General features: G+C 35.2%; 1 protein-coding gene across 1 annotated transcript; it reads right to left on the bottom strand.

Moving 5' to 3' along the window:
- Window positions 1-19,136: 19,136 nt before the first annotated feature.
- LOC146995056 (CD63 antigen-like) lies at window positions 19,137-71,796 on the bottom strand. Its single transcript, XM_085826085.1, has 5 exons — window positions 71,609-71,796; window positions 62,958-63,128; window positions 60,156-60,302; window positions 53,402-53,485; window positions 19,137-19,513 (listed from the first exon to the last, which is right to left on the bottom strand). Exons 1-5 carry the CDS (start codon window positions 71,696-71,698, stop codon window positions 19,433-19,435), a joined length of 573 nt encoding a protein of 190 aa, XP_085682211.1. The 5' UTR covers window positions 71,699-71,796; the 3' UTR covers window positions 19,137-19,432.
- Window positions 71,797-72,089: the final 293 nt, after the last annotated feature.

Below are 72,089 nucleotides of genomic sequence, written 5' to 3'. Positions count from 1 at the left end.
ACGAATCTACGAACTACAGGCACCTCGCTTTAATAAATTAACATAACAACAATAAATTTCAAAGAATACCATGTACACAGCATCCTGTTTAAACTAAAAAAAAATCTACGAATTGAAGAATTTAGGCAACGAACGAATCTACGAACTACGCACACCTCGCTTTAATAAATTAACAATAAATTTCAAAGAATACCATGTACACAGCGTTTTGTTTCAACTTAAAAAATATCTACGAATTGCACAATCAACAAAATAAACTAAAATAAATTTCAAACAATTAAAAAAACAACAATAATGACAGAAATTCATACTAAAAAAACAATGAACATAACATTCTACAAAATAAGAACAAGAATAAAATAAAATGCACTTACCATGAATTAATGCTTTTTCGAACAGCAGAAATACTAATTTCATACCGCCTTTAACATGCCGCCACGTAATCACTATTGTATTTATATACAGGCAGACACACTATCCAGAAAATTGATACTATGGTTCACAAATAAATAAAATCACAAATCCCTATTTCTATCATGCACAGCCACTAAATATAATCTCCCAGACCCTCTTTCCACACTTCCAAATACCCACTGCCCTTCAACAGGATGGCCACAATGATATTTCCTTTTGTCGAACTTCAATTCAACAACTCGCACCAGTTTACCTTCTGAGACACAGACGCGAACCAACGAGCTCCAGCGAAAGATTTTTCAACGTCAACAGGGTTCCCGTACAACAGGCAATCGCGCCAAAAACCAGCGCAGAACACATATCACCCCATTTGGTGAAATTAGGGCGTATATCAGAGTTGTACCGTTATATGTAAATAAATTGAATATATTTGTTGTGAATAGATAAATTCATTCTGCTTTATGAGTATTTCTTGAGTAGATAGTATATTTAAGAGCAGTTATTAAATGTGAAATTTAACACACTAAATGCAAATTAGTGAATTACGAATGCAAATTAGTAAAGTTCACTTCTGCATTGGCTATTATTATAGAACATCTTTTTCATATAGACTACAATAAAAGGTGCTGACTTCTATTTACATATATAACAGGTATATATATTGTTCTCATATGCATAGTGTTATGTAAAGATAGCATTTGGGCTCAGATGTGTATCACATATTTCTTTCGTCTTATTTATCACTTATTAAGTAATATTTCGCATGAATATTTTTTCGGAGTATCCAAAATGTGTTTGTATTTATTTCAAATTCTTTCAATCAGATAGTGAAATCTTCATAATTGATTATATTTGATTTAACTTCACAATGGAAACTTTCAGAAGAAATAGACGATGTACAGAAAATTGCGTGGCAAAATATTTTCAACCATCTTGCTATGCGAAAGGTCATGTGACATGAAATATTACTGGACGCTCATTGGTCCATCCTAGAAGCCACTCCCTCGGTGGCTACGCAGATGTGCACTTCTGAAATATGCTCGTGGCGCACCATCCCTTTTTGGGGGGGGTGTCTGAAACCCGCGAAAAGGGGAATTACCTATTGGAAAGGTAAGAATTTTGATTTATTTGTTCTTGGTATCGATCTTTGAAAACGAAACATAATAGATGATTTAGCAAAAGAGAAAAAGAAACGTGCTATTGTACGTAGTAAAGTTACTACACTTCTAAATAAACTCGAAAAACTATTATATACTATCTGTGTTAGAAATCTAAGTAGTTTAGATGTTACTAGCGGTTCATACGGACAGTTATTGATCCCAATAATTCTTAAATTGTTACCTGAAGATTTAGCTCTTGAATTCCATAGGAAGAGCATCTTACCGTAACATTGAAGTGAGTGAATTAATAGAGTTCATTAAAATCGAAACTGAATGCCGAAAAGCAAGGTAAAAATATTTCGCATATTCTGAAAATCAAACGAAAATACATCTGCCGGATGTTTGAAATTTTCCGACGAACAAAAACGAAACAAATTAAAAAGGGAAGGTCGTTGTTACAGATGCTTTCTAAAATCCCATTTGTCATCGAGTTGCAGTTCAAAAATACAACCATGCGAAAATTGTAACGAGAAAAATCATAATAAACTTTTCTGCCGTTTGAAATCGAAAGAAATGGAAGATGTTAAATCCGCAGATACGCAAAATAAAACTTAAGTATCTACTTCCCACTATAATACTCTAAATCCTGAAAATAGTGTGCTTTCACAGACATGTTCTGTTGTTGCTCAAAGCAAAAATAAATCGAAAATCGTAAGATTATTAATTGACTCAGGTAGTGAAAGAAACTTCATCACCCACAAGTTAGCGCGCGATTTAAAATTGCAAGTCATTAGAAAAGAATGTCTAACCATTTATTCGTTTGGAAATCAGCGCGGTAACTCGCAAGAATTTGATGTATATAGTTTAAAAATAAAAACGATGATCGCTGCCTTGTTGTAGAATCATTAATAGAATTCCAAGCACCATCCACATGTCAAAACATTAAAGAATTTATGACTAAAAAAGGTTTCGAACTGTCGGATACAAGTCCCGATAATGAGAACATCAATATTCTACTTGGCGCCGAGCATTTCTGGCGTGTATACAAACAGGAAGTAATTCAATGATAAATGATGGTTTGTTTATAGTGCCGACGATATTTGGATACACAGTGATGGGTAAAGTAAAAAATAATAATATTCGAATTAATGCATTGTTTTTATCTACCACTGAAGGATACACAGTGATGGGTAAAGTAAAAAATAATAATATTCGAATTAATGCATTGTTTTTATCTACCATTGAAGGAAACGCATTTGACTTGCAGTCATTTTGAAAATTGGATTCGATAGAAATTGAAAATAAAAACAAAACATTTTCGGAAACTGATTTGAATACTATTAAGCATTTCAACGACAGTTTGAAATTTAATAACGGCAGGTACGAAACAAAACTCTTTTGGAAGGACAATAAATCACAACTCGCTGATAATTTTTCGTTGCTAAACAACGATTTCTAGGACTAAAGCATAAATTAAAGGGAAATGATTTCCTATATAATGAATATGACAATATAATCAGAGAACAAGTTGAAAAGGAGATTTTTGAACAATGTAAGTTTGCTGAAAATGAACCTAACTGTTATTATATGCCTAATAGGCCCGTTATACGTGAAGGAAAAGTAACAACAAGAATAAGAATAGTTTATGATGGCCTCTTCTAGGTCTGAAGGAGCTAAATTGTTAAATGAATGTTTGATATCAGACCCTAATTTAAATCCTAACCTGTTGGGCATAATTTTAAAATTTCGCGTACATAAAGTTGTATTTTGTGCAGACATAGAGAAGGCTTTTCACCAAATTCAAATTGATAGTGAAGATAGAAGTTTTTTAAGGTTCTTGTGGTTTGATCATTCTTTCGACAGTAGTGACAATAGTTTAGGCTTTAAGGTTTTCCGAATGTGCCGGGTGCCATTTGGGATGACAACAAGTCCCTCTATTTTGTCCGCCACTATCAAACATCATATTAAGGATTATTAGAAGAAATATAGCAAAGATGTTGACATGTTAAATAAGTCCTTATATGTTGATGACCTTGTCCATGGAGCAGATTCCGTTGACGAAGTTTTTTCATTATCAACTAATGCAGTTAAAGTTCTTCAAGACGCTGGTATGAATCAAATTCCGTATCTTTAAAAAATCATAGGCAAGATATTGCTTTAATAAGGAAGATAGTTTGGTTAATAAAATGTTAAAGGTGCTGGGAATAATTTGGGATTTGGATGAGAACACATGGAAATTAGATGTACAAGAACTTTTACAACCAGTTGATTGGAAACACGTTACAAAGCGAAAGGTATTACAGATTGTGGAAAAAATTTATGACCAAGTTTGGCTTCATTGCACCTTTTGTTATCAGAATAAAATTCTTATTGCAAGTGTTAAGGGAATTGGGTACTGATTGGGACACAATTTTGCTCAGCGATTTGAGTGGAAAATTTAAAGCTTGGTATTTTGAAATTGAAGGTATTCTAAACTTGTGTATTCCTAGGAAATATATATTAAATGATAAATGTGTAAATTTTGATAAAATAGAGCTTATTGTCTTTTGTGACGCCAGCCTCAAGGATATGCAGCTGTTGCATATTTTCGTTATCCTGATTCTTGCTTTACGTCTTTTGTGCTTTCAAAGAGCCGTGTATCCCCACTTAAAAAATTAACCTTCCCTCGTTTAGAACTTATGAGAGCCATTATTGCCGCAAGAATAGTTAAATATTTAAGGAAATTGTTTAATATCCAAGAAGATAATGTATTTTGTTTTAGTGACTTTAAAATCGTTCTTCACTGGATCAGAGGTACCGCTAATAAATGGAATCCCTTTGTTGCTAATCGTGTGCGTGAAATAAAAGATCTTGTATCACCTTCGCATTGAAAATACTGTAAGGAAAATGACAATCCGGCTGGCATAGTTTCACGTGGATTAAGAGCTTCTGATCTAGTGGGAAATAAACTTTGGTTCAATGGACCAGTGTGGTTAAAAGAGAACAATCTACCTTCATCATCTTTTGATCTTTTGATTGAGCCTATGGTAGAAGAGGTACAGGTAGAACAGCGTCAAACTACTGTATGTTCTGTTATTAGCCAAGAGGCTGAATTTGAACTGACATGCAGGTTTTCATCCTGGAAAAAAATGAAACGCGTAACTGCATGGTGTTTAAGATTCTGAAACAATGTTAAACCTACATCTTTAAAACTCAAGAGTTTTTTTAACAATTCAAGAACTGGATAAGGCAAGCAATTTGATTTTCAAAATCATACAAAATTCCGAATTTAGAGAAGAAATTAGACTTTTGAAAGCAGGGAAGAAATTGAATCTCAGCAGTAAATCCCTGAAATTAAATCCTTTCCTTGATAGAGAAGAAATCCTTAGAGTCGGCGGTAGACTCTGTAACTCGAATCTTTCAGAAAGCTGTATCCAATTAAATCCAAAGTATCCAATTATTCTTCCCCAAAGTCACCAGTTTACTGAATTGATAGTCAAACATTTTCACGAAGTGAACCTTCACGGAGGAACCACATTAACATTATCTGCTCTGCGAAAGAAATATTGGATCATTAACGGTCGAGAAACTAAAAGAAAAATAATTTGGAAATGTATAAAATATTTTAAAAATCGAACAAGCACATCCAGTCAGATAATGGGCGACCTACCAGCTTTTCGCGTATTGCCGGATAGAATATTCTTGAATACAGGACTGGATTTTTCAGGCCCCTTCCTAATTAAAGCTAGGAAAGGAAGAGGGGGAACGAGATATAAATGTTATGTTTGCCTTTACATATGCTTCACCACAAAGGCCATTCACCTAGAAGTAGTTAGTGATCTAACAACTGAAGCATTCCTAGCGTCTCTGAAAAGATTTGTGTCGCGCAGAGGAAAACCCAAGAAAATCTTTTCAGATACAGGAATCAACTTTGTTGGGGCTGAACGAGAATTAAGAAGATACATAGCTACACTTTCCTCTGAGAAAGCATTTCAAAACTACCCTGAGAGGAAAAAATATTCAATGGATCTTCAGCCCTCCTGCTGTCCCTCACTTTGGAGGCCTCTGGAAGGCTGGAGTGAAGCAAATGAAGATTCACTTAAAGCGGGCTATTGGGACACATGTTCTAACATACGAAGAATTTCACACCTTAATTACACAAATCGAAGCGTGTTTGAATTCCAAGCCAATAGCTTCCATCTCATCTGGCCCTGAAGAATTTAATCCTTTAACACCTGGACATTTCCTAATTGGGACTACATTAACAGCAATTCCTGAGCCTGATCTTACAAATAAAAAGCTAACCTCTGCTGCAAGATGGAAATTGATTGACACTGCAAATTTTCCAGAGCTTTTGGAAACGTTGGTCTAGAGATTATCTTTCACAGTTACAAGGGCGTACCAAATGGTTGAGATATAAACCAAATTTAGCCCTCAATGACTTAGTCTTCATAAAGGACGAAAATTTGCCTCCATTAAAGTGGCGATTTGGACGAGTAATTGAACTATATCCGGGTGCTGATAGAAAAGTTCGTGTTGTGAAACTAAAAATTTATTGGGCGAAATGAAGCGTCCTATACGTAAACTTTCCCGCTTACCATTGAGTGAATAAGACTCTAAAAAACCATTAATTGTATATTCATAATTTGTGTCTTTACTATTATTAATTCAATTATGTTTCAGATTCAGAGAATGGACCACAATTGTGAATTATGGTAATTTAGCAGTTTCAATATTTTGTTTTCACTCTAGAGATTGTAAGTATGTTTTATTTGTAAATTTTTGTGCTAAATTTAATGTTGTTATTCAATTTAAATTTGTCATTATGCATTGTTATTTTATATGATATACTGTTGAACGTTTGGGAAACTTGTTTAAATCTAAAATTGAAGATCTTTATAATAATGTTATAATGAACCAATGTTCATCGGGGCGGAGTATGTTCCGTCTTTCGGTAGATATTCCACTTCCAAAATATTCCACTTGACGCTTGAACAGAAAGAATGACGCATGTCATAACTTTTTTTATGCTTGATTATATTTTCATAGTCGCTACAGGCGGAAGTAATATGCTATATCACCAAGTTTTATCGTTAATAAATGTTATTTTTGTGTTCTGTGAAATTTTGAAGTTTTGATTGTCAAGATAATACTCTCCCAACCTGAAAACGAAACAACTTGAAATTATGACTCACGGGACACCATCAGGCCGGTTTCTGGACATTCGTCTAAGGATTGAATTTTCTGGTCTTCGAAGAGCATCGAAAACTACACGGATGCCAGTAGTCTCAGAATTACAGCACGGTGCGGCATATAATACTGTGAAAGTTTGATTTCATTAGAGCATTCTTCGACTATTTTTCCCCTTAACTGCTCTTCAATAATTCCCCTATATTTCTGCAATATTTCTGAGGTTTTCTGTAATTTTTGCTTTAAAAATTCAAACCGCTCTTTTGCGATATCAAAATTATTTCTTAATTCTTCCGTAGAAGATTTCCACGATAGTTTACATTTGTATCTCCCGTTTTTAAACAGTATATCTCTTTACAAAACGGCTGATTAGATCATTATCAGTTTGATTAAATTCATTTTGCCGTTCATTTATTAATCCCATTGAATAGAGTTGCCAAAACACGCTTAATTCATTTAACACCGAGGCATTCCCTACCGGTAAGTGCTTCGAATCATTACCTTCCTTCCTTTTTTTTTTTTTTTTTTCCTGCTGAATGTAAACTTAAGCGCTTCATTTCGAGCGTGTTATGTCTGGAACTCTTTATGGGACAAGCTGATATCGTGTTAGTCACTAAGCGTTCTAATTTTATTTTATTCTTTTGATTTCTAGCTCTTAATTCAATTACGACCACAGGATAATTTTAAACTATTGGTTTCTTAGTTCCAAACGAAAAAAACTGACAATTTTTCATTTCGGATAGGTTCTAATTTTAACGATCTCGCTAAGGTATCCTTAATAAACGATCTTTCGCTACCTTGATCAAGAAGAATACGAACAACTTTAGTTTCGTTCTCGTTACAAGCTAAACCAGTGCATGTTTCTCATAAAATATTTTTTGAAACAGAAATATTACACTTAAAAACCAAAGTGTTAGTATTAACATTCGAAACTAAAGGTTCCTTTTTCGAACTCGGGGCAATTGATTCATTTTCAGATAAATTACATGAATTTGATTTTTCCTCATTACTTTTCAAAGAGAGAGATTCATAATGATTTTTGCCATTACATTTACTACATACATTTTTATCTTTACAAAAACGACTCAAATGAAATTTTTAAAAAGATTTAAAACATCGATTATGCGCTTTGAGAATATTTATTTTCTCAGTTACCCCTTTACAGCATTTAAAAGAATAATTGCGTTTTTCATAGAAGACGCAAATAGTATCAAGTATCAATCATACTTTCGAAACTATTCCAAAAATGTTACCAATGTTTCGGATCCCCGGAAAATTTTTCAATTACTAATTTTGACAATTTAACTGAACATTGATTTCTTAAATTTTCACTTAAAGAAACTCACTTGAAGCTGACTCAATCTTAGTTTTTCTTTCAAGGTAACGTAATACTCTACTTGAGTACTTTAAACATTTCGCTTTCTATTCCTGACTCGCCGTAACCTCTTTTTCCATTTGATCAACTGCAATGGAAGTTTCGATTTCTGTGTCGAGAGCTTTCAATTCGTTTTTTCTAATAAGAGCTCGTAGTCATCTCTTAAATCCTGCTCAAGGTCATCTCCTGACTTTAATTTAGCATCAATTTGATTAATTAACTGGGTTGCTAATTTTCGAACTGTTGTTCTTTTAGCTTTTGCTAGTTCTAAGGCTGCCATTTTTTTAGTACTACACAACAAAAATACATTCAAGGATAAAAAATAAATACAAAATGAGAGCCTAACCTTTTATTTCCTCACGGGCATGATTTATTAATCCAGAACGTTATAATCCAAGGGTCCTGGTTATTCCAGCGCCGATACGCGATGTGAAATTTGCTTATCCAATAAAGTTGTCACTATCAACATTTTCAGTTTCGTTTCTTTCGGTGGTTCAGGTTTGTATGTAATTGGTGATAAAAGGCTCAGTTTAAAACACAACAAATACTTTATTTACGAGGTTAATGAAATAGAGCATAGTATTATTCTGCCGCTAATTGTTAGGGTCGGCGAATCCCTTCACACATTTTAACTCATAGTTAAGCACATCTAATTAGTGCAAATTCTAATCCTACACTGAAGAAACAGACAAGGTACAGTGCCCTCTATAGGCATTTCGCAACAATATGCGCAGAATACCGGGCGTCTATAAAACCACTCTTTAAAAAACAGCAGACATTAAGCCAGTGTCTGCGATAAACGCGCCAAAACTGGCCGCACTTTCCCTTTCTTGCCAATAGGGAAAAGTTGGTGATTCAGCCTGGTATATCTTAGGCAAAGAATATGTATTATTAAGAAGGAAAGCTTCGCAGCATCAGGAGTGACTCCCTTCGAACGAAAAAGGAAATATCTGCGCATGCGTAAAATATCTGTCGCCAAAAAGCGCCAAAGCTCGAAGCTGATGTCGAAGTTCGAACAGGTTCGACGGTCACGTTTATCAAGAGTTTAAAGCTGTGTGACTCCATTTCCCCCCTTCATATTGACGGATATAAAATCAGACATCAAACTGCGATATGGATAATGTAAGTTCAACAGCCAGTGAAAGTGAAACTTCACTTAATTTTCTTATTCATCTTAATCCGTGTTTCTCAAATTTCTGTACACGTGACGGAGGAGAAAAATCTCGCCAGCAGGTTCCGTCACCAAATCCCTTGGCGAATTTTCCCTCTTCTTTCTAGCGGCATATAAGACAAACTGGTTTACATTACGTTTAAGGAGCCTTTCCTTCTTTACATAGACGTTCTTTGTCTTAGGTCTAATGCAAAAGAGGTGCCAATCATACATTTGTCCAAGGAAAGGACCATTCATTTCCCAGCTACTTGTTGACCAGCCATTAATGTTAAAACTATCCAACCTCGGCGGCTATGCCGGCGGGGCGCCAACCCACCGAACAGTCCGCAGGGACTTCTCATGTTCATAGCCACAATCCATCACACTGAGGACTGCGCGGGGAGCCTTCCCCCCGGCACATCCCTTGAATCTACATGAGAACGTAATCACAACCAAGGCAACAACAACGACAGTACCAGTACGGTCCCTGCCAAGCCTGCACCTACCATAGGATGGACTTCTGGTTCTAGTCACTGTGAAGTCTCATTATATGCCCAAGAAACCGAAGCTGTCTGGAAGAACCCCGGGTCTGCTCCCATTTCTGGTCGGTTCCGGAAATTCCTACCAGTCGATCCCAATGGGTGAGTTGTTCAGCGTCATTAGCCTATGCCAACTAAGACCTGAGCTCCAGCCGCGCATAGTTACCAGCGGGCGCCACTGTGGAGGCAGCCGCTGAACTGAGGAAGACGCAAGCAGGAGCACCTGAAGCCATTCCCTCAACACTCGCACTTCGGTCAAACTCCGGGTCTCCTGTCTTTCACGTCTGCCTACGACGATCTCCCGCGCTGCGTACGCAGAGCATAGAAGCTGAGGAAAAGTAGCCGAGAGAAGCTGCAACGTTACAGTTTAGGAGCTTCATTTGAACGCATCGCCTTCTACATACTAAGACCTTAACCAGGATTTATTGTTTGCAAAAAATACATCATCGTTGTCATTGATTACTTTACACAATGGACTCCTGTCTCTGATCAAGAGGCTGTCACGGTAGCAGCGGTAATAATACAGCATTTGATTTCCAGGTTTGTAGTGCCTCTTTAGCTACATTCTGATCAAGGAACGAATTTTATCTCGTCAGTAATTAAAGAACTCTATAAACCACTCGGCCAGGACAAAACCCAAACGCCCTTTTTATATCTGCAGTCAGACGGCATGGTAGAGAAGTTTAATCGAACCATCTTCTTGCCGATGGTTTCCAGAAACTAATAGGACTGGGATCAGAAGTTACCTCTATTCTTACAGGCATATCGCAGTACTTTCCATAAGACTACCGGCTATTCCCCATCCCAATCTTAGTTGTAAGTATAGCTTCCTGTTCAGAGATTGTACTGCCCGGAACGTGAAGTTCTTGAGAAGGGGGAAATGATACGAATTTTGTATATATGTAAATAATTGTATTGAAATTAATGTGAAATTATAGTATCTTTCATATAATGAAATGCGTGAAAAGACGATGCTCTGACTGAAAAATAAGGTTACAGAGGCAAGTCAATTTTACATTGAGGTATATGTCTAATTCGCTAAACTGGCGAAATATCGCCAAGTTGGAGATGGTTTTTGATGACTAATTTTTGCCGCCAGGTTTGGTGAGAAATCTTGAAAAAAAAAACCCAAACGGCGACATTTTGGTCCGTAGTCCATCCTGTCTTTTTTTCTTCTTGAGGAGTTTGAAGAATATCCCTTGCTCTTAGAGAAACGGCGAGATGGCAGGCCTTAGCTTGGAAATTCCATCTATTCGCATCCTTCACTATAGAAAATTGTGTCTTATACCTCTGCCAGGTTATGTGAACAGCTTTAGAGAGGGACAAAAAGGCATGAAAAAAAATTTCAGAATTGCTTCTTGCTGTCGCTCTCAATTTCTTTAAGGTGTCAACTTCTTTGGTGAGAGCAGAAACTTTGTAATCGAATTATAGTTGAATGGCTGAAACTCTGTGTTCTGCTTGTTCATTGACAGAAGAAACTCTTTCTTCAGTTTGTTCAACTTTATTTTAAACTCCTTCTATTCTACCTTCTATAGCCCTCAATTTGCTTTCTGTTATGCAGGTAATTTCTCATTTCATTTCCTGTTGACCTCCTTCAATCTTTTTTTGAATCATCTCTTCTTTAACAGATTCTTGGCCAGCTTCAATAGCTTTCATCTTTCCTTTAACGGATGCTTGTTTAGCTTTCATCTCTTCTTTGAATGCCGAAAAGGCTGCCACCAGCTATCTTAATTGTTCATACATCGCTGTTGTCATTCGCATTCAATCTTAAATCCCGCATCAAAAATTATTGCAATCATACGGGCTCGTAATAGATTGAATGCCCACAGGTCCAGTGATAGTCTGATAAAATTTATTTTACCAAAAAAAAACTTTTCTAAGTTCTGGAACTTTCCACAGACATACTCGTACAGGTGTTAACAGTATCACAGAGTGCAGTCAGTAATTAAACTACTAAGAATGTTAAACACAACGAAAGCACACCGCATCTAAAAGGCGAAGCTTTCAATGCTTCGAAGTCGCTCTGAACTAACAACTTACAAAAATAACTGAGCATACGCTCTTTATGGTCTTGTATAGTTTTCATCTGCTTGCCGAGATATTTCTAGAACTTTATGCTTCTCGAAATTACTGGAAGGCATGTGAAGACCGAATACAGTTATAGTTGCACATGAAATCAATTACAATACTTATTAAGGTGATACAAGGGCCGGGGCCGGACCAAATGGTCGGCAAGTTTGGTGATTTTTGACGATGGCGAGAAAATTAGTAGCCAAAACTGTTGCCAACTTGGCGATATCTCGCCAAATTACTGATATACTCACTTACTCATTGTTAAATAGATTTGCCCCTCTATTCTTACTTTTCCGGCATAGCTCGTGTCTTTAGATTATCATGTTAGATGCAAAAACATAAAAATTTCTCATATAATTGCACTAAAATTACCTATTCTATGTACAAAATTCGTAACATTACTCCCCTCCCAAGGATGCACAACCCGGACGCATATCAGCAAAACATACACTGCTAGGACAACGGCTTAATTTTGGCCAATGACAATCCAGATGAGGGTCAACATTAACTTCTCCATGAGTGATGTCACATTTCTGACGTTTCCTTACATTCTGTTGAGAGTTACGAAGTGCGTTCTTTGAATGAACAACATTTTTATTCTGCAATGTGAATTTGCTCTAGTGATGCTATTTTTAAAATGTCTCTTTCAAGTATTATTTCCTTAATGTTCAAGAAGGAATATAAATTTGTGTCTCAAACTTTACAAAATTTCTCTCTATATGCGTGTGTGTGTGTATGTGTGTGATGTATCAGCTTTTGTAAAGAATAAATAGATCAGTGAATAATCATAGATAGTCGTAACTTAAATTATCAGACGATAAGTTTAAAAAACAGGTTCCATTTATTATTATTCAGGAGAAATAGCAATTACAAAAATCTGATCTCCGGAGTAAATAAAAAAAGAACTACTAATAAATTTTTGTATAAAGTTCACTGCATCGTTACATTAAAGAAAAGATCCCGATATTCTTTTGCGAGTCCTTTTATAGCCTCTGGAAAGGCGGAGCTTCCAAGAAATGACGTCAGCCTCGTCAGCCATTCCAGTTCGCTTAAAATATTTCCAGAACATTCTAAAACTGTACGTGTAGAAAAGGCGGGAAAAACAACTTGACTACGGGCTGTGGAATTAATTCCACGTACTTTCAAATAAGAGACTGTCGCCATTAAAAACGAAAAGAACATACAGTTAGAATTTAAGTGTATTCTTGACTATGGAATTTTATTATTACATATATATATATAATTATATAATATATATAATATAATTTTGTATGATCCTAAATTCACTTTATGATCAAATAGGAAGTATGATAATTAATCTTAGGAGATAATATAATCAATATTTCTTTAGTAAATATATATATATTTCTCCTTTTGGTTCATTTTCCAGGATGTCAGATTTCTAGCGAATAATCTAGAAAGCTTTTTTCTCTTAATTTCTCCCATCTTCCCATTCAGTTTTTTAAGTAATTGAAATGGGTCTATTCATATTTAATATTTTTGCACAACTTGATTTATCACCGAATAATGCAATTATTTAATTTTTGGTAAAGTGGGATGCCAATTCCAGTAGTATATGATTTCGAAATTTTGCTTACTTTTAATTCCTTCAAAAGAAAATTACTTTTGTAATATTAGAAATAATTCTTAATCTATCGCTCCTTACACATTCTTAAATATGTTAAAGGAAAGTTTTCATTCAATAGCTTTATAAACTTATTTTATGCAGTATTTTAATTTAATGAGAACTAGTGTTGATAAATGAATTTCTATTGCTTTCTTTTTACATTTAGTTTAGAATTCAGTTTTCAATGCATGTAATTAATATTCTTCATGGCCCTCCAGGCACAGCCCAACAGTGATTGAGCGGTAAAGTCACTGGAACGCTGATAGTTCGATCTGAGTTTGATTCCAGGTGGATAGGCTGGCTGCCATGAGCACTGACCTGGTTTTCCACATGTGGTAACATGCATATGATTTTTTTCCTTAAAAATCCTCCACGAAGGCATCCCTCCCACATAGACCTTGCATACTTTCCATAATCAAATAAACCAAACCAATCCTCCAAGCAAAACAGCTCCTCAATAGAAATGTTTCTAACCTGTGAAGCAAATATCATTCATTAATGCAATAAATTGTCACTATACACACTAAATTAAAGTCGGAAGTATTATTAATTATGTTTACAGAAACAAAGTACTTAATGCCAAATTTTGTTGATTAATTTGCATTTTTAGAAAAATTTGAGTAAATTTCTGACTTTTAACGATAGAATGGTCCCTCTAGCAGATGATTCTAGCTCTACATGATTTTAATTCTGTGTAGAGCTTATCATCTCAAAGAGAAGATGTTCAGTACCAAAATTTGTTTGTATAATTGAGGAGTAGTAGTCAGCTTCAGAGGTGATCATAAAGAAAAGGTTTACCGTGTTATGATAATCTGTTCCTGACTGTTTTGTACTGTTTGGTTTATGTGATTATGGCAAAGTTTCGAGAGCTATCCGCCTAAGGAGAGGGATGCCTTCGTGGAGGATTTTCTAAGGGAAACTGGTTCATATACACTTTACACATGGGGAAAATCACGAAAACGCCATGCAGCCAGTTAATTCGCGGGATTTGAACCTCGGACCGAACTACCAGTGTTCAGCGACTTGCTCTCCGCTGGTGCGCAACTTTTTTGCAGGGAAGGAGGTGTTTTCTAAGTGTAGAACATAACATATAAATCTAAGTAGTCCATGTTAAGATTTTTAGGAAATGAATAAAATCTGAAGCTGAAATTAAATTTATATAAATTTCAATGCCATGCATGTAATGGAATGATAGAGTAAGCCTTAATATTCCGAAACAAACATTAAATCGGTGTACAAAGATATATACGCATATATATATAAACACTTTCATTCCGAAAAACTAAATATACATTCAAAGAATGCACTTCGTAACGCCGAACAGCAGAATGTAAACAAACGTCAGAAATGTGACATCACTCACGTGGGCGGGGTTAATGGTTGATCCTCATCTGGACTGCCATTGGCCAAATTCAAGCAGTTGTCCCAGCAGTACACACTTTGCTTATATGCACCCCGGTCAGTACAATCCGTAGATAGGAAGCCATATTTACAACTAAAGCAAATCAATGCAATACTTAAACAATAATTTCAGTAAAATAAAACAAATAAAATGATAAATCAATGAATGAGTGTACAAATTTACAATTTTAGAAACAAAATAGTACCATGGTCTTAGTATACTATTTACATTGTATACACTATGGAGACTACGTACTATGGCAATAGTAAAGGTCTAGTCTGTTCTAATGAACGAATTTAGGCTTAGGATTCAATGACTTAAGGATCCGAGACTACTATTAATGTTTAAATATTAAATTTTGTAATGTTTAGTGAGAAAATGAAAATCTTATCTTGGCGCGCTTTTTTCAGCGCGAAAAACAATTCTAAATTTATAGTAATCTATTTTCCTATCCCTTTCATCGAGCACGAGCGGAAAAAAAATGCTGCATCGTTAATACTTTCAAATAATATTAAAAAAGTGTGTAAAACATATTTGGCGTAATTATCGCTTATATGCCAAATTTCAAAGCAAGTTAATATATAAGCTCCCGTATATTTTCGGAAATTTTCAATAAAAAAGTGTAATTTTTTGCAGGTAGGCTTATAAATACATCTACTTTAAGGCGATCGCAAAAATATTATAGTTTATAATTAAAATATTTTTCGAAAAATTTATAAAAATTACTAAATACAAATTTTAAAAACAAATCAGAAAAAAGCTGAATTATTTTATTTGGATTGAACTTAAACTTCGAAATGTGAAAGAAGGAATAAAAAAAGAAATGTTAAATATATACAAAATTCAATTAAAATTGAGGAGCTAAAACTTTGAGAATTAATTAAAAAAAAAAAAAAAAAAACTACTCATGCGATTTTTACAAAACTTGGTACTTTGGCTTAATTTTAGCTGTAAAATTGAAATATGGAAAAAAAAATCGGTGTGTCATTTGAGAAAAAGCGCGCTTTTGTGCCAAAATACCAATGCTAGAGCAATACTATGTATAAATCTAATGTATATCCTAAATTGCGCTTTCGAGATATGAATAGGTTAGGTTATTTAATTTCGGCAAAGCCTCGAGGGCTATCTGCCTAAGGGAAGGGATACCTTCGTGGTGGACTTTCTAAGGGAAACTGGCTTGTATTCACGTTACACATGGGGAAAACCACGAAAACACCCATGCAACCAGCCCGTTCGCGGAATTCGAACCTCAGACCGAACTACCAGTGTTCAGCGGCCGCTGATGGGCCGAGATATGGAAAACCCAACTTAAGTTTCAACAATTGACCCAGTAGAACAGGAGATACCCAGGACTGACATTTTTTTTCCTTTTCTTTCTTCTTCTTCTTCTTCTTTTTTTTTTTTTTTTTTTTTTTTTTTTTTTTTTGTGCGAGCTATACCAAGACTCTTGCGAAGCTTCAGGGTCACATATGTCAACAGGCGTCACATGTTTAGAACAAGTAATTCTAGTTTATTTACATCATAAAATTTATACAGTTAGCTTCAAATGTTAGATATTTTGGGTAATAGTATCTTTGAACTGAAGGCTATAAGGATTATCCCTGCAAAATACAGTAACTGATATGGTTTGAAATATTTTCACCATTTAGCATTAGATATCATAAAAGTTACAAAGTTACCGATTAAGAAATGAGATATCAAATGAATAAAATTGTTAAGTGCATAGGTGACCTTATCAAGACTAGCAGTCACTCAAGCTTTCACGAGTGCGAGTCAAATGAGATGTTGTTTTTATTACACACTGAACATTTGGCAATTGGCAGTAGAATTTAGCTGTATATACACTCATGTCCATAAATTAAGGATAATTCGGAGTCACGCGGAAATCGAACTCGAAAATAAATATATCGCCTGTAAAATCACTACACACATCTTCAAGAATCATATGCAAATTTCAGGAAGTAACCAGATGACACCGATGGCACGTCACAATGACGAGAGTGTAAGAGAGTGGTATATAAGGAATACAGGCAAAGAAGTAAAATTGTTCGCAGGCGCTTTATAAGCATTTCAGTGCAATAACCGAATAGTTATGACACAAAGGACGCATTTCGATGATTTTTTACGTAGTAGAATTATCGGCCGTCTGGAATGTGGGCGTACCCAACTGGAAGTGTCAGACGAACTTGGAATTGCCCAGAGTGTCATCTCCAGGCTTTGGCAACGATTCCAAGATGATGGTAATGTGAGTAGACGTTACAGCACAGGTCGCCTCAGAGTTACAACGCCGAATGAGGACCGGTATTTGGCAGTTACTGCCAAAAGAAACAGGCGGAGCACAGCCTCAGACCTGTCTCGTCAGCTCTCTTCAGCCACTGGTACTACAATTTCAAGGCAGACCGTTTACAGACACTTAGGGCAAATCGGTCTATATGCTCGTAGACTTGTCAGATGCGTTCCACTTACTGCAACTCACTGTCACCTGCGGTTTGCCTGGAGTAGAGAGCATGTATTGTGGACCCCGGAACAGTGGGCTGGTGTGATGTTTTCCGACGAGTCCAGGTTTAGCTTGCAGTCTGATTCTCGCCGGACTTTCATATGGAGAGCTCCAGGTACCCGTTACCACCAAAAAAACATCATTGAACGACACCATTACGGTGGTGCAGGAGTGCTCGTTTGGGGTGGAATTATTCTGGGTTCCAGAAGTGACCTGGATGTTCAAATTGGAACCATGACAAGCCAAATCTATTTGGACGTCATTCTGGAACAACACGTACGTTTGTTTCGGGCGCCATGGGCGCACAATTTGTGTTTATGGATGACAACGCCCGTCCTCACCGTGGAAACATCCAAAGCGAATGCCTTCAATCGGAGGCTATCACCCGTATGGACTGGCCAGCATTCTTACCTGACTTGAATCCAGTAGAGCACGTGGGGGACATGCTTGACCGGACATGCTTGACGAGTTGCAGCCCGTCAATCTCCTCCTACATGTCTACCGGAACTTCGGAGAGCATTGCTTTTTGACTGGTGTAATATCTCCCAAGATCAGATCGATAATTTAATACTCAGCATGCCTAGGCGTTGTACGGACTGTATTGCATCGTCTGGGAGACATGCAATGTATTAACAATCATACCAACCATGTAATATTGTTTTTTTGTAAATAGGGTGGGTTTTTTTTTTTTTTTTTTTTTTTTTTTTTTTTGTAATTTGCTCCAGGTAGAAAAAATCGCTAATTTTTTTAAATAATATCAAACATATAGCATCTTTTTTTGCTCTTTACCTTTTGTTTAAGAAAAAAGGCTTTACAAATAAGTCGAATTTGTTTTGCTTCTAACTCTTCCTTTGTGTGATTTTGCATTATCCTTAATTTATGGACATGAATGTAGAAGAGAATTGCACCAATGTATAATGTAAAATTTGGTAGAAGAATATCGTTAGGCTAGATAAAATCTCTGCTAATGCAAGATGATTTTTAGGTCTAATCTTGAGTTTCAAAATGTTTATGCGATACTAGATACCTTTCTGCCAGTATTTAAGCTTTCCCTATCACTAAGCAGTAGCCTCATACAATGCATGCCGACTCTTGAGTTCTGGATATAAGAATACTTAATCAATGATGAATCACATTTCTGTTACTTGCGTAATGATAACCATAGAATGGGAACATAAATGATGCCAATAGTCCTCTGATCAAGCGTTTGAAAGGGTATGTAACAATAGCCTAACTTCTGCCATAATATCTGACTATACAATGTCAAATAACATAATAACTGACTATACAATGGCTAATGAATCCCTCTAATATATATATCATAGACATTGATTGTTCAATAAATAATATTGTTTTAATTATAAAGCTATTGTCTAATCCTCCTTGGAAAATACTTTTGGCATAAAATTTCAACATGAAAATGGAGAAGCATATGTTGCTCATGATACGTTGGGCACTTCATTAACTTGGTATGTTACTATGAACTGGTACCTTTCCAGACTTTTCATCTGTCTGAAGATGTTCTGGTGTATGTCATCACTTCAAAAGAAGCTATTATCTGGGAATTTAATACTTTGAGTATTAAGCGTTCATGTAACTGGACAAAATATTTCTTACCACGCTTATAGTATTCCAACGTATACTGCTTCCGTATTATAGATCTTGTACGCATACTGATTACTGAACCCATCATGATGAACCTTCATGTTTTCTGTTCTTTATATATACATATAATTTGTCCTATCTTTACCACATTTTCTTTTCACAAATTTGTACAATTGTCTGCCTTTTCTTTCAATGTGTTGCAGTTTTACCGTTGAGGAGTATACTTTGTAATTTATTTTTAATCTCTGTATGTAAGGATATTTTTCTTAAATTTCCTCCTTGAAGTTTGTCAGTTAAATCGTTTTTAATATATGTGTTAGTAGTAAAGATCATCTATTTTGAGTGTGAGCATTTGTTTTTGATTTAATAACCCATAATACTTTAGGATGTTAATAAATTGCTATTGAATTGATACAATATACTAAATATGTACTAGTGTAAGGGCTACACAATGGTTAAGTATCAACTTGGACTATGACTTTTAAAGCATTGGCAAAACCGACTCTCCTCCTTCTTCTTTTTCTCTTAATGCTATCATTATAATTAAGTAAATTCCGAGCACCTGCAAAGAAAGAGCATATAATTAATATCATAAAAATTAACATTGTGGTTAACTTAATATGATATTTATTATCTTTAAACGATTAGCAATTGAGCCAATATACATTGTTTCCTCTTGCTGCAAAATGCTGCAAAATTTAGATTTTTCATTCATGTAGGATTTCAATATAAATTTTTCACCGAATATGAATATACGAATGCATCGCATCCACAAAAGTCATTGCTTGGCATTCTTGGCCTTTATTTTTACAACTTTTGGTGTAGTCTCATACTTCCAGTCACAAAAATCTTTTAAATGAGGCAAAGATTCATAGTTTCATATTTTTATATTTAAAAAATTAAATTTGTATAAATGCGAAATCTAACTTTTTACATGTTCTTTCGCTCCTTATTTAGAAAACTTTCGTACTTATAAAAATAATACACAAAATGTTAGACTCCCATACCATAAAAATTGGCCGAAATATTTAGTCTGAAATTTTGTAATACACTGTATAACAAAAAATAATCGACGCACCAAGAAGGTGTTATTCGATGAAGCCAAAAATTAATGGATATGAAGATTATGTACAGAATAGAAAATGATTAAACTTTCAGAACAACTGAATGATTTATTTCAGAGTTACACATAGTTACGATTTACAAGTAACGAGCTCAATAAAGTGTTGACCCACCTCTAGCCTCGATGCAAGCTGCCACAAGGCGTGGAATAGACTGATAAAGCTCCCGGATGGTCTCCTGTGGTATTTCTTGCCAAATTTGCTCCAATTGTCGGGCTAGGTCGTCAACATTCCCTGGTAGATGTATCAGGTTCAGTTTTCCTCCTTACTTGCTTTGGGAACATTAAATGACCTGACTCGGAACAGGGAGCTTACTAAAGCTATGTTCAATAAATGTGGGAAGTAGACAAGATACACAGGAAGGGTATACGAAACCCTTTATTTTTCTCTCTTTACAATGATTTCCGGACTTCGGAATACAGAGACCAACCACTTGTGGTCTGAACGTAAGAATATAAAAATATTAACTAAATTCTAACTAAACTAGCTTTGGATTAATAAACAAGTGTCTATTTGAAGATTGGCCGTATATTAACAGAAAGGCCGTATGTAGTACAGAGAAGTGTTAACACTACGATACGTTTAAAATTATCAAGAGGATGAAACCTCTGGCCTTGAAGGCAACCAGCAACCGAGTAAAACTGCTATGGCAAGCGGCCTGCTTCTAATCACTCCTTCCTCTCTCTTGCTTGGCAAAAAGCCACAACTTAAGTATTTGGCGTTCGCAAGACAAATTTGCATAAATAAGTTAAAGCTTTTAATTCTGGCCGGAAGTAGAAAATAAGAAGTGATAGTAAAGATTTAAAATAAAATAAACGTTAGTAAAACTTAAGATTCTTACGTACTTCCCGCCAGAGTTAATTAGTTTGAAACTGAGGTCTAAAACGACCTTGTTGAAAACTTTTAGCTCTAGAATCTAACGCGAGGCCAATCTTTTACAAACATATCTCACTAGAAACTAGAAATTTAAAAAAAAATCGTTTTTTTACATTATCAACTTCATGGACAATTACTTTTCATCTGTACTGCATCTAAACAGGAGCTCTTAGTTGAAATCTGGTTCCTTCCAGAGATCTTGAAGGAAAACTAGTTTAATGAAATGTTACACAATTAAATGGCAAGTAACATTGTAAGGATCTTAAGTTTTACTAACGTTTATTTTATTTTAAATCTTTACTATCACTTCTTATTTTCTACTTCCGGCCAGAATTATAAGCGTGAAGGAGTTTATGCAAAGTTGTCTGGCGAACGCCAAGTATTTAAGTGTGGCCTTTTTGCCAAGCAGAAGAGAGGAAGCCGTGAGTTCGAAGCAGGCCGCTTACCTTAGAAGTTACGCAGTTGCTACTTTGCCTTCCAGGCCAGAGGTTTTAATCCTCTTGATAAATTAAACGTATTGTAGCGTTCACAGTCTCTGTGCTACATACGCTTCCTGTTATTATAAGGCCAATCTTATTCTAAAGTTAAATTAGAGTTTAGTTTTATTTTGATATCTTTTAAGTTAGACCCCGAGTGGAGGGTCATTGTATTCCGAAGTACGGAAGTCATTGTATATAAAGAAAAAATAAAGGGTTTTGTATACCCTTCGTCTGTATCCTGTCTACTTACTACAATTAGTGAACATAGCTTTAGTAAGCTCTCTGTTCTAGTCAGGTCATTGTATGTTTCCGAAGAAGGTTAGAAGAAACATTGAACCTGATAGTGGCGCCCGACGAAGAATAACCATGGCCGAGTTTCAAGAAGAACCTGTGCTGCCTGCAGAAACGGCTCAGAATCGAGAAATGCCAGCTGCCGCCCTGGAAGGATTTGGGTACATCGTCCAGACCATGCGCGCTTCGATGAAACCAGAAGCAACGTTTAATGGAAACTCACAGGTAACCAGTTTTTTGGAAAAATTGGATGACCACTTCATGCTCTACCCCGTGCACGAGTTTCAAAAAGTTACCTTAGCTACCAGCGCTTTGAGGGGCCAAGCGCTTAACTGGTTCAAATGTATCGGCAGAAGTCTCTTGGGTCAAGCAGGAAGTCCCACCTATACTTACGAAAATTTCAAGACTGCCCTACTAAAAGCCTTCCCTGTTGTAAGGGATCGTGCCAAATTAGAAACAGAACTTTTCAGTATATATCAACAAAGAATGGAACACCTCTCGAGCTTTATTTTAAGAAAAATTCACGTTTTCAAGCTCTTGTATGGAAACCGTCAGGATCCTGAAATAATTCAAGTGATTTTGCCGAGGTTACTACCCCAAGTGCAAGACTTTATTGAATTACGAAATCCGACTACACTGGAAAAGTTATTTGAGCTAGCAATCCAGTTTGAAAGTAGAAGAACGGCGGACGTCGAAAGAAGACGCCAATATCAACAGCGAAACCAATTTGGTACGCCAAGACTACAGCAAACTCAAGCACATGGCTACGGAGAAAAAGCGAATCAGTGGGCAAGGAAACCCGAGCATTCAAAAACAGCCGGCGAACGTCGACAGTTCAATAGCAACCCAGGAAAATGTCTCAAGGCCAGTGGAGAAAGAAGGAAAGCACCGAAAGGAAAAATAATTTAAACTAAAACGGATTTCTGCTGACGAGAGGGTGCGGAAATCCGAAGGCCACGAAAACCCCTCTTCCTACAAGTTAAATACAGTAATGGTGAAAAATTTAACTCTTCCGAAGATTGAAGTCTTGGTAAATAATATCCCGGCCACCGCACTCCTGGATACCGGCGCGCAGTGTTCCTGTGTGGCAGAAGTCTTTTTTAGAAAGTATTTTCGCAAATACCGCATATATAATGCGGATAATACAACAGTATTAGCGGCGCAAGAAGAACAATGTAAGTGCGTAGGTAAAGTACCTTTGTACATCCGTATCAAGGACGAACAAGTAAAGGTGATGTTTTTTATAGTAAAGAATTTGCAAGCACACTTAATACTAGGAATAGACTTTCTTTCAGACGCACAAGCTACACTGGATTTTAATGAAGCGTCTCTTAAGCTGACGATGAAACCAGTGCGTGTAGAAAAGGTTGAACCGCCAAGGTTAAATCTTGACCACCTGCCTAATGACGAGCAAGATAGAATCCGACAAGTGGTAAGTGAATTTGCTTCCTTATTTAGTGATATTCCAGGATTTACCCAGGTTACTAACCATAGTATTGACACCGGAGATGCATTGCCGGTTCGTCAAAAACCATACCGGTATGATAAGAATAAGGAAAAAATTATAGAATGGCATATTACCGATATGCTACGTAAAAAGATCATAACGCCTATCTCAAGTAGTTATGCTAGTCCGGTGGTTTTATGTAAGAAAAATAATGATTATCCTTTGGAGCATCCAAAAAGGTGAAGATTCGCTATTGATTACCGTAAATTAAATTCCATAACGAAATATCCGGTATAGCTGTTACCGATTATAGAAGAAATTTTAAGGAACATAAAATCAACCAAATTTATGACGACTTTAGACTTAACGAATGGTTTTTTTCAAATAGGGATCAGGCCTGAGGACGTGCCTAAGACTGCTTTTATAACCAAGTCTGGCACTTATGCATTTTTGCGAATGCCGTTTGGCCTTTCAGGCACCCCAGCAACATTTCAGCGATGCATGGACATTGTGTTAAGACCTGTTCTCGGAAAGTCCACATTTATCTATTTAGACGATATCATTATTACTAGTGATAATCTAGACCAACATGTACAGGATTTAAGACAGGTGTTTTCTTTATTAAATGAGGCCGGTCTAAAAGTTAATGTCGAAAAATGCAAACTTGCAGCCCCTGAATTAAAATATTTAGGTTACAAAATATCGCAAAAAGGGATCGAGACAGATGAATCAAAAATAATCGCTGTACAAAAGTATCCGACTCCAAACACGGCAAAGAAGCTCTCTTCTTTTCTAGGACTTTGTTCATATTATAGGTCCTTTATAAAAGATTTTGCGGCTATCGCTGAGCCATTGTTAAAATTAAAAAGAAAAAGGCAAGATTCTCGTGGACGGCCGAAGCCAATAGTGCTTTCGAAAAATTAAAACAAGCATTAACGCAAGCCCCTGTGTTGAAATTTCCTGAAAAGGATGAAAATTTAGAAATTTCAGCGGATGCTTCGGATTATGCGGTAGGAGCGGTACTTTCGCTAAATCAGCAGCCAGTGGCATTTTTTAGCCGAACTTTAAATCAAACACAAAGAAACTATTCCGCGACCGAGAGAGAGGCACTTGCAGTTCTGTTAGCAGTGCAAAAGTTCCGAGTCTATTTTGGAAAGGCGCCGATAACAGTATATTCTGATCATGCGGCGGTAACTAGATTGTACTCTGGGAAAAATTTATCCCCAAGGTTAATAAGATGGGCACTCAAGCTGCAAGAATATAATCTGGTAATCAAGCATACCCCCGGAAAGGAAAATATCGTAGCAGATGCCCTGTCACGAATTAAATTAGACGAACAGGGTAATACCGTAAAAGTTGCAATGCTGACAGCGTGTACAATAAATTCCCGAGAAACTGTAATAACCGAACTGGGTAAGGATCCTGAGTTTGGAAGTATTTATGAGTATTTGAAGGATCCTGAAAATTTTAGCCACCAAGATATTGTGGCGATAAGAAATAGGGCGGCCCATTACGAACTAATAGATGGTCTATTATTTTATACAAAAACTACAAATTCCAACAACGAATTTCGACCTGTTATCCCAGCTAGTCTTAGATTAAATATCCTGCAAGAGCTCCATGACAGCCCTTTAGCTTCTCATGCTGGTATTCGAAAAACTATCCAACGCGTACGCGAGGCAGTCTACTTTCCTGAACTGCAAAAGTTAACAAGGGCGTATGTCCAGTCCTGCCCAAAATGTCAAGCCGTTAATTATATTAATTTCCGCCCGGCCGGGTTTCTAAATAGTATTAAATCCGAATTTCCAAATGAAATAATCGGCATCGATTTATTGGGCCCTTTCCCAAAAAGTCAGTTAAACAAAAGTCGCTATCTCCTTGTTATAGTTGATCATTTTAGTAAATGGACCGAAATTGTTCCCTTAAAACGAGCCTCCGCGAAATTAGTTACCGATTCTATTTTAAATAAATATATTTTAAAATACGGGGCGCCCCTAAAAGTTATATCGGATAATGGTCCTCAATTTGTAAGTAATATATTTGAAGACATGTGCCAAAAACTGGGCATACGTCATTTAAAAATGGTCCCGTATCGGCCGCAATCAAATATAGCGGAACGGGTCAACAGAAATATAGTGAAAATTATCCGTAGTTATGTTAAAAATTTTCATAAAAGCTGGGATAACTATGTCAATGAATTTGCTTTCGCCCTTAGGACCGCAAAACATGATACAACGGGCAAAACTCCTGCTGAGTTATTTCTAGGCAGAAAGGTTATAACACCGTTAGATAAACTATTTTATGTGCAACAAAGAGCCCCAGAATTTAAAATGGGTGATATAGAAAAACTAATAAAAGAAGCAAAAAAGAATACGGAAGTAGCACAAAGAAAACAAAAATTGTATTATGACTTGAAACGACGGGGAGTAACTTATAAAGTAGGGGATGAAGTACTAAAAATTAAGCATTCACTTTCTTCAGCACCAGAAGATAAAACTGCCAAATTTTTTCCACGCTTTGAAGGACCATATGTTATAGAAAAAATAACTCACGCTGTTGGTGTGTTAAAGGCAAGAAATGGTGAAACCTGTTCCGCAAACATTGATCAAATCAAGCCCTACTTCGATCGTAATAAAATGCAAATCTTTTCAGATCTTTTGCAGGATCCGGTACGGCAGACACCGCAGGTACAAGTTCCAGAGGTTGGAAAACGACAAGTACAAGGGCAAGCCAATGAGAGACAGAAGCAAGTGAAAAGAAAATTGCCCCGCGGAAAAACTGAAGGTAAAAAGAAAAAGAAGCCGTTCCACCGTCCAAAAAACAGAGTTCACGAACACCCCCAGAATGAAGAAGGGAGAAGGACGACGTATGTGGAAAAGACCGGGAGAAAGGACGGCAACTATAACCCGGCTGTGAAACGGAAGATTGACTCATCCGACAGAACTCTCCGCAGCAAAAGTCGCCGAACTGCGGAAGGGCCATCAGCGGCGGAGGAAAAAGTACAAGAAAAATTTGAACGGCCAACAACGAGGTCCAAGCAGGATCACGACAGAAGTTTCCCGGTTCCACCAAGACCAGCTGTCTTCAAACGGCCAAGACCACAAGCAGAGCACAAAAGGAAGATGTTCAAGGGTGGCCGTAGTGGTGAAAAACGGAAGCTTCCAGAGGAAAGCACTGAAGGGCGAGCCCGTACAAGAAGGAGGATCAACCAAGCTACGGTCTGCAGCACCTTTAAAGACTGGGCCCAGAAAAGGATGTCTGAATATTACAAAGATAAGTAAAATTTTATGTTACTTTACAAACTTAAGTTAATCTTTCATTCTTACTGCAAGTGGCAGATTTCAAGAAGTTTTACCTCATGCGAGGTCTACCTTTATCGCCAAAAGGGCGAGAAATGAGTTGTGACCGATTTTCTTATTATGTTTTTCAATTACTCGCGCGTAAAACTAAAGTTGATGTATAATAGCGTTGTATAAAGACTTAAATATTGTAAAAAGTTATTGTATAAATTTTATTTAAAACATTCTAACAAGAAAGAAGTTTTAGTCTGAAAGACTTTTTGAAATGTAGTATTATTTCAATGTAGAAAGAATTGGCACTTGCTTTGAAAAGAATAGAAGTTAACAATGTACTACTAATGTATGTTTTCAAATGTGTAAAATTAACGGCATCTTGATATGTTCTTGTATACATGTGAACTGTTATTTTGAATGTTTAGAAATACCGTGATATGGTAAAAGTGAAAGTAATGTTAAAAATTTGTTATTCGTGTGACTGTAAAGATTAAATCATGGTGAATATGTGTTAAAGGTTGAATGATGTAGTTAGGCTCTCTGACGCTACACTTTAGAGTTAGCCACTTTCAGAATAGTACCTCAGGGTCTAGAGTTGAAATTAGGGTGTGTTAAGAGGTCTCGTATGTTGAATTTTAACACGTTAGTGTTTTGATTGTAGGAGGAAGTGTTGAACACATAGACAGAAACACATTCGTGTTTGGTGTTTTTACAACACATGTCAGAGAGCACGGGGAGAGATAATTAAAATAGTCATGAATGAAATAAGAATGTTAAGAAAAAGTATATTCTATATGTTATTTGCAATGTCATTCTGTAACATTTCATTAAACTAGTTTTCCTTCCAGATCTCTGGAAGGAACCAGAATTGAATAAAGCTCCTGTTTAGATGCAGTACAGATGAAAAAGAAAAAAGATTGTTGTATATTCCGGGAGCTGCTATTGTAACAAATTTCTTTCTTTTAAAATTTTTTTAGTTTCTAGCTAAGTTATGATTGTAAAAGGTTGGCCTCGCGTTAGTTTCTAGAGCTAAAAGTTTTCAACAAGGTCGTTTTAGACCTCAGTTTCAAACTAATTAACTCTGGCGGGAAGTATGTAAGGATCTTAAGTTTTACTAACGTTTATTTTATTTTAAATCTTTACTATCACTTCTTATTTTCTACTTCCGGCCAGAATTATAAGCGTGAAGGAGTTTATGCAAAGTTGTCTGGCGAACGCCAAGTATTTAAGTGTGGCCTTTTTGCCAAGCAGAAGAGAGGAAGCCGTGAGTTCGAAGCAGGCCGCTTACCTTAGAAGTTACGCAGTTGCTACTTTGCCTTCCAGGCCAGAGGTTTTAATCCTCTTGATAAATTAAACGTATTGTAGTGTTCACAGTCTCTGTGCTACATACGCTTCCTGTTATTATAAGGCCAATCTTATTCTAAAGTTAAATTAGAGTTTAGTTTTATTTTGATATCTTTTAAGTTAGACCCCGAGTGGAGGGTCATTGTATTCCGAAGTACCGAAGTCATTGTATATAAAGAAAAAATAAAGGGTTTTGTATACCCTTCGTCTGTATCCTGTCTACTTACTACAATTAGTGAACATAGCTTTAGTAAGCTCTCTGTTCTAGTCAGGTCATTGTATGTTTCCGAAGAAGGTTAGAAGAAACATTGAACCTGATAACATGAATACTTATATTTCTCTTAACATTCTTATTTCATTCATCACTTTATTTAATTCTCTCCCCGTGCTCTCTGACATGTGTTGTAAAAGAAAACCCCAAACACGAACGTGTTTATGTACAAGTGTTCAACACTACCGCCTGCAATCAAAACACTAACGTGTTAAAATTCAACATAACAAGACCTCATAACACACCTTATATTCATCTCTAAACCCTGAGGTACTATTCTGAAAGTGGCTAACTCTGAAGTGTAGCGTCAGAGAGCCTAACTACATTCATTCAACTTTTAACACATATTCACAATAATTTTCTCTTTTTACAGTCACATGAATAAGTTAAAATTTTTGGCATTACTTTCACTTTTAACATATCACAGTATTTCTTAACGTTTGACATAACAGTTCACATTATATAAGGACATCTTAACATGGCGTTAATTTTACGCATTTTAAAACATACATTAGTAGTACATTGTTAACTTCTATTCTTTTCCAAGCAAGTGCCAATTCTTCTCCATTGAAATACTACATTTCAAAAGCCTTTCAGACTAAAACTTCTTTCTTGCGAGAATCTTTTAAATAAAATTTTATACAATAACTTTTACAATATTCAAGTATTTACACATTCCTATTATATATTAATTTTAGTTTTACTCACGTGTAATTGAAAAACATAATACCAAAATAGGTAACAACTCATTTCTCGCCTTTTTGGCGATAAAGGTAGACCTCACATGAGGTAAAACGTCTTGAATTCTGCCACTTGCAGTAAGAATGAAAGATTAACTTAAGGTTGCAAAGTAACATAAAGTTTTACTTATCTTTGTGATATTCGGACATTCTTTTTTCTGCTCAGTCCTGGAAGGTAGCAAAGACTAGCGTTTGGTTTATCTTCCTTCTTGTGCGGGTTCGCCCTTCAGTTCCTTCCTCTACGAGCTTTCTTTTCCTTCCAGTTCGGTCACCCTTGAAGACCTTCTTTTTAGTCTCTGCCTGTGGTCTTGGCCGTTTGATGGCAGCTGGTCTTGGCGGAACCGGGACACTTCTCTCTCGTTCCTGCTTGGATCTCGTTGCTGGCTGTTCAAATTTTCCTTGTTTGTTTGCCTCCGCAGCTGGTGTTCCTTCAGCAATTCGTCGACATTTGCTGCGTAGACGACTCCTGTCCGATGGGTAGATCTTTCGTTTGGAAGCCGGGTTATAGTTGCCGTTATTACTTTTGGCTCTCTTTGCATTCGTTGTACTTCTCCCTTCTTCATTCTGGGGGTGGTCGTGCGCTCTCTTTTCTGGTCGGTGGAACGGCTTCTTTTTCTTGTTACCTTCAATTTTCCAACGGGGAAACTTTCTTTTCAATTGCTCCTGCCTCCTAATGGCTTGCCCTTGTGATTGTCGTTGTTCCACCTCTGGAGCTTGTGCCTGCAGTGCCTGCCGTGCCGGATCCTGCAAAAGATCTTTAAATATTTGCATTTTATTACGGTCATAGTATGGTTTTATCTGGTCAATGTTTGCGGAGCATGTTTCACCATTCCTGGCTTTTAACACCACTACAGCCTGAGTTATTTTTCTATGACATATGGTCCTTCAAATCGTGGAAAAAATTTGGCGGTTTTATCTTCTGGTGCTGAAGAAAGTGAATGCTTAATTTTTAATACTTCATCTCCTACTTTATAAGTTACTCCCCGTCGTTTCATATCGTAATAAAGTTTCTGTTTTCTCTGTGTTACTTCAGTGTTCTTTTTTGCTTCTTTAATTAATTTTTCTATATCACACATTTTAAATTCTGGGGCTCTTTGTTGCACATAAAATAATTTATCTAACGGCGTTATAATCTTTCTGCCTAAAAATAACTCAGCAGGAGTTTTGCCCGTTGTATCATGTTTTGCGGTCCTAAGCGCGAAAGCTAATTCATTGACATAGTTATCCCAGCTTTTATGAAAATTTTTAACATAACTACGGATAATTTTCACTATATTTCTATTGACCCGTTCCGCTATATTTGATTGCGGCCGATACCGGACCATTTTTAAATGACGTATGCCCAGGTTTGGCACATGTCTTCAAATATATTACTTACAAATTGAGGACCATTATCCGATATAACTTTTAGGGGCGCCCCGTATTTTAAAATATATTTATTTAAAATAGAATCAGTAACTAATTTCGTGGAGGCTCGTTTTAAGTGAACAATTTCGGTCCACTTACTAAAATGATCAACCATAACAAGGAGATACCGACTTTTATTTAACTGACTTTTTGGGAAAGGGCCCAATAAATCGATGCCAATTATTTCATTTGGAAATTCGGATTTAATGCTATTAAAAACCCGGCCGGGCGGAAATTAATATAATTAACTGCTTGACATGTTGGGCAGGACTGGACATACGCCCTTGTTAACTTTCGCAGTTCAGGAAAATAGACTGCCTCGCGTACGCGTGGGATAGTTTTTCGAATACCAGCATGAGAAGCTAAAGGGCTGTCATGTAACTCCTGCAGGATATTTAATCTAAGACTAGCTGGGATAACAGGTCGAAATTCGTTGTTGGAATTTGTAGTTTTTGTATAAAATAATAGACCATCTATTAGTTCGTAATGGGCCGCCCTATTTCTTATCGCCACAATATCTTGGTGGCTAAAATTTTCAGGATCCTTTAAATACTCATAAATGCTTCCAAACTCAGGATCCTTACCCAGTTCGGTTATTACTGTTTCTCGGGAATTTATTGTACATGCTGTGAGCATTGCCACCTTTACAATATTACCTTCTTCATCTATTTTTATTCTGGATAGGGCATCTGCTACGATATTTTCCTTTCCGGGGGTGTGCTCGATTACCAGATTATACTCTTGTAACTTGAGTGCCCATCTTATTAACCTTGGGGATAAGTTTTTCCCTGAGTACAATCCAGTTACCGCCGCATGATCAGAATACACTGTTATTGGCGCCCTTCCAAAATAGACTCGGAACTTTTGCACTGCTAACAGAACTGCAAGTGCCTCTCTCTCGGTCGGGGAATAATTTCTTTGTGTTTGATTTAAAATTCGACTAAAAAATGCCACGGGCTGGTGATTTTGCGAAAGTACCGCTCCTACCTCATAATCCGAAGCATCCGCTGAAATTTCTAAATTCTCATCCTTTTCAGGAAATTTCAAAACAGGGGCTTGCGTTAATGCTTGCTTTAATTTTTCGAAAGCACTATTGGCTTCGGCCGTCCACGATAATCTTGCCTTTTTCCTTTTTAATTTTAACAATGGTTCAGCAATAGCTGCAAAATCTTTTATAAAGGACCTATAATATGAACAAAGTCCTAGAAAAGAAGAGAGCTTCTTCGCCGTATTTGGCGGCGGGTACTTTTGCGCAGCGATTATTTTTGATTCACCTGTCTCGATTCCTTTCTGAGATATTTTGTAACCTAAGTATTTTAATTCAGGGGCTGCAAATTTGCACTTTTCGACATTAACTTTTACACCGGCCTCATTTAATAATGAAAACACCTGTCTTAAATCCTGTACATGTTGGTGCAGATTATCACCAGTAATAATGATATCGTCTAAATAGATAAATGTGGACTTTCCAAGAACAGGCCTTAGCACAATTTCCATACATCGCTGAAATGTTGCCGGTGCCCCTGAAAGGCCAAACGGCATACGCAGGAATGCATAAGTGCCAGACTTGGTTATAAAAGCAGTCTTAGGGACATCTTCCGTTCTAACCCCTATTTGAAAATAACCAGTCGTTAAGTCTAAAGTCGTCATGTATTTGGTATAAGTTATGTTCCTTAGAATTTCTGCAATAATAGGTAACGGATATACCGGATATTTAATCATGGAGTTTAATTTACGATAGTCAATCGCACATTTATGAGTATTTTTGGTTGTGTTACTGGATAGTCATTGTTTTTCTTACATAAAACAACCGGGCTAGCATAACTACTTGAGATGGGCGTTATGATCTTTTTACGTAACATATCTCTAATGTGCCACTCTATAATTTTTTCTTTATTCTTATCATATCGGTATGGTTTGTGGCGAACTGGCAGTGAATCTCCGGTGTCGATACTATGGTTAGTAACTTGAGTAAATCCTGGAATATCACTAAATAACGAAGCAAACTCACTTACACTTGTCGGATTTTTTGTTGCTCTTCCTTAGGCAGGTGGTCAAGGTTTAACATTGGTGGTTCTGTTTTTTCTTCTAGAACTGGTTTCATCGTCAGCTTAAGGGACGCTTCGTTAAAATCCAGCGTTGCTTCTGCCTCTGAAAGAAAATCTATCCCTAAGATGATATGTGCCTGCAAATTCTTTACTATAAAAAGCATAATCTTTACTTGTTCGTCCTTTATACGAACGTATAGGGGTAATTTTTACCTATGCACTTACATCTTTCTCCTTGCGCAGCTAACACTGTCGTATTATCCGAATTATATATGCGATATTTACGAAAATACTTCCTAAAAAAATCTTCTGCCACACAGGAACACTGCGCGCCTGTATCCAGGAGTGCGGTGGCTGGGATATTATTCACCAACACTTCAATCTTCGGAAGAGTCAAATTTTTCACCATTACTGTATTTAACTTGAAGGAAGAGGGGTTTTCTTGGCCTTCGGATTTCCGCACCCTACCGTCAGCAGAAATCCGTTTCAGTTTAAATCCTTTTTCATTTCCATGCTTTCCTTCTTTTTCCACTGGCCTTCAGACTTTTTTCCTGGATTACTATTGAACTGTCGACGTTCGCCGGTTGTTTTTGGATACTCGGGTTTCCTTGCCCACTGATTCGCTTTGCTTCCGTAGCCGTGTTCTTGACTTTGCTGTGGTCTTGGCGCACCAAATTGGTTTTGTTGCTCATACTGGCGTCTTCTTTCAATGTCCGCCGTTCTTCTACTTTCAAACTGGACTGCTAGCTCAAATAACTTTTCCAGTGTAGTCGGATTCCTTAATTCAATAAAGTCTTGTACTTGGGGAAGTAACCTCGGCAAAATCACTTGAATTATCTCAGGATCCGGACGGTTTCCATACAAGAGTTTGAAGACGTGAATTTTTCTTAAAATAAAGGTGGAAAGATTTTCGATTCGTTGCTGATATATGCTGAAAAGTTCCGTTTCTAATTTTGCACGATCCCTTCCGACAGGGGAAGGCTTTTACTAAGGCTGTCTTGAAATTTTCGTAAGTATAGGTGGGACTTCCCGCTTGACCCAAGAGGCTTCTGCCTATACATTTGAACCAATTAAGCGCTTGGCCCCTCAAAGCGCTGGTAGCTAAGGTGACGTTCTGGAACTCATGCACGGGATACAGCATGAAGTGGTCATCCAATTTTTCCAAAAAACTGGTTACCGGTGAGTTTCCATTAAATGTTGCTTCTGGTTTCATCGATGCGCGCATGGTCTGGACGATGTAACCAAATCCTTCCAGGGAGGCAGCTGGCATTTCTGGATTCTGAGCCGCTTCTGCAGGCACCACAGGTTCTTCTTGAAACTCGGCCATGGTTATTCTTCTTCGTCGGGCGCCACTATCAGGTTCAGTTTTCCTCCTTACTTGCTTTGGGAACATTAAATGACCTGACTCGGAACAGGGAGCTTACTAAAGCTATGTTCAATAAATGTGGGAAGTAGACAAGATACACAGGAAGGGTATACGAAACCCTTTATTTTTCTCTCTTTACAATGATTTCCGGACTTCGAAATACAGAGACCAACCACTTGTGGTCTGAACGTAAGAATATAAAAATATTAACTAAATTCTAACTAAACTAACTTTGGATTAATAAACAAGTGTCTACTTGAAGATTGGCCGTATCTTAACAGAAAGGCCGTCTGTAGTACAGAGAACTGTTAACACTACGATACGTTTACGATATCAAGAGGATGAAACCTCTGGCCTTGAAGGCAACCAGCAACCGAGTAAAACTGCTATGGCAAGCGGCCTGCTTCTAATCACTCCTTCCTCTCTCTTGCTTGGCAAAAAGCCACAACTTAAGTACTTGGCGTTCGCAAGACAAATTTGCATAAATAAGTTAATTCTGACCGGAAGTAGAAAATAAGAAGTGATAGTAAAGATTTAAAATAAAATAAACGTTAGTAAAACTGAAGATCCTTACAGATGGAGCCGCCTTCCCATCATATCCCAGACATGCTCGATGGGAAAGAGTTCTGATGATCTGGTTGGCCTAGGAAGTTTTGACAAGCTGCAAGACAGTTCATAGCAACACGTGTTGTATGTGGTCTGGCATTATCTTGCTGAAAAATAAGGCCAGGGTACTGAAAAAGAAACAGTAGCAAAACAGATCTCAATGTCGCCGACATACCGTTGTTCTGTAAGTGTGTCTCTAATGACGACCAAAGGGGTCCTGCTATCAAGGGAAACGGCCCCCCAGACCATAACTCCTGGTTGAGGGCCTGTGTGGCGTGCAGTAGTGTAAGCAGGATCTGCACGCTGCTCTGGGCGTTTCCAGACACGTCTTCGATGATCGTCACGACACAGAAGCGGGATTCGTCGCTAAAGACTATACGTCCCCAGTCAGCATCATTCCAACCTGATTGAGCCAAGTACCACTGTAATCTGGCTCAATAGTGTGCAGGCGGGAGTGGTAGGGGGTGTAACGGTCGGTACGAGCGTAGATCTCGCTCTATCAGCCGACTATGAATGGCCATAGTGGACACTCGTGTGCGGGTCGCACGTCTGACGTTTAATACGATGAATCAGGCGCTGTGACAGCTGATCTGACAATTACTCTGTCCTTTCGATCTGTTGTGGCCCTAGGTCGAGAGCTACCATTATGATGCTGAAATTTGTCATTGTCCATCCATTCTTGCCAGCATCTTCTAATAGCCGAATCGCTTCGACTCATATGATGAGCCATTCTCCAATTTCCCCAACCTCTTTCAATCCAATGACAGACCTCTTTCAAACTCTAACAGACTCGAATCCTGCGGCGCGGCATTTCAGTCGTTGAAAGGTATCCTAAATCGTAATAGAGCAGAAATTTTTAACAACAGTTTCTAGTACCTAGTTCCGCTGATATGCCAGAATTATCATGCGAGAGCCGTCGACCGACACTAATTCAGAGAGCCGGATCACGTCATGTGAACCCGCATAAAGTGATACGGCTCTCTGAATTAGTGTCGTTTGACGCCTGGCTATAGCATTTCTTGACTGACTGCTGTCGTGGTTGAAGGAGCGCTGAGGGTGAGGGAAGGGACATGACCATTGCCACGTGGGTGTTGAAGTTTCAACTCATTGGTCTGGAGGAGTCTTGATTTGCTGTCTTGCGTCTCGTGAGTTGATAACGCCTCCTGATTTGTTGTGAGGATATTATACAGCATTTTTTTATAAACAGTAATATAATATGAAAAATAAGTCGGATAAGATAAATTATTACATTATTTACACTATCTATTAGTTCCGATAGCATTTTAATATTCGTAAATTAGGTAAGAAAATTTTAACAACAGTTCAAGAACAGCTCCTTATATAATTAAGACACAATAACACGCCGAATAAATACTAATCCAGAAGACAAACAACAAAAATCAGCTTTATATTTACAAAATTTCCACAGGACTAGTTTCGATGGTTTTACCGAACCACCATCTTCAGCTGCAAAACCGCAAATGAACAAGATAGGAAAAAATGATTAGATAAGATAAGAAAGCCTGGACAAGAATAAGCAAGTGGCGCCATCTGTTGGTGAAACCAGAACTAAAACATAATTTCTTTAAAGGCCGAAGGCAAATCTGGATTGGAATTAGGATCGTTAACTAGAACAGAAAGATTTTTATAAATGTGAAATGCCTCTAGAAAATCCAGTTCTCCAATGGAAGATGTTTTTTGAATAATTTTGGCAGCAGAAAAATTGAAAGATTATATTTTAGAATTCTCTCTTGTTCTTCTGAAAGCCTAACATTAGAAATATTAACTATTGGCTTGATGTTTACAATGGGAAGATTTTTTGAACTACTTGAACTGGAAGACTGTAAAAGGAGTTTTTCGAATTTAACTGCAAGGGTGTTTTTATGACGGTTCACTGCATTCTCCGTTCTAGACCAAGACTTTTGTTCAAGGGCAGTGAATTTTGGATATGATTTAGCGAGTTCCAGATGAAGCTTATAGAGTTCATGTTCAATTTTGGACAATTGTTGACGTGTATCCCTTATGACGGACCGAAGTAAGGCAAGCTTGCAATTTAACAGAATTCTTGATACGCGACTCGAAGGTTTTTGATTAGATTTGATTTGAATAAAATTGGGAATCAATTTTTTACATTTACATTTAAGTAAAAAGTCAAGATGATTCAAGAATTTTTGCCGTTTCAGACGTAATTTAGTGAAACGATTAACGGATGAGGGCATGATAAACAATGTAGAAAATCGAACTAAATTAACTAAGCAATAATAAAGCATACACAAAACAGCAGAAAAATCCCTCACTGAAATGAATAGAAAACAAAACGTTTGTAAGCAAAATGCATGAAATTATACAAGCAAAGCACAATATCCAAATATGCAAAACATAAACATAACTTGAAAATTGCAAAAAAGTACTTACCGAAACTCATGCAATCACAAAATGGCGGCCACACACGTGCAAAAAAGAAAGCAAAAAGTAAGCCTGTTTGGGGCTTCTATAATTAAGACACAATAACACGCCGAATAGATACTAATCCAGAAGACAAACAACAAAAATCAGCGTTATATTTACAAAATTTCCACAGGACTAGTTTCGATGGTTTTACCGAACCACCATCCTCAGCTGCAAAACCGCAAATGAACAAGATAGGGAAAAATGATTAGATAAGATAAGAAAGCTTGGACAAGAATAAGAAAGTGGCGCCATCTGTTGGTGAAACCAGAACTAAAACATAATTTCTTTAAAGGCCGAAGGCAAATTTGGTTTGGAATTAGGATCGTTAACTAGAACAGAAAGATTTTTATGAATGTGAAATGCCTCTAGAAAATCCAGTTCTCCAATGGAAGATGTTTTTTGAATAATTTTGGCAGCAGAAAAATTGAAAATGTGATTTTCGGACCAACAATGTTGCGCAACAGAAGACTTCTGTGTTTCCTTTTCTGTAACATATGCCTCATGTTCCTTGACGCGAAATTTTAAGGCTCTCTTAGTTTGGCCAATATAAATTAAACCACACTGACAAGGAATCCTATAAATACTCCAGGAATTCATATCCGGAATGGGGTCCTTGAGTATGGAACTCGGAATTTTATTGATGGGAGAATAAACTTTAAATCATGTCATCCGACTAAACAAAAGTTAGCTTCATTTTATTCCTATGTTTTCCGTGCTCTTCAAGTTTGCTCCTCCAAACTAGTCCTTGATGAGGAACTAAATTATTTAAAAGCAATAGCTATTGACAGGGGCTTTTCACCCAACATTATTAATCAAGCAGTTAAAAAATTCTCATCTCAACACACTAAAAGGCACACTCTTGTTTTAGGAGATTATAAAAATTCTGTTGTCATTCCCTTCTTTCCGTCAATTAGCTATAAAGTTGCACATATTTTGCAGAAATTTAACTTTCGGGTTGTTTATTCTCCCATCTATAAAATTCCGAGTTCTATACTTAAGGACCCCATTCCGGATATGAATTCCTGGGGTATTTATAGGATTCTTTGCCAGTGTGGTTTAATTTATATTGGCCAAACTAAGAGAGCCTTAAAATTTCGCGTCAAGGAACATGAGGCATATGTTAGAAAAAAGGAAACACAGAAGTCTTCTGTTGTGCAACATTGTTGGTCCGAAAATCACACTTTCAATTTTTCTGCTGCCAAAATTATTCAAAAAACATCTTCCATTGGAGAACTGGATTTTCTAGAGGCATTTCACATTCATAAAAATCTTTCTGTTCTAGTTAACGATCCTAATTCCAATCCAAATTTGCCTTCGGCCTTTAAAGAAATTATGTTTTAGTTCTGGTTTCACCAACAGATGGCGCCACTTACTTATTCTTGTCCAGGCTTTCTTATCTTATCTAATCATTTTTTCCTATCTTGTTCATTTGCGGTTTTGCAGCTGAGGATGGTGGTTCGGTAAAACCATCGAAACTAGTCCTGTGGAAATTTTGTAAATATAACGCTGATTTTTGTTGTTTGTCTTCTGGATTAGCTCCTTATATACATCTGTTGGATGCGCAGTTTCGATGCGCTGGAGATTGCACTATCATTGGACACCAAATTTTAATCATTTGCATAGCTGGTCAAAACATTTGTGCATATGAAATTTCAAAGAAATCGGATGATTCCTTCTTGGTGCATTGAGTTTTTTTGTTATAGAGTGTATTTCAACTCATTTTGAATTTGCATTGAAGGGTCGTTTAATAAATAAATAAAGATAATTCCTGGGTGACTTTTCCTTCCTCAAATGTCATTAACTGACAATCTTTTGTGATTTATTAAGTGTCTTTATTTATAATTTTGTAACAAGTCATCTCCGAAAGAATTTTCACAGAAGTAATTTATAAGTTTTCAAACTCTAAAAATACGTTACTAATATTCTCTACTTTTATAATCTAGCAATCATAAAAAAATTAAATGAGTTCAAATTTTTCATGAATACAAGTACTATTAGGAGTTGGTTATCTGCATGGAGGTAAGAAAGGAAGGAGAGGCCAAACCGGCAGTATAAGTGACGCACTGTTCCCAAGTTTCGGCCGCCAGATGGGGTGTTTTTTGTTTACATTCAGAAGCTCGCTTGACAACGCTCTAATAGTATTTCGACACATGACAGTTCCATACAAATCGAAAAACGGGACATTTCCGCATAAAAGAAACATTCATAGTGTGATGGATAATAGCAATTTGTATAGGTTTTGACATTTACGCAAAAATCACATCTTTGCTATTTTTCGATAACTAACAATTTTGCGATTTTGATTATGAATTTGTTTTATAAACTTCTAAGCTGTTGAACTACAAAAATATCGATTTTAGCAAAATTGTTATTCTTAAAGAATAAAAAATACCTTCTTTTAAAATTGTATACATCTTTCTATACCCTTGATAGAGTATTCGCTACTTTTATTTTATGTTCGAAACTCCAAAATGTTTTAAATAAAATAATTTTTTTTCACATTCATATATGTAATATGTACTTTTTTTAAATTTGTTTAAATTACTTTACTTGGAAAAAATAGTGAATGTACAGAAATGAAAAGATTTGCACATGCTGGAAATGAAAAACATGAAATATGAAAGGGTATTTATACATGTGCTTGCAAAAAGCATGTATCTGCCTTTAACAAAATACGTAAATATTTATTAAATTATTTATAAATATATTTTAAATGAAAAAATACTTCATTCATAAACAACTGTGAAAGTTTGAAGAAATCTAATTATTAAATGTATCTAAATTTATAATGATTATAAATATTATCTAAATATATGATGACCTTAACATTGAATTGTAAACATAAATTGAAATCCTGTTGACAAATACGTTATAAAACTATTTAAGCAAGAATTGTTCGTACTGGAAAGCAATCTGTTAAAAGGTATTGTAAAGCAATTTCTACGAGATGCGTATTTAAGAAAGTAATAAAGAATAGTTCTGAAATATGTATTGTTGAAATTAAGGGTAAAAAAATCTTATAAGTGTAATTAAAAGAATTATTCCCCTTACATTTTATAATAACTCAGTTACAAGTTTTAAATAATATTTAAAAAATAATCCTTATTTTATTCCTTTTCAGAAATATTCAGAGAAAATGAAGTACTAATTAAAGTATTTCCCTATTAAAATAAACGGTGCTCTAATTTGAAATGGACCGAATAGAGCATTAATTATAAATTGACTCATATTTTTCGATTTAAATAAAAGATGCCTCAAAAGTTAAAAAATCATATCATATTTTGAGAAAGTATTTTAGGAAGAAGCACTATAAATAGAAAAGAAATAATGCATAATTTTAATATTAATAATACAATAAACTTTTATCTTAATTTTTGTAATCCTTAAACGAATAAAATCGAATTACCTTAAAATTTTTTTCTAATGTAATTAACGAAAAATTGTGAAAATATTTCATTCAAATTAAACCTTTCTGAGCGAACTGTTCTGTGAAAAGTATAGCATTTAATTCCTTTCAGAATGAAATGTTGTTTAAAAATGTATTCTTTTCATATACTTAGGACTCTCAAGTACTGTAGAAAAAGAAAATACATACATTTATATATGCATATTTACGACGTAATTACGAAATATTTACATCAAAACCCATTGAACTTAATGGTAAATGACCCAATGTTTTGGTCACCACGCAGGGACCGCCAGTGCTTCAAAGCAGGGTATGGGGGAAACCGGTTCGGGCAACTCCACATAACTTCCTACCTCCATGGTTACCTGCCCATACTGAAGCCTGCCAGTGTTTTTTAAAGCACGAACTCTACAAGATTCTGTGAAATAGATTTCCATTAAAAAAAAAGCTGTAGTGATCAATATTTTTTAGTAAAAAAAAAATCTGTGTAAAAATGCTTATACCGTTATCTCCTACAATTTTCTGAACGATATGTTTAGCTATGTAGAAAAGCAAACATTTCGCTTTTCAATTTTCGTATGGCCCCTGATGACTCTCGATTTTTATTTCAATAAAATGGTTGATGATATTAATAAAATGACTTCAAATTTTGAAATTTAATACGTTATCAATTAATTTTTATCTTAGGGGAATCAAATCTGAGTTTTGTTTCTTATAACGAGTACAATATTTTCCTAAATATAAGTATAGGGATCGTCGTATTTTACACAAAATTGATTTTTTTTAATTTAAAAATATCAAAGCATGAATGGACACGATGTTTAAAATAACTTCTTGTTTGGAAATATAGTGTACGTTCGTTAATTCGAACTTAAAGAAAAGGAGAAGTCAGGAAGAGCTCATTATCCGATGATAAAAGAAAATATAACTATAAAAGTGTATCACTAATGAAGAAGAAACTCCTAGTACGTATAACCCCAGAAAATATATTGTACTACGCTATCTGAAATTAAACACATTAAAAAGCAGTAAAGATTTATCTTAATCAAATTATCAAGCAGGTGATATGTAGTAGAAAGTAAACTAATTAAAAATATGAATTAAACTTTTGGGTAAAAACTGTAAAATGGATGTTTAGTTTCGTTTATTGTGCCGACATATTTCAGCCAGCTTCTCGATTTGAAGTAAACATTTCAATTCATTCTCAGAGGAAGATTCACGTTGAATAAATGCTTTGAGAGTTTACAAGAATCCAATATGGCTTGATCATTTGGACGCTTAACAGCCAGCTTCTCGATTTGAAGTAAACATTTCAATTCATTCTCAGAGGAAGATTCACGTTGAATAAATGCTTTGAGAGTTTTTACAAGAATCCAATATGGCTTGATCATTTGGACGCTTAACAGTCTCTGCATTCTGTTCTGAATCCGATAAGGTCTCTTCTCTTCCATCTTCTCGGGTAGTTTTTAATATCTCATCATTGCTCAGTTTTCCACAGACTTCCAAATCTTCATCTGCCATAGTTTTCATTATGTCATCGTCGCTCAGTTTTCCACATACTTCATAGTCTTAATCTACCCTTACATAATCAGAGAAAGTAACGTCATCACATTGAAAGTTTTTTAATTCAGTAAAAGCTGTATCTGTATCGCCACATTCTTTGTTCTCTTCAGCGTGCATGAATTTAGCATGACGAAATTTCTTTAACAGCATCCTGTGCAACGTATAGATCATTTATAGTTTTCAACAAAATAACGTCATAGTTTTCAACACAGTCTAAAGAAAAAAATGATTTGGTGGATGATTACTTGAGCCATTGATTGTAGCTCCGCAGTTGTGTGTAAGGTTTTTCCTAATTTTTTAACAGTTATTTTTAAGTTAAAGATTCTTTCCAACCCATCCTGATTTCAGCTTACAATTTCCTACCAAAATGTGTTTTTAGAATCGCGTTTAATGCAAATGAGTAGGAGTAGTACTTAAGTCGAAGTTCCACCGACTTCGAGAGAGAGAATCAGTTTCTGACTAGCGCACGTTTGCCTTTTGGCCACATCTCTCTAAGCTGTTACTACGCTCGGCCGTATTACGGGCCCTTGATAGCTTCGCTAGCTAATTGGATATTTAGGTGCCAACTAGTTAAATTTTTGGTAACTTCAGCTACATCTCTTTAGTTAAGCATTAGTTAAGTTTTTATTTCTTTCAATTCTGAGTTTAAGCCCAGTGGAAGCTTTGCTGTACGCTATGAGAAAGGGCTCGACTGTTATTCTTTATTTTGAGTAATAGAGGATAATTAACGCTTCCTGAGATTACGTTTCTGTTACTAAAGCGATTATTTGCTTAGCTGTTAGCTGTTCACTAGGTTCCTACGCACTTAAATTGTAGATAAAGGGGGAAACGCCACATTGACGCCCGAAGCAGTTTGGCTAACTATGCCGTTAGAAAACGAAAAATTAACATTGAATCTTCCGGACCTTTCACGTCCCTCAGCGACCAGCAAATCCTATGGAGGGATTCGGTTTCATCGTAGAAACTATGAGAGCAACCATAAAGCCAGCTGCAACATTTAATGGCAAAAGTTCCGTGATGACCTTCCTGGAGCAGGTGGAATTGCATTTCAAGTTATATCCGGTGAACCAGCTGCAGAAATTTACAATCGCTACAGCGAACCTAAAAGGCCAGGCCTTCAGTTGGTTCAAAGGAATTGGGAAATTCCTGGGATCCAGGATTGGAAACCTATATATGAGAAAATTTTAAAACCGCGTTATTGAAAGCATTTCCCGTTGTTAAAGACCGAGAGAAGCTAGAGGCAGAATTGTTTAGCAAATATCAGACGAATTTCGAAGAGCTGACGGACTTCATTTCACTTTTAAAATTTAAAACTCTACAAGATAATTAACCTTTTGGTGAAAATAAAAATTTATGTTTTTGATTTGTGTTTTGTTAATTTGTGAAATTTTCTTACTCTATGAAAGGACTATTTCTGTGCATGTTATGCAAAGCTCATTTAAGAACATCTTATTACAAATAATGTTTTAAATATTTAATTCTTTGAAAATATAAATTTATAGGTGATGAAAGCATACATGAATGAGTGCATGATATTTACTAATTAAATACAGTATGTACGAGAAACATCTACGATAGTCGATAAACATGCATTGACACTATTTGGTCAATTATTTTTTTAGATTTAAATAATCTTTTTTTTAAAAAAAATTTCTAAATTAGGCATAAATAATATGATTACCGAAATAAAATAACTGCATATTAGGTAAATAATGCAGTTCAAATGTGATGCAAGAAGCATATTTTATTATGTTTCGCAAGGATGGAAGTTCGATCATCGGTTTGAAAGAGCGTCGAGTTCAGACGAAGGTTGTGAAGTCATGCCAGAGATTGCGTGTCCGTTCCTGTAGTTAGCCATGGTGAGACAGACCGTCAGGCAATGTGTTTATTGGCGCTGTCATCACTAGGCAGTTACAGATAAATTAAACAACAGTGATAGATATGCGTTAATCTTAAACAATACTTATTCTTCTAATGGCACTTGCATTTAACAAAATTATGATGAGCTAAGTTTGCTAACTGTGTACATTATAAAACCAGCACGATATTTTGTAAGATCCAGTTTATTGCCCTAAGTTGTTTTCTTTCCTCTGTAAGCTTTGCGCTGATTGTGATATCTTGTTAATGATGAGTGATTAATGTCTGAAGCGAAATGCCGTTAACGAACTTCAAATAGCTATAGAATAGTATTTCCTCCTGAAGCTATACTATTATTATTATATTATAAAATTATATATATTATTAAATGTTATAATAATTTTTAATATAAATTAAGAAGAATAATTACTTGTCGAATTAATTCGATAAAAAGAAAATTAAGTTTAAAATGTTTTTAATCTAACCAATGGTATTGGTAAACTATATGTTGTTTGACTTCTGAATTAGTAAATTATATGTATTTAAAGTTCTACGATTAATTTATCAAAATAAAATGCTTTTGCCATAATTATTAATTGTTGAATTTATATTGATAAGCAAGTGAAATAAAATCTCAAAATATTAAATTGATACTATCATGAACATTTCATGTGACTGAAATTAAAATAGTAAACTTTCTTATTTTAATTTTCTGAAACTTAAATATTTCACAATGAAATATTCTATTAAACGATTTGTCGTCAAAATTTTCATTGATACATTTTTTAAAACATTGCTCTAACTTTGAGATGTAGCTTGTGTATTTACACAACTGTTCAATCAATATAAATAAACTTTTAAAATGGATAAACTTAACGTTTTAGTTGTGAATAACTGAGCATTTAGTATTACATTGTTAAGGGTTTATGCTTACATAGTCTTCAATTAATATTACGCTTTTCAAATGAAATGTTTTCAGTTAAGAGTTTATGCATTTAATGAATTGCTGCGATTAAACATTTTTATGGCACATAATTAACCAATTTATGTTATATTGTTGAAGTTTTATTACTTTTGATGTATCATTATTTTTTAAATTAAAAGATAAATGTTTACTTAGGTTCATAATATGTGGTAAAGAAGCTTTTACAGTAGTAATTTAATGTCTTTGAAATGATATAGCTATTTTGCAAAGCTGTCTCTGAGATTTAACAGAAAATGTGATAATACTGTTATAATCAGAAACGCTCTTTTTTTTTTACCCACATATACAGTGGTGGCCAAAATTGTGGGCACTTTTGAAAATTTTTATGTTTTTGAACTTTGTGTGCTTATAGAAAATGTTACGTTTCGCAAAATGCAAACTTGTATATATCATTTTAAAGAGAATTTATTACTGAATTCAATACAAAACACAAAATTCAATTATTTGCAATACAAAAAAGTAATATGTACTTTAATATAAATAAAAAACACAGTTATGAAGTGGTTTGTAATGTCTAGCTTTCCTGGCCAATCACTGTTCTTGTTCTGAGAACCAATCAAATGTTAGTAACTGCCAGTAGATGTTGACATCATGTTTACCCTTGAAACAATTCATTATTTTGCTTTGTTCTGTAGAAGAAGGACCTGTTTCTTATACACTGCAATTACAAGTAGGAATTTTTGTGAAAATTTTTAATATTTAGTCAAGAAACAATTTAATCAAATAAAAGAGTAGATTGGACACCTAGAAAGAGATGTAATATTATTGTGTTACGAGAAAGTGGTCTTTCCTATGCTGAAATTGCAAGACAGGTGGGTGGTTCAGTGACTGCATCTGGAGTCCGAAAGTTTTGTTTACGATATCAGGAGACAAATTCAATAAAAAACAAAGAAGGAAAAAGCCGAAAAAGGTGCACCACATCTATTGACGACAGAAGAATGAAAAGACTATGTCTCCAAGATAGAAAAATGTCATTAGCGGCCATCAGAAGTGATCTGAATGATGCTGGTGTTTCTGTCAGTTCAAGAACAATCAGGAGAAGATTAACAGATGTTGGACTGAGAGGTAGAATTCCACGAAAAAAGGCCTTATCTTAATTTTCAGCAACGGGAAAAAAAAAAAAACACCACAGTGGGCAAAGGAGCACATTAATTGGACAGATGATCAGTGGTCACAAGTTATATGAAGTGATGAAACTAAGATATCGTTATTCGGTAGTGATGGGCGAAAATATGTAAGACGTACAATAGGAGAAGCGCTACATCCTGACTGCATTCAAGCAACTGTGAAGAACCCAGTTAGTGTTATGATTTGGTAATGCATGTCAGCAGATGGTATTGGTCGCCTTCATGTCATCGATGGGACACTGAATGCCAGAAAATACATTGACACTATTCTAGAACCAAAACTTCTACCTTCCATCAGAGATCTCTTTCCCAACAGTGCTAAAAGAGTAGATTGGACACCTAGAAAGAGATGTAATATTTTCAGCAGGATTCTGCTCCTTGCCACACGGCCAAAATATCGAAAGAGTGGTTTCGTATAAAGAGCATTAAATTGTTGTCATGGCCAGGAAACAGTCCTGACCTCAATCCTATCGAAAATTGTGGCACCGTTTGAAAACTCTTGTCCAAATGAGGTGCCCATCAAATAACAGGGAACTAATTGAGGCTATAATTGTTTCCTAGCATCATGTAATAACGAAAGAAGAGCTTAAAACTCTTGTCAGCTCAATGAAATGTCAATGTGAAGCTGTAATCAAAAATAAAGGGTACCCTACTAAGTACTGATAACTCACTGCAATCGTCACTATCTAATGTATATCGATAACTATTATCGTTTAACTTTTTTTGTATTGCAAATCATTGAATTTTGTGTTTTGTATTGAATTCAGTAATAAATTCTCTTTAAAATGATATATACAAGTTTGCATTTTGTGAAACGTAACGTTTTCTATAAGCATACAAATTTCAAAAACATAATAATTTCCAAAAGTGTCCACAATTTTGGCCACCACTGTATAGATTTACTTTTATTTATGTCTGAATGAGTTTTATTTACTTAAAATCTACTATTATTGTTAAAGATTTATAATACCCACTTTCATAATTACTCTCACTTATATACTAAAGGATTAAGAAAAAAATGATGAAATCTTAAATAATCGTAACTTGGAATTGAAGTTATTTAAAAAATATAGTTTAAAGTACTGAAAATAATTAAAACTATTATTAATTATGCATACTTATTCTCAAGAGAAAAAAATGTATTATCTTCTGGTTTTCAGGAAATGATAAAATATTTAAACTTTAGATAAACACAAGGAATACAAAATTTTTAAAAAAGAAGAAAAATATATTACTTATTAAGCTTATTTTTTTTGCATAAATCAATATGTAACTCGACATTATAACGACATTTTCACAACTGTTGCAAAAAGGTGGAATTTTGCGAACATTTTGGCGTCTTTAAGACGTCGTGATAGCATGCTTTCACAACCAAAATATCACCTAACTAACAGACGCAATAACGACATCTATGTGACAAAAAACCTCATCTGCAAAGACTTAATAAAGACGTCTTTGCAACGCTTGCAAAACAGTGGATGTTCGCGGACATCTGGGCGCTTTAAAGATGACATATTGCAACGACATCTACGAGTTTGCAACGTCGTTACGACGTTGTTGTGCTACTTGGGCTATCTTAAAAAAGATTGAAAGCTTTAATAAAAAGAATTTGTTTATTAATGATTTATAAGAAAAAGTATTTTTATTACTTACCAATATGAAATTGCTATTAATAATAGGTAATAATAACTATTGTCAAATAAAATAGGTAACAAAAATTCAAACATAACCTTGTTTTAATACACGTGAGTTTACGGCGCATGTACCGGAGAAGGCACTGAATGACGAATCGAAATCAGCCAATCACAGCATCCGAATTTAAACGTTCCGGTAGGAAACGGTGGTATATGGTTGCCACCTGCAGTACTTGAAAAAGTTTCGAAAAATATTAAATTTAGAGCAAAATGTTATACATTTTTTGTGTTTTTACTATTTGTGCTACGACCCAGCTGAATTTTTCTGCCACCCGGTACCAGTTCGCGACCCATACTTTGGGAAACGCTGGTTTAAAGTATGCGGAGATCGAAGTAAAATGCAGCAAAAGCATGGGGCGGAAAACAAGAATTTAAACTGATCAGGGTAGCCGAGAAGAAGGTCCGGTCAACCCCTGGGAAGAAAAATTCCTCGGAAATTAAATTAACTACGGTAGTAGTACAAAATTTTGGCCTTGCGTAATTCCACATCTTATTGAACGATGTTCCTACTGCCTCCGTACTCGACAACGGAGCGCAATGCAGCTTCCTCTCGCAAGGGTTATTTAAGAAAAATTTTCGTCGTTATAGATTGTTTAAAACTACGAGACAGAGGGTAACTGGAGCCCAAGGGAAATGCTCTAATTAACGCCCCACTTCTCAAGTTCCCGGAAGGGGACCAAAATTTAGAAATTGCAGCAGATGCCTCAAATTTCGCAGTTGGCGCCGTTCTTTCCCCAAACGGGTAGCCAATTGCCTTTTTAGTAAAACGTTAAATCAAATTTAGCGAAACTACACCGCAAACGAAAGAGGAACTTTTGCTGTCTTACTAGCGGTGACAAAATTCCGCGTTTGTTTTGGAAGCGCCCGGACAACAGTATACTCAGACTATGCGGCAGTTGGCCGCTTTTATTCGAGGTAAAATCTTTCACCCGGCTTATAAGTTGGACGTTAAAACTACAGGCGTTTAACTTAATTATAAAACATACACCGGGAGGGAGGAAAACGTAGTTGCGGATGCCTTGTCAAAAATTAAGATTTACGAAGAGGGGAAAACATCAAGATGTGCGATGCTAAATTTCAAAGTAATTGAGTCTCGTGAAACAATAATTTCGGAACTAAAGACGGACCCTGAATTCAAGCATATTTATGCATATCTTGAAGACCCCGAACATTTCGAGCATGTGGTCATAATAGCTTTTCGTAATAGGGCTGCCCATTATGAAATCGTTGATAAATTGCTATTTTATACGAAAATAACTAACGATAATAAAGAATATCGACCAGTGATCCCAGCGAGTCTATGGTTAAATATTTTAGAGGAGATGCACGATTCGCTCATTTCGGGTCACTTATGTATCAGAAAAACATTGCAAAGGGTCCGTAAAGAGGTTTATTTTCCGCAGTTACAGAGGGTGGTACCGACATATGTCAGATTATATCACTTGTGTCAATTAATTAACAACGACGTTAATTATAACCCGGCCGGGTACTTAAAAAACCACTTTCCCAAATGAATTGGCTGGCCTTGATTTGCTTGGACCTTACCGTAGAACCAGACTAAATAAAAACAGATATCTTTTAACTATCGTTGATCATTTCTCAAAGTGGGTGGAAATAATTCCGCTTAAACAGGCATCAGCAAAAATAGTAGCAGATTCGATTTTAAGTAAGCATATTTTAAAATACGGAGCCCCAGTGAAAGTAATATCGGATAAAAGGAAACAATTTGTGAGTCACTTATCTAGTCACGCCATCTAAAAATGGTACCATATAGACTGCAATCGAATAATGCGGAATGTGTAAATAAGAATATTGTTAAAATTATTCGGGGAAACGTTAAAAACTATCATGCGAGAGTCGCGAAGTTTGTGCCCAGGTTTGAAGGGCCTTATGTGATTGAAAGGATTATATATGCAACGATGTATGTAAAGGGGGACCAAATTAAACAATACTATAGACGTACTGATTTCGAGGTCTTAAAAGATTTATTGCGGGATCCTCGAAGGTAGAAAGTACGGAGGAAAGGGCGTCTAAGGCACGTATCACACGGCGTTTGTTTCACACGAACAACTGTTTCGGACAATTTTTCTGCCTGGTTTACTATTGAAAGAAAGACGTGCGACTTTTCCCTGCCTTTCCAAAAAAATTGTAAGTTGTTCGTTTTCAACCAATCAGTTATCAGCTTCGAACGCTCTCAGCTCGTTTGTAATGACGAACCAGTTTCCCCCTGTGTTAACCTCAAAGCGATCTATGGTGATTGGCTCTTGTGACAAAGCAGAAAAATTGTTCCAAACAGTTGTTCTTCCGAAACAAAACGACGTGTGATAGCAGCCTAAACGAATGCAGCCGCCAAGGTCAGGGGCAGCGGAAAAAAGAAAAAGAATTCCCAGGGAAAAACCAGTAAAGAAAGTTCCTCCACAAAGAGCTCCAGTGCCAGCGGAGAAAAGAAAAGGAACAGCGGACGAGAATCCAGTGAAACGAGTGGCACCTAACCTGAATCTTGGGTGGTTCTGCGCATGTCCGGATCGATGCACCAACGAGTTTCGTGAACTCCGATTAGGCTTATTTTTTCTTCGTAAACATACTTTATTTCATTGTGAAAATGCATTTTTTGGATTGAATTTGTGTTCCGCTTTAGGAAAATAGTATTATTGCTACATTAATTACTGTATTTTTCTTGCTTTGACTCAATTTATTATGCAGCGTAATCTTAGTCCTAAATTTGGAAAGTTGTTTACACTTGAAAATGAACGGTTTTGCGTTTCTTGATGACTTTTAGCTGTTGATTAATATTGCTGCCTTTGCGTAGAACTTTATTCTGAGTCATTCTTATGCTAGTTTTGTGTCTTCTTATGAAATCCTTGGTTTTTTACTGAATTGTAAAAATGATTTAGTGTTATTTTAATTTGTTTTTATTTACATTGTATTTATTGAATTTTAAAAGATTTTGTGTTATTTTAACGTGTTTTAACTTAAATTGTATTTAAATTGTACTTGGTTTTCTGCATATTTGTGATATTTGATTATGTAAATTTGCGTATTTTCTTTTGAAAAACCAGCCACTATATGAGTATTTTGTAGAGTTTTGGTGATTTTAAGGGTAGCGCACTTTTGTAATATTGTGTTAATAAAACTATTTGTTATTTGACTTGTATAATAACGACGCTATGAGTGCTTGCGATGATGATCACTTCGATACTTTTGTAAATGAGTCTAATAACATTGTAGCTTTGGCAAGGGAATTATGCAATATTGTTGAAAAAATTAAAAATAAAAAAAAAGATTGTCAATGCATTGCCAGATAAACTTTTAGAGGGTTTGGAAAAGATTCAAGAAATGGCATCTGCACGAAGTGTACATTTTGTAGAGGCAGACATTATAAAATCGAATGTGAATGAGATTAGATGTATCCGAGAAGATAATGCTGAAACTAAGAATTTCATTGCAAACAGAGTTGACGAAATGTCCAAAAGTAACCTCGCCGGCATTGATGAAAAAATTCCTTTTACTAATAAATTAAAGGGGAGGAGGAAATAATTTTGAAGCCGATGTCTGACGGCGTTGACGCATTCGATGAACTCAACAGTATGATTAGGCTGGATGATATATAGGTCAATATTAAAAAAAAATCTATCAGACGTGAAAATGGTGATCTGAAATTGGGCAGCAGAGCTGAGGTTGAGTGGTTAGAAAATGCAATCGAAAATAAGGATAACTTGCGAAAATTTATTGTCCCCAGACGCAGGCGATTTATCAGGCCCAAAATCATCATATATGGAATTGGAGAGTCGCTTAATAACTACGAGTTGGAGAAAGCCCTGAAGCGAAACTGCGAGTGCAAAGGGGATTGCATGCTTCATCTGTTGAATATCCCCGTTCGTGGTTCAAAAAAAGCATCTCACCGCATCTTCGTAGTCAATTCTATTTGTCAAAAAGAGATCCTTCAAGATCAGCGCGTAGCTATTAGCTGGCGCTGTTATTCTGCCAAACTTTTTATTAGATCCAAACAGTGCAGCAAGTGCCTTGCTTTTTTTTTTTTTTTTTTTTTTTTGGACATATTAAAAGGTTCTGCAAAGCCAATGTTTGTTGTGCGGTTTGCTCAGGTGATCATTTGGCGTCAGAATGTAAGAACAAAGATAAAGTTAGATGCAAAAACTGTGTTTCCATGAATGAGAAATTTAAAATTGATTTAGATTGTAATCATAAAGCTTTTAATAAAGACTACCCGACACTTTTAAAAGAAATTGAATTTCTTAAGAAACATTTGGATGTAGATTTTAAACTTTTTTCATAAAATTTTTATCATTTTTACTGTATTGATTTCTGAGATATTTTAATATTAGCGGCCGTGTTTTCGATATGTTTTTAATGCATTCTTATTTATACATCAGACTACACTTTGTTATTGCTACTTTTATGCATCTACTTAGTATTAATTTAAACCATTGTACTGTGGCTGCTGCCCAGCTCTCGGTGTTTCAAAAAATCACCGGTGTTTGCCCTGACCTGATACTGCTGCAGGAGTCCTACTTGATTGAAAATAAGGTTGCTTTCTTTGAACACAAATGGAGAGTAGTGGCTTGCAGTGGAGCTAGATCTGCAACCGTGGTTACTAATGAAAACATTGATTTCACTGTAGATTATGAATCCAATGAGATCATGAGTGTTACTGTTTTCTGGCAAAATATGAGCCTTGGAATAATTTTTGCTTATTTTTCTCCAGAGGAGGACATTGCTTCCCATCTATACAGATTAAAGAACATTCTTAGTTTATATTCTATGTTTTTAATGTTCGGTGATTTTAATTCTAAACATTTTAGCTGGGAGGGTCTGAGTGTACCCCCAATGTATTACCTACCCCGACCCATTCATAAAAGGTTCTTATGGATCCAAAGAAAGAGCAGCTTAGGGCAGGGAACGTTGTTCGTTAAGCACCGGACGGTGGGACAATAGCCAAAGAATAACTCTCTGCAACAGCCACTAACGTTTAGCTGAGATGCAACAGCCTAGGAAGGCAGACATGTGCCTCTTTACACCGAAACGAAATACAGATGATTTTGACGCACAAAATAATAAATACAGCGTGTATTTTCTCCGTTAAATGAGGTAAAATAATTTTTTTTTTTTTAGCCCAAAGGGGCAATTTACCCAGAATAGCTATTAATTTCCTTTTGGCATTTTGCGTTGATTCACTATAAACGGCGAATCACTTTTAAAATTGTTGCCAAGAAATATTACAGCCCTGTATTACATTCAAAGAAATTCAGTAATGGACAAGCCCACCAGCGGCCGAGCGGTAAGGTCGCTGAACACTGGTATTTCGGTTCGAGGTTCGAATCCCGCGAACGGGCTGGCTGCATGGGTGTTTTCGTTGTTTTCTCCATGTGTAACGTGTATACGAGCCAGTTTCTCTTAGAAAGTCCTCCACGAAGACATCCCTCCCCTTAGGCAGATAGCCCTGGTGTGCTTTGCCATAATTAAATAGACCATAGACCAATAATGAACAATATGCATAAATGTATGCATGTTTTCGCACTGACGACAACGGTAAAACAACGGTACATAGAGCCATTAAATTTCGAAAAACGTACGTCTCCACCCAAATATGGGCATCTGGAAGCCCGAATTTGTAATTTGTTTTATTATCTATTTCATATTTTGTAAAGCATTCATGAGTTTTTGATTAAGAAACTCAACGATTTAAAAGCGAGCAATGGTAACACTGTACGAAAAAAAAAAAAAAAAAAAAATTATCTACAGCGAACGAGACTGTGTATCGGAAATTCTAAATATATTTAAAAAGATCTTTTAAGTATTTTCTGATATTGCTGTTGAATTGAATTTTATGGTATAAGTGCCAAGAACATGATGTTTAGTAAATAAAGGTAACATACAAAACATTGAATAAAGGTAACATACAAAATATTAAATAAAGGTAACAGACAAATCATTAAAAAACGCCCTTTAGGCATAATATAAACTATAAAATTCTAATTCCATAGGTAAATTTCAATAAGTTCATTTAATGAAAGTCATGCAAACAATAAAAAACAATTAATATATATATTACATACGTACTTGATACACAACTGCAGATACTATACAAAATATAACGAAACCATTCATTGTTCCTATAACATTGGTAATTCTTTCATTGCATCCCTAGAATAGACAAAGTTGTCAAATAATGTTAAAAATTTGCAAATCAAAATGCAAGGAAAACAATTACATTAAAGACAGATAGCACATCTAACTCTCCTTTATTTGCCCAGAGATGTTATACTTGAGCTATGTTTTTTTATTTTTTTTTATTTCATTGGTTCTCATATTTTTCATAGCAGACCAATGTCACTAATATTTAAAGTAATTATTCCAGCCACAATACATTTAATAGCCAACTGTTCAGGTTTGAATTCAACTGTAATTGGCTTCACGGTTTTCAAGCATAATCATAATTTGAATCAGAACGCGTAGAAGCCTCAAATTTGGTGATCTATAGAAATTTCCTTTATTATTGAATTATAATATAAACAGAAAATGAAATTATTAATGTAATTTTCTTGTTTAAATATTAAATTGATTAAACAAGAAAATTACATTTTCTTGTTTAAATATTAAATTGATTAAACAAGAAAATGTAATTTTCTTGTTTAAATATTTGTATTAAATATTGAATGTAACTTAATTTTTCCTGCTTAGAACAAAATAACGCGGGCAAATTTGAGCAGCTGGACGAAACCTCTTTCTCTCCCCCCCCCCAAGAATAAAATAATAATAATGAATAATAATGAAAGTCTAAATACAACGAGCAACTTATGTAAATATTCTGATTTATTTGCTATGTATCCTAGTATAACAAAACCAAATTTTCTCATTTCTATTGTAAAACATATTGTGAAACGTCATATTGTAACTAAAAGACAACCCGTAAATTGTAAAGCAAGACAATTAGACCCTAAACGGTTAGGAATAGCTAAAAGAGAATTCAAATATATACTAGATAATAACATCATTAGTTCTTATAGTTCAGAATGGGCAAGTCCCCTACAAATAATGACAAAGAAAGATGGTTCATTCCGCCCGTATGGCGATTATAGAAGACTGAATGATTTAACTATACCTGATCGTTATCCCATTCCTTGAATTCAAGATTTTCAACATATTTTAACTCATAAAAATATATTTTGTAAAACTGACCTTTTTAAGGCGTATTTTCACATTCGAGTAGCAGACGAAGCTAAAGAAAAAACTTCCATCAGCCCATCTTTCGGTCTTTGCCAATTCAATATAATGAGTTTCGGTCTCAAAAATATCCCCGCAACCTTTCAGAAGCTCATCAAATAAGTTTTTTATGGCCTAGTCTTTGTGTTTCCATATTTGGATGATGTTTTGATTGCGTCTTTTTGCGAGGAAGAACATCGTTTATATCTTAAAATATTTTCCAGCGTTTAGATAAACATGGTCTCCGAATTAATATAAGCAAATTAGTTTTGGGAGTACCATTAATAGACTTTTTGAGCTATCAAATATCTGCTAAAGGCTCGAAACCTCTACCACAAAAAATTGAAGCTATCATAGAACATCCATTGCTAGAAACTATAAATGAACTTCGTTCCTTCTTAGGAATGATCAATTTCTATCGTAATCACATAAAAAAAGGCACAGCATATCAGATATTCAACAAAAGAACCAAATGTATGGAAGCCTATTGCATTTCTTTCAAAAACGTTTAATGATGACCAGAAAAATTATAGCGCTTACGACTGCAAGTTTTGGATATATATATATATATATATATTATGTGTGATATATGTGTGTGTGTGTGTGTGTGTGTGTGTGTGGTAACAGTTAGTTCTAAACAGCCACCTGAGGGCATCACCTATGCGCCTGCAGCGAGAGGAAAGAGGAGTATGTCACTTATATAGACAGATGCTGTTTTCAAGCGAAGGTGGTAACTGAAGAATATGATTCCACCTGAAGGTGATAACTGAAGAGCTGTATATGATAGCGAGCGTGAGTAAGTGCCAAGCAGCTATTTAAAATATATAAAAGTTATACATACATTTGTATCCAACAATCGTAAGAAGGCGCAACGGCACTGTCAGACGATTCAAGCTGTACCTTTTCTTTTCTTTTCATTAAATGTCTGTGGTGTGGAAGACGTGTGGAAGTGTTATTTACCTAAGGGTAGCATCTTCAACTTCCCAACCACAGAAAATCTGGGTGCTCGACCGGGATACTTCAGAGAAGGGTACTGTGAAAACTTTTCTTGCTTTCTTTCTTCAAGATAGTGATACTTCTGTTTCTTTTTTAAAATGAGTTTCTTCAATAATTTAAACAAGAGTGATTTAAAATTAATTGCTGAAAAAATTGGAGAGAATATTCCAGAAAATGCTAAAAAAGCTGACATTAAAAAATATCCAACATTCTGATGCCTTCAAAACGAAGGTTGAATTTGTTCGTGGTCTCGTCAAATCGATCGCCGAGGATCGAACGTCTACAACAAGTAATGAACAGTATCTGTTAGAGATCGAACGTCTTAAATTAGCCCAAATTGAGAAGCAGATTGAGCTAGAAAATTTAAAATCACGATCAGTATCGGGTGATCGAAGACTAATGTTGAAAATTTACTAAAATGTGCTAAAACGCTTACAATCTCTGTCCCTGAGCGGCCAGAGGCATTGCATTAGTTTTTCATTTCATTGGAAAAAGCTTTTGCCACCAAAGAAGTTCCCAAAGACTTCAAGCTGAGATATTAATTAATTTGCTAGGGGTTAAAGCTAATAATGTTTTAACGTATGCTTCTGAACAAGAGATCGCGGATTATGATAAATTAAAAGCACTAATCTTGAAAGAATTTCAGCCGACACCGGGTGAATATTTGAATAATTTTAAAAATGCGCAGAGGTATTCATCTGAATCGCATGTTCAGTTCGCGTCTTGACTCAGTGCAACTTTTGGTTATTATTGTAAGTTAAGAGAAGTAGACGATTTTAAGAAATTGCGTGATCTCATTGTATCTGATAAGTTGTATGAAACGCTTGATTCTAAACAAAGTTATATATTAGTGTTCGGGATGGCCAAAGTTGGTTTCCATCTAAACAACTGGGGAGAGAATGTGATTTATTTTATTCAGCCAGGGGTAAGTCTTTAGTTGATACCAGTAACACGCGAATCGAAACTCCAGAAAATAAAAAGCTTAATTTTTCCAAAAATATCCTTAGAAAAGCACAGAGCAATTCGAAGGATTCAGGATTCAAGCTTATAAATCAGAATAGTAGTAAAAAAGAATGTATTTGATATGTATGTGGGAGTAAGGGTGAATTGTTTCATTTTGCGAGAAATTGCCCCAAACTTTTGGAAAAGGAGGAAAATTTGTCTCAAAAAGAGGTATCTGGATTAAAGATTGAGTTGGATAATGCAGCTAGAAATAAGTTAGAATTTATTGAAATGTTGATTGATGGTAAGAAAATAAAATGTTTAATAGCTTCTGGGAGTGAACTGATAGTTGTAAAGAAATCTCTTTTTCCGGATAAAATACCGATCCGATCCGATCAGAACAAATATGGCTGGAGCTGTTTCCAGCTCATGAAGATAGCCAGTAGGCACATGACGGTAGTAAGTCTGACGTGGTAGGGGTTGAGAGCATGGAGCTAGGAAAGGGAGGAGGGGCCATTCCGTGCTCGAAGTGAAGCACTGCTTTGAAGCTTGGGTCACCAGACTAGGTGTTCTTTGTTTACATTCAGAAGCTCGCTTGACAAGACTCTGATAGTATTTCGACACACGACAATTCCATAGAAATCGAAACAGCTCTATCCGCGATTCCAGCGCCCTGATACGCCATCTAGTGGCTAAAGGGCGGACAAATTAAAAATCGGTATTTACGTTTGACAATAGTACGTAGTTTGTGAAGTGTGTTGTGATCGAAAAGTAATTAAACGTTTACTTTTTATTGTTGTGGGCATTATGCGTCCAGTCGTTTTAACCACTTGTAGGACAAATCTAAAAATGCTTGTAATATCATGTAATCAAAAGTTAACTACATGTTATATGCCAGGATTGCTTTCTCAAGTATTGAGTGGTAGGTATATACTTAATCTGCTCTTTTTTTTTTTTTTTTTTTTGAAATGTTTGGTCATGGTATTATTCATTGCATGTATTTTCTATAATACATATAGAATACTAATATTTCTTTTTATAAGTGTCTTCTTATATAAGTGTCTTTTTTCATTTTTAAGTGCTTTGCTTGTTAATATTCTCAAAATTGCATCTGATAATTAGTGCTATTATGTATATAATAGATATAAATACAATATACAAATATTATAGATCAATATATTTTTAGTATATAATGATTCAATATCATTTTTAAAGGGGGGGAAGACACTTTGGACAGCACAGATTTTCTGCAAATCCCAAGTTAAACACATATGAAATCATTTGTTTACAATCAGTGAACGTTAAAATCAGCTACCTGTCGCAATACAATAAAACAGTGACACAATTTCCTACAAAGCCAGCAGTTCCTCCTTTACATGAAGAAGAAAATTTTTAAAAAAAATTTTACTTCTCCTTTTTAACAATGAAATGTCTTTCGATTTCATGCGATCAGGACGCTATACAACTTATCCTTAAATAGGAAGCCAAAATTTGTAAATTGGATTTTTCAAGTAAAATTCCGTTCATTACCAAATAATCCGCTTTTTAAAATTCATTAACACAGCGAGAATTTACGCCTCCTTGAAAATCAAGCATTTCGGAAAAGCGAAGCAACTCCATTTTTGAATGTACGAAGTCAGATCACAGATCAAAATACCGGTTTTTATCCGCCACATTAATGTGTGAAAGCGCCACCTATAGGTGAATTGAATCGCGGATCAGCCAGAATATAAATAGCCTTTCTTCAACACTAATCGCTGGTTTTTTCTGGAACCACGCTCAAATCTCCAGTCTCTTCAGATTATTTAATTATCGCGTATAATACGTGTCTTGTCATGGATATTTTCGCGGTCTCTCAAACGACGACATTCTTACAATACACCTGACAAATATTGCCGTTCTCGATGAGCAAAGCTGCTAATCAGGCCTGCTGATCAAAACAGAATAGGTTTTTTTTTCAGCTCAGATATTTCACTTTTTATGTATAGCAATATTTTGCAATTTGCATTGAAATAAAATATTTCCTATTGGAATAAAATTTACTATTAAAACACCACCTAGTTGCGAAAATTTGAAATTTTATCATATTTCTCATTCCAATGATGTAAATATTCTACATTTCATTAATATAAATTCATTAGAAGGACCTTCAAAAGGCACTTGATAGGGGAACCTTTAATTAAAATTCTCTTGTGTATGGTAATTTGTGCGTTAGAAGTTAAGAAAACTAACCATCATTGATATATATGGAAACATTGAAATAAAGAAGGTATCCAGAATGGATAACTGATTATCTCATCCAGCAAAGATGATGATCGTCTCTGCTAGTGAAATTTTTCGTTATTTATTGAAATTTTAAAAATGTACTTTGTGTTTAGCATTGTATTCAAGACGCTTTACTGAGACACATCTCGTAACATGCTAACTAATTAATGGCAACGATACCATGTGAAACAACGAATTACATTTACAGATGGAAAACAGTTAACTTTAGTGAATTCTAATTACAGATTGAAGTCGGGTGACTTCTTTTTCTCAGTATTGTTTGCATCATATTTAATAACGCAGAATGAGAGAAGCGATGTAGTAAAAGAAAAATATTGAGGCGAAAAAGCGAAGTGTTAGATTGTAGGTTATAAATTAAGGCAACAAGACAAAGTGTTAAATTATAGGTTATAATATCTTTCAGCAAAGGCCAAATGATGTTAAAAATTCTTTTCTGTTTATGTTATTTAGAATGAAGCAATCAATATACTTTACTGAGTGTTACTTTTCTTCATGCCGATAAGTTAAGCCCTTAAGATAGAATTTCTTGTTAGACATACTTTTAATGCCTTTATACACTTCTATTTATTCACAGAATTATAAAACAAAATTTCTTGCGAATAAAATGGAAATAAGAGGGTTTTTTTTTTTTTAAACAAGAATTTATACAAAACTGGGAGGAGTTTTTAGAGAAGGCATTGTTTGGAATCTGTTTACCCCTAACATTTACAACGGTGAAATAATCGAAACTACGTGTATTAGAAGGGATGTTATGGGAGATTTTTCAGAAAGAAACTAGTTTGTATTGATGTTACACATGAAGAAAACTAGATTGTATCGATGTGACACATGCGATACCTGCGAAGTAGCCAGCCCATTATCCCGCCAGAATTGAACTTGAATTACCAATATTCAGTGATCTTAGTAAATATGAAAATGATACTGACAAATGTTAATATTTTCCTTTGGATAACAATGCAAAACTCAGAGAAGGGGAAGAAACTGATAATTAAGAAAACTTTCGTAGCTTCACCCATTCAATTAAGAGTGCTAAATTTATCATAAAATCTTTTTCTTTCAGTGTGCATGTTAGAAGTTATAAATGGTATTTAATGAAACCATATTATCCATTTATAGCATTCATTCACATCTTTCAAGCATAACCTTATAACATCTAATAAATCTAAGAATCATTTCAATGATGTGATGGTTAGCGAAAGAGAATATATACACCATACGAGAGATTGAGTTTTAATAAATTTTCTTCAATCGAATATTAATAAATTTACTACTCGTCTCGTCAAAGACTATCCCCATTGCATTAATGTGTTTTTTGTATGAAGAGGGTAAATATAACAGAATGGGCTTGGTATTTCTACAGAAATAATAAATTCTTACTAAAACTTACTTGTTGAAATATATCTTCTACCATTAAAGGCACCCTGTTATGACATTGCTTAAGATTAATGCAACAACTTTCTGGAACCTTAGCTTTACCTTCTGCCCAGTAGGTATCAAACCAGCTTTTGTAGGTATTTGAACCGCAACATCCGAACTAGAAATTAAATTAAATATTACCACAATAAAAGAATAATAATACTAAAACACTAAAATCAATAATACTCTAAATCAAGGATATCGTGTTACTTACTTTACTCTCTACCCAAGTCAAAGCACTATTCATCTGTATTCAGTTTTTAGGCTTAACTTTCGATGTATATATCATACTATTTTATGCATATTTTAAAGAAACGCTTATCCCACTTTGAAACGCTTATCCCAAGTCTGCATAAAGTTGAAAACTTCTAACTTTATGCCAAGGGCCCTAAACCAGATTTTGTGACGTAGCGCAGACTGGTTGCTTGGCAACGCAGCTCGGCTTAAACCACTTAGGCCCTATATACCGTCGTCTGAACTCATTCAGGGCTCATTTCAACCTCGATTTCCTATAAGCTTCAGAAAAACTTTCTGCATAAAAATATACGGTAGAATCCCTCTAAACCGGTAGCAAAAGGACCTCACCGATTCCGAATAACTGAATATACATTTCTAGAACGTACCTGTTCATGTTTTGTGATACCATCTGCATAATTTGCAAGATGAAAATGTCTGTCGTCCATAATTTTCAAGTTAATGCTCATTATTGAATAAATAGTATTGAAAAGCGAAAAGATTATTAAAAATTAAAATACGTACCCATGAATTTTATATTCCAGAAAAACAAAAGTAATCATTTTAAAATTATCATACATATTTTCATAGGAAGGTTACCAATACCTTAGTGTGATGACATATAACTGCAAGTATTTGCCTATTTGTAAGACTTACCATAGTTTTAAAACTTTTCTGCTTGCACAATACTGCTTCATAACATTATGTATGGACACAGATGAACATTTCTCAACAAATGTTATGAAAGTCTACAATTTTTTGTCAGTTTCTTTCCGTATAATTCTCTTGCTCTGTGTATCTTATTCTTCCTTCCCCTTTCTCCTCATCATCTTTCTCCTTTCCTAGTTCATGTCCGATTATTTCTTCGTTATAATGAGATAGTGTAACAGAACTGGCTACATAAATCCAAGCTTGAACTTTCTTTTCACTAACCCAAATCTTCTCTGAACAGAAATCCAAGAATAATCTCCAGTAAATCCAAGAATCTGACACCGAAGCCAGACTTGTTTTAAAACCAAGAAAATCTTTGTCACACTACTCGTTATCTACGAGCATGATCATATGTCGAGTTTATACCAACAACAGCGTAAAATGATGTTCTTCGTACCTTTCAAGGCAAGAGTCAAAGTAAATATAGCATCTTTCAATGTAAACTGTTTTTTAAAGTCGCGGACAGTTCCTTCAAAATTCACACATCGACGTATTAAAAGAGATTGGTAGTTCATCTTTATATTCTAGATAATGCATTCGTTTGATAAGGCTTGTGACGTTAGGCGACAGAAAAATAACACAAATGTTTTCCACATCTGAGTGTTCAAATACTTGTTAACCCATTATACATTTTTATCTCATAATCCTACATTTCGGATTAAAATTTAGACCTACAAAGTGCTCTTATTTTGATATTGCCGATTAATTGAGATCCAATTACGAAGGGTTTTACTGTAGCTAATTAAATGGTTTCCATTCCGCTCCTATCCTGAGGTAAGAAAAAGTCTATTCCTATCCCCATTTCTCATTTTTTGACCTAACATTTCAATTTGCACTTACAGCATTGTAACTTCTGCTGTGTTTAGCGTAACAATACAGGTTTGATGATGCAATTAAACTTCGATGAGCGATATTTTTATTTTTATTTCTGCTAACTCTTACGTTAAATTAATTTTTGTTTATTTTAATCGAAGTTATTTCTTCAAGTATTTAGCATCAAGCACACTCCTTTTAATTGCGTCAAACTGATAGCCGTTTTTGAACTTTCGAACAATTCCAGTCTTTACCGACATTGCTGCATGTATAGTAATGAACTGGAATGTTTCATGTGTATTACTGGGAATGTTTTCATGTGATTTTCTTTCCTGTGTGTTTCCTATTGGATGGAGTTGTTTCCTTTTATCTTCTTCTCTTAACCGAAACCAATAGCACTGCATTAAATCATATCTGTCCAGTCGCATGACCTTACAGCCATTTGGAGCAATAATCAGTTTATTAGCCAGATGATTCCGAACATGCTCGTGTTGCAACTATAACACTTCTAATGCATGTTCTTGTGTCAAAATAATACGGGTATGTGACCTTTACTTGAAATGAAAAAGTGAAGATTTAAATTTAAAATACCATCATCCATTTCCCTCTGAAATGTACAGTAACACCCTATAATTACTTCAGATTCAATGCCAGATTTCTAGATCTTTATGGGGAGCATTAAAAAATAACTTGTATGATTTCATTAAGTCTTTATGAATTATGAGGAAAACAATATACTATAAGTATATCTGCATAATATAAAATTTTGATTAACTGAAGAATAAAGTTCGAGTGCATATATTGTTTAAAGAACTGAAGAAGCTATTGGTTAAATATAAACAGCTCCAGAAAGGAATCTGAAGTGTTTACATTATACAGTTGAGATTTGTTAGCGAATACAGAATTTAATATTATCCAAATGCATTTTTAATAGTAGTAATTTAAAACAATTTTAAAATTATATTTATAATTAAATTACTTAAGGAAAACAGAGTTCTCATAGAAAATGTCTTACTTTTGATTGAAGAGAGTTTAATTCGACACTTATTCTATTTGCAACGTCGTAGGTTTCCATCGATTCTTTTACTCCACTCTTGAGCGTTTCCCCCAATGTATTCGTGAAGAGTAATACACAAATGCCGCATAGAACTTGGATAAACAGAACTATGCCAATGACAACAGCAAACTGTTTTAAAGCAGAAAAACAAAAGTTCTCTTAAGTAATTAGTTAGTTAACGTCAATGTCTGCATGTATTTTGCATTTGTAAATACGTTTACCTAGTTTTTATTGTACAACAAATTTCAAGCGAATTGCATTTTGTAAATTAAATTACATAGAAAAGTAACTCATTTAGGCGCTTGACGTCTTTACTTACGGCAAGCAAGAAAGTTCCTATAATTCTATAAGTTTCATGTATTCGCCTGGAAGGATCCATATTTTTTATCCTTTTAATACAGTCTCAAGTATGTACCCTCCCTATCTCAAAATATATTATCCCCTTCCTTTCTCAAATATTATTTCAAAATATTTCTAAAAGTATACCCAAAACATTAATGGTAACTTTTTTGTGTATTTGATAATGGCAGCATGTATCTTAACATGCTGAAGCGTTTCTAATTTTCCCAGATTGAAAATCTGAAAAATCTACGTAAATAAATGTTTATAAGGATGCTATTCCACATTCCAGCTATCGTGCAAGATCTGCTAAACATAGCTTTACAGGACAGCTGATTGGACGAAATTCACCTGCTGCATTTAAGGTTAATCTTATTTCAGTGGATTTCTCCTTTTAATAATTTAATAATATGACGTATGGCCTTAAGTTTTGCCTCATTTCATCTTAGAAATAGTAGACATAACTTCTGTACAGCGTGCAGAGGAATTCTAAGCCACTTCTTTTAAAGAAAGATGGCCAGTTTTCTACGTGACACAGGTGGAGAATAGCATTTCTTGACTCATTTCTCCCAATCACCAAGCAATTGTTCAATAATATTCGGATCAAGTTGTAAGATTGCATTAGCTCTGGAAAATAAATTTAAGTCCTACAACCCAACTAAATATATTAGCCAGTTATCGCTGCGTTTAATACAATATGACAAAGACTTGAGAAGGCCAACTTAATGCCAACTTCTTATATATATACGCGGCTTAAGTGTTTGTCGCCGATAGTTTATTGGTTGCGTAACTGTAAATTGTTTTATTCCCCGTGCAGTGCAGCGTGTGACGAATATTATGAGAAAGCTAAGCCGCAAAAATTAAAAATACAAGAGCACGTGCATGTAACATTTAATAAATAAATTTAAAATCTATATGTAATAGAATTCGGAAATATGCAACCGGCAAAAACCGGCAACGTTGAAAAAACAAATAAAATGAAATAAATAAATATCTTTATTATATGCGGCTTAAGTGTCTGTTTGTCTTCGATAGCTTATTGGTTGCTTGCGTAACTGTACTAGCCAATGGGGTGAAGTTCCCACGGCACAGGGTTGCCGTTCCAATTGAGACGTAGACAATTTCCTGTAAAACTTGCCTTTGACATCCATAATCCATAAGTCTCAGGGTCAAACGCTTAAGCATGTTGGCACTTTTTTACCTGAGCCTGCGTTTCGACATGATCAACTTTATGTTGCCTGTTCAAGAGTTCGTGAAAGGACGGACGTAAAATTAAAAGTAATTGATGGTCCTCTGCAAGGCGAGCTTAAAAATGATGGAAAGATCTACACAAGAAATGTTGTGCACAAAGAGATCTTTGACATGTGAATTAACATTTTATTATTTAAATCAGCTTTATTTATTGAGCTAGCGGGGGCTGTTAAGAAATTAAATCTTTAACTTCACATTATTACAAAATCTAGAGTGCAAAAAAAACTTTTGGACAGTTCAATACCGTCTTTCACTTCATGTGTCCTTTGAGTAGTCTGGAAGGAAAAATAGTCTAGCCATAGAAATATGAAAATTTACACTTTTCAGGTTGCCTTTCATAAATCCAACATAATGTTTAACCATTAGCGCGTTTTGTCTACATTCAGTTTTCTCACTTCCGCTCTCCAGCACTGTAATGGATTTACGTATGTGCAGGTGTGCAGTTTTTCAACAACTATCTGCTAACTAAATTCGTACAAGGTTAATAGCTTAGACACACTCGAAAGACCCTGTTTCAAAAATCTATACTTAAAGTTTTGAGTTTAAGATTCATTTAACTTTTTCATTAAAGCTTTTCATAGTGTTTCTTGGATTCTAGCTTTTACTTTAAATCAACTTAATATCATTTGCTAATTTCTAATTTACATGTAAACTATACATCATCAAAATACTTTTAACTTTTATCATTCATTTAACGTAATTCATGGATGTAAAACATTATAGCTCATTCAAAACACTACAATTCAAAAGATTAACTTAATTTAAACCTTACATCATGCATACAGTACCTGCTAATATTTGCTTTGCAAAAGTGAGAAAATTTTCATTCATTACAGTCTTTTGAACTAAGTATCACAATGATGTTTATTACAAAAAATAAAATCGTTCAAGATAGATGCATATACGTTAAACTGTAAAACTTCTCTGCTGAATAAAACTCTCTAGATAAAATATCCTGGCTTGAGGCGAAAATTCAACATATAATGGCAACTTTTGCCTCAAAACAAAAAATAAATTGAATACTTAATAGAGTAAATTTTCACTTATCTTTTGCTTCTGTGGAATCTGCCAATTCGTCTCTGTAGAAATTCCGCTTAGGTAGGAAACGCGTCGGATTGGTAGATTCGGATTCTCGTGTGCGGCTAATGGCTATCGTAGCCGCTTGCGTTTCTACTCCGTATGCACGATCTTTTTATCCATGTTGATTTTCACTGGCCTTGCCGAAATTTAGCTTCGTCGATGATTTCCTCTCGATCGTCTTTTCGAATTTATAAGGTTGAACTAATTCCTCTTCTGGCTGCATTAATGAGGCGTAGATTTTGGCTTGGCAGACTCCTCATTTCCCCGTTACTACAGGATTTCTATACCGCTGCTGTATTTTATCTGTCTTCCACACTGTCGTTGTTTAGCAGCGGATAATTTTAACTATTTTTCTATACACCCGCTCTCTGCAATATTCGACTATAGTCAACAAGGAACAATTTATGATTTATGCTAAGACCAGTATACACTTTCTCAAACATTTTCACTTAAAAAAGGCTTTCCTTTTTCTCAAATTATCTATATTAATTGCAGGTCCATGCTTTAATATAAATTTATTTAAAAAATGAATCACCAACAATTTTTGTAGAAGGTCTTTTGAGGGGAATAATTTCTAGTTCCTTTGAGAAATTATCAACGATCATGAGTAAATATTTGTTTTTATTCCTTCACTGCATTGTTAGTGACCTAAGAGATCAATTTCTACCATTTCATTAGGGAATGTAGCTTTTAAACTATTTAGTAACATATCGGGTCATAATTAATATCTATAGATAACTAACAAATGTTTGCAGGCCTTGAAATCCTGAGTTACAAATTTTTGTAGCTGCGGAAAATAAAAAGCTTTTCATAGTTTCCGGACTGCTTTTCTTTTCACGAGATGGCCTGTCACTGGCGCATCTGATCTTAAACTCACTAGGGTAACAGGCCCTAATTCATTATTATTATTTATTGTCTTATAATAGAAAAAAAAGTTATAAATAATTTTATAATTTGCAACCCTTATCTTAATTCAAGTTTATGTGCAAAATGATCGGAGATTGAGATCTTTAAAATACGCCTGCGAATTTTTAAATTCCGGTTGTGCTTGCAGTTCTGAAATAATTGTTTCACATAAATCGAGAATTTAAAAAGTTAACATGACACGTTTCACATCTTTCTTCTCATAATCTAGCTTAATTCATGATAGGATATCAGCTATAACATTTTCTTTCCCCAGGGTATGTTTAATTCCTAAATCGGTTTCTTGTAATTTAAGAGCATTGTTTACTTTTAATTTAAGAATCCATCTTATGAGTCTGAGTGACAAATGTTTCCCAGAATACAGACTTATAATTTCCGCATAATCCATATATGCAGTAACAGGCTATACAAATAAACTCGAAATTTCTAAGCGACACACAGAACTGCAGTGTTTCTCTCTCGCTAGTGGTATAATTTCTTTGAGTTGAATTAAGTGTTTTGCTAAAATATACTACCGGCTGTCCATCTTGCATAACCACAGCTCCTACCGTGAAATCAGATGCATTTGTGGCTATTTCCAATTTACCTTCCGCTTCAGGAACTTACTAGTGGGGAACTTAGATTAATGCTGTTTCTTTGAGTTTTTCACACGATGTTTTTTCTTTAGACGACAGAATGAATCTAGCAGAATTTCTTTTTAAATTTAATCGGTGGCTCTGCTATGCGGGTAAAGTTTTTAAGTAAGCTCTAAAATAAAAGCACAAGCGCAAAAATGTTGCCCATTTCTTCACCGTGTTAGGCGGAGGATAATTTTTTTATCGCTGCAATTTTAAAATCTTCCGTCTTGATATTTCTCTCAGATATCTTATAGCTCAGGTATCGAAGTTCTTTGGCTGCGATTTTACATTTTGTCGCATTCGCTTTTAAACCTGCTTCTTTTAGAAGCGGAGAAACTTCTTGAAAATCCCAAATGTGTTCATCAGTTGCATCGCTTTGGACTATTATGTATTCTAAATAGACAAATGTGGATTTTGTAAGGATATCTCTTAGAGGGATCGCCAAACCGTCGATCGCGAGCTACCAGTATAGCTCCCGGGACATTTTCGGGGTATCGCGTTAAGGCTCACGTTGACTAACCTGGATTCCTTCACTGAGCTGATGCTGACGACAGGGGACGTGACAACCACAACTGCCTATTTCTCCTGCGCAACTACCATTGTATAGGCCTGTTTCTCTTGTGTATATTAGACATTTGATAACTTGGATAATTTGATTTACGCATTGGCACTGAGCTAGGTATGTTCTAATAATAGCGTGTTCAAGGGGAAAAAACTTATAACTTTTATTTTGAATGGGAAATTTGTTATTTCTTTACGCAGGTAAAGGGCAAATGTGTGTGTTTACTGTGCTATGCAACTGTATCAGTTGGGAAAAAAGGGAACTTCGAACGTCACTTCAAAACCATTCACGCAGGGATTGAAAAGTTTTCCAATTGAATTCTGCTCTAAGGAAAGAAAAGTTAAGACAGCTATAAACTTAATGCTCAACACTCAAATTTTTTGAAACCATTAAACAAGAATAAAGCACCAACTGAGACGACATTCCAAGTTTCAAGTAGTATTGTACAGAATAAGGAACCGTACGAAGACGGTGAAATATTCAAAACTGCACTTTTAGAAGTTGCAGCTGCATTATTTGATAATTTCAAAAATGAAACTGAGATAATGTCTTCTATTAAATCTGTACAGCTGTAAAGTACAGTAATGAGAAGGGTTGAGGTTCTGAGTTCTGACGTCATCTCACAACTTAAATCTGACTTTGATCACTGTAGCTATTTCTCCTTGCAACTTGACGAATCGACTAATACAGTTGCGACAACTCAGTTTGCAGGTTTTGCGAGGATATTTTTTTAATAATTTCGAAATAATAGAGGAGCTAGTAAAGATTCTACCGTTGACAGAACGCACTCCTTGACAGGACATATTTTTAGCAGTTAAAGATCTAATGAATTCTGAAAATATTCCTATAAATAAGTTGGTGGGTTTAGTAAATGATGGAGCTCCTGCGATGCTAGAGAGAGAGAAGGGATTCAAAACCTTGTGTCGTAAGGACAGCAGCTTTCAAATATTCCCGTCTTACCATCGTGTAATACACCAGGAGTCACTGTGTAGAAAGTTTTTAAGTATGCATAATGTAACGGAAAGAATCACAAAAATAGTGAACAAAGTTAGAGCACATGCAATTCAGAGACATTTGTTCATACCACTGACTGATGAAGTAGATTGCCAGTATGCTGATCTAGTGCTTCATACGGAAGTTCGTTGGTTGAGCAAAGGCAGATTTTTACAACGTTTTCAAGAGTTGCTTCCTGCTTTCGTAGAAATTTTGAAAGCACGAGGCGAATCCTTCCGTAAACTAGAAGATCCGGTTTTACTGCTCGATTTTGCTTTTCTCGCAGGCATCACCGAAAAGTTAAATATCCTTAACTTGCAGCTCAGATGTTGCTTCATTCTAAAAAAACTGCGACTGTGAGAGAAAATATCACCCAAGGTGAGTACAAACACTTTCCCTTGTTTGAAACAAACGCTTGACAAGCAAGGCTCTTCAACGTCTCTTTACAACAGCAAACAATACGTTGAAATTATTTCAGATTTCAGAAGTGAATTCAAAAAATGCTTCCAAGATTAAAAAAAAAAAAAAAAAAAAAAAAAAAAAAAAAAAAAAAACTTGTTGCAGTTTTTCAGATTGCCTTTTATAGAGATTAATGCTGGAAAATCCTCTACTTATATCATCAAACAGTTTGATTTTCGAGAAGACAATGCTGCAGATGAGTAGGAACTGATTGGTTTTCAAAGTGGTTTATCTGAAAATTCCTTTTCTTCAAGCTCTGAAAATACTTGGCCTCTTGTCCCTAAAAAAATACCCAATGTTAGTCCAGGTTTGTGTCAAAGTGACGGCAGGGTTCAACTTTACATATATATGGGAGATTTCTTTTTCTAGTATGAAATTTGTTAAAAATAAGTACAGAAATAGACTAATTGATGAACACTTGGACAACTGTATTCGAATGGCAGCCACTACCTATTTTCCTAACGTTAAAAGAGTTGTTGATGACCCCCCCCCCGAAAAAAAGAGTTCGATCCTTGATTTTTCATTAAAGTTAATAAGTCTGATAAAAAAAATTCTGTTATTATATTTGTTATTTATTACTAACTACACTCTCATGTGCAATTCAATTTCAGTTTCTTTTGCTATGTACAGTTTAATTAAAATTGATTTCATATCCACTAAAAAAGGAAGTTTATAGGGAATAAACAAATGTAAGAACTTTTTTAAAAAATTGGTAGTTCTTTTGGTTGGTATCTTGCAGTAGGATTTAAAAACGGTACGGTAGCTCAGAAGCTTCCTAAGTTTGGCGACCAGTGTGCTATACTCACGGAAAACATTCAGAAAGTTACAGAGGGATTCGGAGTTTGGAAAAGTTTCTGTATACTTAAAAAGAATCCATAGAATTTCCAAAAATTAAATGGGGCGGCAATTAAGTAGATTGCGAAATTATTGATGATACTCTACTTTATAAGAAAAGCATGAATGATAATTTTGAATTACAGCCAGTTATTCCACCTGTTTTGAAGTTAAAAGTACTATGCAAATTAATGATAACCCGAGTATCCCGATTAAGGAAGTATTTATAATTTACACAAACCTAAATCTTATTGTAATTAAAAGGGAAAATAAAACAAATGTTAATTAAAGCTATTTTTATTATTACTTATAAAGTAGTAACATGATACAGTTATCTTTTTAAATAGCTGCTGATTTTTACTTAGCACAATGTCGACGCAACTGATTAAAAGTATTGAAGTAAGGAATGCAAAGTTTTTCATTACTTCTCATAAAATGGCCTCTCCTTTCTTCATTTGGGTCAATCTCCATTACAAAATCAGAGAATTTCTGTGTCTTTTCTAACAATTCATTTAACTTCTTGTACATTAAAGTTTCTTCATCTTCTTCATTGTTGCTGCTTTCTCCATCTGTTGGTGTTATAAGATCCTCTATTTTTTTCATTTGTCATTTCATAATGTCATTTTTGACTAATTCTTTAATTTCTCCATCTTGTATAGTCATTAGATTATTGTGAAACAAGAGATATGAAAAATGAGCAATGCCCTCGCCGGGACTCAAGCCCTGCACCTCTCAAATACGCGGCGAGTGTGCTATTACACCACGAAGACATGCTAGAAGGAGGGAGAAAATGCCTTATAATCTTTCACACGTGAAAATCCTACGCCGCTTATTGTTTTTGTAATTTGTACCATTTCCTTCATTTTCAATCAAAGGAAATCCTTTAAAGTTGTTGAGAGCCTCTGGACAGCTCTGATGCCAGCAAGTATTCATTGTTGATGAATTCACTTCTTCTCATGCGAATTTAATCATTTCTATGCAGGGTCTTATATTGAATTGCTTCTAAAACATCATTAGTATGTTGTGCTTTCCTTCATCTAGTGCTTTGTTTGCAGAGATGCAATCATGCTTGACATAATAGGCTTTGAATATTTTAATGATTTCTTGATCCACTGGTCCGATTAAAAAAGTGAGGTTCAATGGAAGGAAAAAAAAAACCATCTACTTTTGGATGCAATGTTGTGAGGTCTTCAGCACCGTGTCTTGGAGCATTGTTTAGAATTAGGAGAACTTAAAAGCTTAAATTCGGCTGTTCTAAACAGTGTTTGAATTTTCAAACCAGTGATTAAAATGACTATCGCAACTCAGCCGACGCTCTGTATACGCAAAATCGCGTTCTGCAAGTCTGCGTTCGGAAAGGGTTAATTGTATTTTACATCTTTATAAAGAAACTCTGACTAGAGAAACAATCAAAAATTATATGCTTATCTTTATAAAATGGCGATGAGTTAAATAGTGCTTATTAAATTCAATTTATAGGAGGAAGAACTGTATTATTTTTAAATGTTTATATTATCTTAACATACCATTTACTATCTTTGTATACATACCATAAAAAGCCGTTTCCTCTTCGAATACAAAAGAATAAATCCTGTTAAGAAGCTGAGCATGATTAAAAACAATCCGACAGTTATTGCCATTGACGCTATAGTTCCGCATTCTCTCAAACCTTTGCCATCGGGGAGCAAATTCTTTAGTAATGAATGTAAATAAGTACCAAAGAGAATGTAAATGAAGCCTTTCAGCTGAAAATGTACCATATATTAACACAAGTAACAATTTAGTATCACAAATTGCTTTCAAAAAATGCAAAATATAATAATTCTTAGCTTTGGGGCAAGATAGTGTAACCAGTCCAGAAAGCAAAGAAGTTTAAAAAAATAAGAATGTAAAGTTTGGATTTGGTCTCATGTTTTTAAAGCAGGTCATCAGGAATGATTCACCAGTCTTACGCATTATGTTTTAAAATTGTAATAAATACAAAAATACTAAGATTTAATTTCTATTTACTGAGACATAGTTGAATTGTTG

Source organism: Stegodyphus dumicola, chromosome 10, assembly GCF_044657685.1.
Source record: "Stegodyphus dumicola isolate Sdum_Otavi_A_Nest chromosome 10, ASM4465768v1".
Classification (NCBI taxonomy): Eukaryota; Metazoa; Arthropoda; class Arachnida; order Araneae; family Eresidae; genus Stegodyphus; species Stegodyphus dumicola.
Note: the sequence above shows the minus strand (reverse complement) of the source record. Positions and strands in the feature narration are given on the sequence as shown.

Coding starts and splice junctions, on each gene's coding strand:
- LOC146995056 (XM_085826085.1), bottom strand. CDS start 71,698: ATGGCAATAACTGTCGGATTGTTTTTAATCATGCTCAGCTTCTTAACA. Junction 60,303..62,957: donor TAAACTCTCTTCAATCAAAA/GTAAGACATTTT, acceptor TTTAATTTCTAG/TTCGGATGTTGCGGTTCAAA. Junction 19,514..53,401: donor TATCTGCAGTTGTGTATCAA/GTACGTATGTAA, acceptor CTTTCTTTGCAG/GTGCTCGGAATTTACTTAAT.